Source organism: Mauremys mutica, chromosome 1 (assembly GCF_020497125.1).
Source record: "Mauremys mutica isolate MM-2020 ecotype Southern chromosome 1, ASM2049712v1, whole genome shotgun sequence".
NCBI lineage: Eukaryota > Metazoa > Chordata > Testudines > Geoemydidae > Mauremys > Mauremys mutica.
In genome coordinates this window covers 365,575,621-365,638,005 of record NC_059072.1, presented here as the reverse complement: position 1 = coordinate 365,638,005, position 62,385 = coordinate 365,575,621, and the positions used below count along the sequence as shown (strand labels likewise).

The 62,385-nt window shown below is 52.1% G+C and overlaps 7 protein-coding genes, 1 long non-coding RNA gene and 2 pseudogenes across 8 annotated transcripts; 9 read left to right on the top strand and 1 right to left on the bottom strand.

The window, feature by feature from the left end:
- Positions 1–12,233: 12,233 nt before the first annotated feature.
- Positions 12,234–13,169, top strand: LOC123374608 (olfactory receptor 51I1-like). Its single transcript, XM_045024751.1, has one exon. It carries the CDS (start codon positions 12,234–12,236, stop codon positions 13,167–13,169), a length of 936 nt encoding a protein of 311 aa, XP_044880686.1.
- Positions 13,170–19,674: 6,505 nt separating this feature from the next.
- On the top strand, positions 19,675–20,619 carry LOC123374591 (olfactory receptor 51I1-like). Its single transcript, XM_045024694.1, has one exon. The coding sequence runs from the start codon at positions 19,675–19,677 to the stop codon at positions 20,617–20,619; it is 945 nt and encodes a 314-aa protein (XP_044880629.1).
- An 8,316-nt stretch (positions 20,620–28,935) lies between these two features.
- LOC123374585 (olfactory receptor 51I1-like) lies at positions 28,936–29,880 on the top strand. The gene has a single exon (XM_045024680.1). The coding sequence runs from the start codon at positions 28,936–28,938 to the stop codon at positions 29,878–29,880; it is 945 nt and encodes a 314-aa protein (XP_044880615.1).
- Positions 29,881–37,956: 8,076 nt separating this feature from the next.
- On the top strand, positions 37,957–38,901 carry LOC123374572 (olfactory receptor 51I1-like). The gene has a single exon (XM_045024654.1). The coding sequence runs from the start codon at positions 37,957–37,959 to the stop codon at positions 38,899–38,901; it is 945 nt and encodes a 314-aa protein (XP_044880589.1).
- Positions 38,902–43,747: 4,846 nt separating this feature from the next.
- Positions 43,748–45,023, top strand: LOC123374617 (ubiquilin-1-like). The gene has a single exon (XM_045024778.1). The coding sequence runs from the start codon at positions 43,836–43,838 to the stop codon at positions 44,661–44,663; it is 828 nt and encodes a 275-aa protein (XP_044880713.1). The 5' UTR covers positions 43,748–43,835; the 3' UTR covers positions 44,664–45,023.
- On the top strand, positions 44,778–45,443 carry LOC123362678 (annotated as a pseudogene).
- A 4,059-nt stretch (positions 45,444–49,502) lies between these two features.
- LOC123374599 (olfactory receptor 51I1-like) lies at positions 49,503–50,447 on the top strand. The gene has a single exon (XM_045024722.1). It carries the CDS (start codon positions 49,503–49,505, stop codon positions 50,445–50,447), a length of 945 nt encoding a protein of 314 aa, XP_044880657.1.
- Positions 50,448–50,606: 159 nt separating this feature from the next.
- LOC123374644 lies at positions 50,607–54,551 on the bottom strand. Its single transcript, XR_006581148.1, has 3 exons — positions 54,515–54,551; positions 51,196–51,299; positions 50,607–50,715 (listed from the first exon to the last, which is right to left on the bottom strand). It is a non-coding gene; the product is annotated as an uncharacterized LOC123374644 (long non-coding RNA).
- Positions 54,552–54,668: 117 nt separating this feature from the next.
- Positions 54,669–56,137, top strand: LOC123362667 (annotated as a pseudogene).
- A 4,322-nt stretch (positions 56,138–60,459) lies between these two features.
- On the top strand, positions 60,460–61,404 carry LOC123374596 (olfactory receptor 51I1-like). The gene has a single exon (XM_045024708.1). The coding sequence runs from the start codon at positions 60,460–60,462 to the stop codon at positions 61,402–61,404; it is 945 nt and encodes a 314-aa protein (XP_044880643.1).
- The last annotated feature ends 981 nt before the right edge of the window (positions 61,405–62,385 follow it).

The window sequence follows — 62,385 nt, the reverse complement described above, 5'->3', positions numbered from 1 at the left end:
TCCATTGTACCACACTGCCTCTCAGCTACGAGGTGTTCTCTGAGCTCCTCCTTATGGGCAGCATTGCCCATTGGCTCAGCAGCAAGTGTGGGGTGGTCTCTCCAGTCCAGGTTGCCTCCTCGGCCTGTTTGCCCAGAAAGAGGAGGGCCCCCGAACCGCTCCCCAGTTCTTTTCACCTTGGGCTCTCTCCAGCCCAGAAAACACTGCCCCCCAAGGAGGCCATGAACCAATCAGGGCTCCGTCTGCACACAAACGCTGAGCTCAGCTCGGGGGGACACAGATGTTGCACCGTGCACAGAAATTGAGGGGATGGAGTCCTTCCCTCCGAGGCCATTCTGCAGCCTTTCCTGCAGCCCCATAGCTGGCTGCTGGGTCCTTCCCGTCCCTGCATGGAGGTGAGAACACAAGAACGGCCAGACTAGGTCAGACCAACGGTCCACCCAGCCCAGTCTCCTGTCTGCCGACAGTGCCCCGTGCCAGGTGCCCCAGAGGGAATGACAAGAACAGGGAATCAGCGAGTGATTCATCCCCTGTTGCCCGTTCCCAGCCTCTGGCAAACAGAGGCCTGGGACACCATCAGGGTGAGCGGGATCGTGGAGCCCATCCTGCTCCCTCTCTTTCCCCCCCACTTCCACTGGGGTCAGGGCCTCCCACGGCTCCTGGCCAACACTGGGGCTAACAGAGCCTTGCTCGGCAGTAGCACGGCTGCGGTGCAAGCGGTCACTGGGCATTGAAAGCCGGGGCACCGGGAGCGCAGGGCTCAGTCCCGCTCATGGAAAGCTCTGGTCACACAACAGTGCCGTTACCATGTAGCCCCGCAGAGGCTGGAACGTCACCTACGTGGCCAGGAAAGGGTTAAGAAATGCAGGCAGGGGTGTGGGTGGCGGGGAGCGGAGGTGCTTGCATTGCCACTGCCCGTGTCCGGCCTGCTCTGTGGCTCACGCTGAAGCCCTGAACTCCCCGGGCCTGTAGCAAACAGACACCGGGGTCGCACGGGCAATCAGATGTAGATGGTCACACCTGGCCCTTCTGGCCGTGAAAGCGGTGAAGGAATTCTGGAAACCTGCAGAATTTGGCTTTTCAGCCTCCAAAGCAACAGATCTCACTCACCTGTAGTATCAGGTCCCTTATCCTCTGCATGGGCCCAGCCACTGGAGGCCAGTGTTTGTCTCACACAGACCTGTACAAAGCCAGGGCACGACAGGCTGTCACTTGTTTTCAATCCCTGGGCTGCAGGGCATGGACCAGGGACTCTCCCACTTCTGTGTTTGGCCAGTTGTGAGCAGGATGAGAATTTTCCTCCTGCGTGCGACTTGTCTGCGCCTGCTAACCCGGGGCGCGGATCTGCCGTAGCGGCTGGACGAGCCCCTGCAGAAGGCACTGTGTGGGGAAGGGGAAGTGGCCCTGGGCTGCCGGATGTCCAGTGACAGCCCTGCGAGCAATGCAAAGGGGTCATTCAGCTCATTGCCCAAAGGGGTCATTCAGCTCATTGCCCAAAGACGTCCCGAGAGATTTCACAGTATAAACTGCTCCGCACTGGCTGGGGGCGGGGTACGACTGGACCTGGCTTTCACTCCTCAGGGGGAAGCTCAGCTCTCTGCCAGGGAGCCGGTATGCAGCAGAGGCAATTCCCTGGGGAGGAGTCCTTCATATTGGTACAGCACTTTCAGGGCCCGATCCTGACGCTCAACGTTTTGGCTACATGCTAATCCGAAAGCAGCTGAGGAATTGAGATTACATAGGAACTTTTACCCATTTTTGCTTCCTTTACTTCTGTGTTTCCCAAACCTTAACAACCATTTCGGGGTGGCTGGGAACGCTGTCTCCATGGAGTCCACACACTCTGGGTCACACAGGCACCGTGACTGTGCCCATCGGGGCAGGAAAGCTGCTTGGTGCCAATGAAGGGTTTCTTGGGGGAGGAGGGGTAAATACAGGCAAGACAGTGGGATAAGGCAGCTGGATTAACACAGGTACTTTTGCGATCAGTATTTACCCCACACGCATGCCAGGGGTTCTGGTAATCACCCCAAAGCTCCTTTGCTTCTGCCTTGCTTGGCTTCACCTGTTTTCATCCTGCCCGTGGGGCCACAGCTCCTGCCCTCTGCCCTGTCCTCTGCCCCCTCGGGCTCTGCCTGCCCCTGTCCTGACGCCAGCGCGTACGGATCCTGCCGGGGGACAGGGCGACACTGGGGAGCTGGGCTGGACTCAGAGCTCTCGGTCGCCCTGGGCACCCTGGAAGGAGTCCAGCTCTCACACCTGCCCTGAGGAGGCAGAGGCCCCTGGCCCTGTCCTTGACGGCATCCAGGACGCCACTGACAGTGCTGAGTCACTGAGCATGGGAACCCCCCTGCGCAGCAAACCCAGCCCCCGGGGCACGGATCCGCCGTAGCGGCTGGAGGAGCCCCTGCAGAAGGCGCTGTGTGGGGAAGGGGAAATGGCCCTGGGCTGCCGGATGTCCAGTGACAGCCCTGCGAGCAATGCAAAGGGGTCGGTGCGTCTCCCCTTCTCCCTGCCCTGCTGTCGCTGGCGGCGCGGGCTAGAACCTGCCGGTGCCCTGCTGTCGCTGGCAGCGCGGGCTAGGACCTGCGGGTGCCCTGCTGCCGCTGGCGGCGCGGGCTGGGACCTGCGGGTGCCCTGCTGTCGCTGGCGGCGCGGGCTGGGACCTGCCGGTGCCCTGCTGCCGCTGGCGGCGCGGGCTGGGACCTGCCGGTGCCCTGCTTTCGCTGGCGGCGCGGGCTAGGACCTGCCGGTGCCCTGCTGCCGCTGGCGGCACGGGCTGGGACCTGCCGGTGCCCTGCTGCCGCTGGCGGCGCAGGCTTGGACCTGCGGGTGCCCTGCTGTCACTGGCGGCGCGGGCTAGGACCTGCGGGTGCCCTGCTGCCGCTGGCGGCGCGGGCTGGGACCTGCGGGTGCCCTGCTGCCGCTGGCGGCGCGGGCTGGGACCCGCGGGTGCCCTGCTGCCGCTGGCGGCGCGGGCTGGGACCCGCCGGTGCCCTGCTGTCGCTGGCGGCGCGGGCTGGGACCCGCCGGTGCCCTGCTGCCGCTGGCGGCGCGGGCTGGGACCCGCCGGTGCCCTGCTGCCGCTGGCGGCGCGGGCTGGGACCCGCCGGTGCCCTGCTGTCGCTGGCGGCGCGGGCTGGGACCTGCCGGTGCCCTGCTGTCGCTGGCGGCACGGGCTGGGAGCTGCCGGTGCCCTGCTGCCGCTGGCGGCGCGGGCTGGGACCTGCCGGTGCCCTGCTGCCGCTGGCGGCGCGGGCTAGGACCTGCCGGTGCCCTGCTGCCGCTGGCGGCGCGGGCTGGGACCTGCCGGTGCCCTGCTGCCGTTGGCGGCGCGGGCTGGGACCTGCGGGTGCCCTGCTGCCGTTGGCGGCGCGGGCTGGGACCTGCCGGTGCCCTGCTGTCGCTGGCGGCGCGGCCTGGGACCTGCAGGTGCCCTGCTGCCGCTGGCGGCGCGGGCTAGGACCTGCCGGTGCCCTGCTGCCGCTGGCGGCGCGGGCTGGGACCTGCCGGTGCCCTGCTGCCGTTGGCGGCGCGGGCTGGGACCTGCGGGTGCCCTGCTGCCGTTGGCGGCGCGGGCTGGGACCTGCCGGTGCCCTGCTGCCGCTGGCGGCGCGGGCTGGGACCTGCCGGTGCCCTGCTGCCGCTCGCGGCGCGGGCTGGGACCTGCCGGTGCCCTGCTGTCGCTGGCGGCGCGGGCTGGGACCTGCCTTTGCCCTGCTGCCGCTGGCGGCGCGGGCTGGGACCTGCTGGTGCTGCTCTGCGGTTGCTGCTTGGGCTTGTTGTTATGCACCATTAGTATTTGATTTAAATCATACAGGGGGCTGGGGAGCTGCAGCAGCTGCTGGAGTCAATAGACATTGACCCTGCCAGGTGGCCGGACCAGGACATGCCAAGGCAAGGCAATAGAGATTTGTCTCTCGGATGCACTCCTCCGTGTGTCACACCTACATTGCACCCACCATGTACAAACACACATACACACACACACACCCCGGCCCGCGGCAGCTGTCTGTCTGTTGAGATGGGTTCTGCCCGGCGAGGTCTCCCCAGGATCTTTGCCCCCCTCCTTTAGCCAGTAACAACGTGCCCTTTCCTCCCCCCGGCCTTAGTTCTTAGTTCTGGAAGCTGCAACAAAGAGCGGGACCCCCTTGTGCACAGCCACACGGGCGAGGTCTGGGAGGCTGGGCAGACACATAGGATCTCTGCACAAGCCAACGGGCTAAAGATAGCAGCACGGCCGCAGCGGCACAGGCAGCGACGCAGGCTGGCCACCGCCTACGCACCCAGGGGGTCGGGTGGGACTGTACTAACCCAAGCCGCCATTTTCTGTGTGTTGGCTGAAGTGGAGATGGTGCGTGGCTGGCTCTGCATGCAGGGAAGCCCCCACCCTGCTGCGGTGTGGCCCCAGGCATAGTGAGAGAGTGTCTCTGCCTCCCAAGAGCTTATTGCATGGAAAAGAAACACGGAGGGAAACTGAGGCACAGAGAGATGGAGTGACTTCACCAAGGTCACACAGGCTGTCAGTGGCATAACCAGGAATAGCACTGGCTGCTGAGTCCTTCCCGTCCCTGCATGGAGGTGAGAACACAAGAACGGCCAGACTGGGTCAGAGCAAAGGTCCATCCAGCCCAGTCTCCTGTCTGCCGACAGTGCCCCGTGCCAGGTGCCCCAGAGGGAATGAACAGAACAGAGAATCATCAAGTGATTCATCCCCTGTTGCCCGTTCCCAGCCTCTGGCAAACAGCGGCCTGGGACACCATCAGGGTGAGCGGGATCGTGGAGCCCATCCTGCTCCCTCTCTTTCCACCCCACTTCCACTGGGGTCAGGGCCTCTCACGGCTGCTGGCCAACACTGGGGCTAACAGAGCCTTGCTCGGCAGTAGCACGGCTGCGGTGCAAGCGGTCACTGGGCATTGAAAGCCGGGGCACCGGGAGCGCAGCTCTGGTCACACAACAGTGCCGTTACCATGTAGCCCCGCAGAGGCTGGAACGTCACCTACGTGGCCAGGAAAGGGTTAAGAAATGCAGGCAGGGGTGTGGGTGGCGGGGAGCGGAGGTGGTTGCATTGCCACTGCCCGTGTCCGGCCTGCTCTGTGGCTCACACTGAAGCCCTGAACTCCCCGGGCCTGTAGCAAACAGACACCGGGGTCGCACGGGCAATCAGATGTAGATGGTCACACCTGGCCCTTCTGGCCGTGAAAGCGGTGAAGGAATTCTGGAAACCTGCAGAATTTGGCTTTTCAGCCTCCAAAGCAACAGATCTCACTCACCTGTAGTATCAGGTCCCTTATCCTCTGTATGAGCCCAGCCACTGGAGGCCAGTGTTTGTCTCACACAGACCTGTACAAAGCCAGGGCACTACGGGCTGTCACTTGTTTCCGATCCCTGGGCTGCAGGGCATGGACCAGGGACTCTCCCACTTCTGTGTTTGGCCAGTTGTGAGCAGGATGAGAATTTTCCTCCTGCGTGCGACTTGTCTGCGCCTGCTAACCTCATTCAGCTCATTGCCCAAAGACGTCCCAGGAGATTTCACAGTATAAACTGCTCCGCGCTGGCTGGGGGAGGGGTACGACTGGACCTGGCTTTCACTCCTCAGGGGGAAGCTCAGCTCTCTGCCAGGGAGCCGGTATGCAGCAGAGGCAATTCCCTGGGGAGGAGTCCTTCATATTGGTACAGCACTTTCAGGGCCCGATCCTGACTCTCAATGTTTTGGCTACATGCTAATCCGAAAGCAGCTGAGGAATCGAGATTACATAGGAACTTTTACCCATTTTTGTTTCCTTTACTTCTGTGTTTCCCAAACCTTAACAACCTGTGAACCCCTTTCACTAAAATGTCAAGTGTCGCAAACCCCCTCCTAAAAATGAATATTTCCAGGGATTTTCTCTTTTACCTGAGTGTAAATTATAAAAGCCGTGATCTTGGAAATATAACATTTGTTTTTATGACATGCTTATTACCCACTATTTATTATTAATTATTAATTATGACAGTATTTTTATTACATTATGAAAACGGCAACACTCTTCCAAGATCTCACTTCCGTAGCTGGTATCACGTTGATTAAGCCTGTTATAAGACAAGGCTCCTAGGTTTCAGCAAGGAGGATCAGATGTGAAACTGCAGGAAGGGATTTAAGACGCCAACTCAGAGTTCCTCCTCCACAAGCATTCAGGTCTTGAGCAGTCCAGGCAAACAACGCACGTTACAACAAAGCTTCAACATGCTCTTCATAATAATTTTAAAAACAACACTAGCTGCCTATTTAATTTAAAAATCAGCCAAAAATATCCACCTCCCTTTCCATTTCTTATAAGTAGTCTTAAAGTTTAAATCTCCTCAGTGTGACAGAGATGCTGGCTTTGATCTGCTTAGCTCTTGGAGGTCCAGAGGCTCAGGGCTGCTGGCCCCATGCTGCCCGGGGTCCCTAGGGACAACTCTGTCCGCCATTAGGGAATTTTTTCCCGAGAACCCCCTGTAACATTTTGCAAACCCCAGTTTGGGAACCGCTGCTTCGCTTGTTCCCGGTGTTAACTGTGCTTTTTCCGATGGTTCATCGATTCCCAGATCATCTAGCCCCCCCTGCTGCGTAGCGCAAGACTTGGAATCTCTCCTCGTAGTTCCTATGTCAAGTCCCTAACTTCTCGGTGAACGATAGCCCGTGCTTAGGAAGAATCTCAGTCTGAGTGTAAAGATTCCAAGTGCTGGAGAATTCACCACATCTCTCAATAAGCTCTTCCAGTGGCTGGGACCTTATTTCTTGTCTGAATTTGTCTAGCTTCAGTTCCAACCACTGGCTGGATCCATCCCCAATGGCTGGCTTGTCTACGGTTCACATATTCAGCAGACGTGGAAAGGTTCCATGTGCTATAACAAATATGATCTATAGGCCAAGGTAGAAGATTGAATATGCACTTGAGTTTTCTTATATTGTGCATCTTCTGGGTGGGTGCAGAAATTATTGGTCACCATTCGTATTTAATCATTATTAATGTCAAGTTAGATAATTTGGGCCATGACAATTTATGCCACCTGAGGATTTGACTTTATAGATCATAAAGCTTTTGTCTGTCCAGTCAGGAAGAAGGAATTTCAATGACACAATTAAATTAAATATACCCAGAAGAAATATAAATGTAAACAGATCTGTTTTATTGATTACAAATCTCCCAGCTTATAAAGTGAGTTCAGGTGGTGAATACAGATGATTAATCAATTTGTTATGACAAGTGCTCATCGAGAATCTAAGCTCCAATCTTGCAATGCACTAAAAAATTTGCAGATGACACAAAAAATTGGGGGAGTGGTAATTAATGAAGAGGACAGGTCACTGCTGCAGACAGTTCTGGGTCACTTGAAAAACTGGGCAAAGCAAGAAATATGTATGCTCATATGGCTAGATGTAAATATATACATCTGGGAACAAAGAACTTATGCCAGTGGGCTCCTCAGCCAGCTCTTTTAAAACTCTTGGGTGAAAGTTATCCAGACCTGCTGATTTAAAAATATCCAACTTTAGTAGCTGCTTCCAGCATCCTCCTGAAATACTAGTGGAATGGAAAGAGTGTTAGCATCACTATATGGTATGACTACATCATATGTTTTTTCCTAAATACTGAACAAAAATATTTATTGAACACTTTTGCCTTGTGTCCTTTGGCTTCCCTTATCAAATTTCTACAATTCTTAGCTTCTGAATTGTTATATATGTATATCTATACTGCTGCTTTCACTTCCCTTCTAAACCTGGTCTTTTTTTTTTTTTAACATATATGGCCTTCTTTCTCACTTGTGCGATTGCGGCTATTTGGTGTTCTTAAGTGATTCCCAATGATCATTAGCATTTCTCGGATTCAATTCTTCCTTCTAGCTGATTTGGCTGATAATTGTTTTCACCTTTTTGAAACTGGCCCTTTTAAAGCACCAAGTGTGTATATATATATATAATACGGGGCTGGGCTTTATTCTGTTTTCATATCATAAATGTGATCAAGTCATGAGCACATGTACCTAAGCTACCATTCATTTTCAGTTCTGTGATCAGTTCCTCTTTATCGGCTAGGACATGGTCTAATATAGAATTCCCCCATGTTGGATGCAACACTTTTTGAGTTAGGAACCTCTCATTTATAATATTTAGAAATTCCAAGGATGTTTCAGCACTGCCAGCATGAGACACCCAGATGAAAGTCCCCCATGATCAAGTAGCTTTTTTTTCCCTAAACATTATAGATAGGTGCATAAGGAGCCGGCCATCCTGTACCTAGTGGCATTTGAGGGGCTAGCAGACACCAACTAATAGTGCGTCTTGTGTTGTATCTGTTAGGACCTGGATCCAGAAGCATTCAGGTGCCATTTCATCCAGGTTTCTCATTTTGGCCCACAACCGCATTGATTCTAAGGCCAAAGGGAGCCGTGTGATCGGCCAGTTTGAACTCTCGCATAGCACGTGTTACGGGACTGGATCTTGTGATTCCTGCACTAGTGGATGTTGTTCTTCTCGGCTACGGATGTGACACTATCACAGCCAGTAACTAGAACTGCAGCAGATCTTATTTCCACCTTGAAATTGGCTAGCTTCAATTCCCAGCCACTGGACAGCGTTCTGCATTTGGGTTTGTCTATATTGCAGTCACAGGGTGAGATGAAAGCTCGGGCTAGCTTTAATCTAGCTATTTTGTCATGGTAGGGGGAAGAGCTCAGCAACCATGGGGCTCACTTCCTGTGCCCGCCACCTGGAGGAGCCGCCGACTTGCCCTGCGCCCACTACCCAGAGAAACTGCCGGACCTGCCCAGCACCCGCCAACTGGAGGAGCTGCCAGACTTTCCCCGTGCCCACCACCCGGGGGAGCCGCTGGACCTGCCCCACGCCCGCTACCCTGAGGAGCTGCTGGATCTGCCCCGCGCCTGCCACCTGGGGGAACCGCCGGACCTGCCGCTTGCCCGCTACCCGGAGGAGCTGCAGGACCTGCCCCGCCCCTGCCAACCAGAGGAGCTGCCGGAGCTGCCGCTCGCCTGCTACCCGGAGGAGCTGCCGGACCTGCCTCGCACCAGCCACCAGGAGGAGCTGCCGGAGCTGCCGCTCGCCTGCCAACCAGAGGAGCTGCCGGAGCTGCCGCTCGCCTGCTACCCGGAGGAACCCCTGGTGCTGGACCCCCCAGAGGACACTGTCCAGACTCAGGTACCACACGAGGGGGAGTGTGGAAGTAGCCCGGGGGCAGCCGACCCTGCTCTGGCTGCAGCACTGCCAGAGCCCATGTCGGTGTGTTGCGGTCAGGATCCCCACTGACGCAGCAGCGGGTCATCTACCGCTGCTCCCGGGCTGGGACACTGGGGTGGGAGGGCCTGCGTCCCCCCCTGCCACCCAACTCGTGGGTGTTAGTCTCCCCCTCTCCCAGGCCTTTTGGAGGTTTGGGGCTACTGTGACAGCCCAGCCCCTGCCCGAGGGCCTGAGTCATTGCTGCCCCGCCCTGACCGAGGGCCCCGGCAGGACTGTACTTATGTCTGCCTCCGCACGGGCCGCCAGGGAAGACTCCCGCGGCTGGACTAATTCCCCAAACCTCAGCAGTGCGCAGGGAGCCGGTGTGGCTCCCCGCCACCCCGGAGAGGATAGAGCCCCGGCCAGCCCCTCTACAGGGCGGGTCACTTGCCACGATTATCTGGGTACCTCTCACTTGATCGGTTCCCTGCCATTGTCTCTCCTGTGCGCTGCCTGGGGCCCAGTCGCCCGAGGGCTGGAACACTTTGGTCTCGTTTCAGTGGTTGAGTTGAGCGTGCGGGGCTGGGTGGGGCTTGTGGGCTGCGTTGGATGGGAAGTTAGACTGGCCTGAGACTCTCTGACTCGGTGCCTGGCATGCTGGGTAGCAGTCAGGTAGCCCTGACGCCCGGGGCTCGCCTGCGCAGAGGTGCACATTACTGTAGTGTCACCGCTCCCGGACCCAGCGCTAGCCAGGATGACTCTAGCTGGGGTATGTCTACGGAGCTGCAGCCACACCTGATGATGACGGCGTGGACCTCCTGGCTGGCAGAGTAAAGAGGACCCCATAACATGATGTTCAAACTCAAAGGGGTTTAATTGAATCTTTATTCATGGCAGTTGATACCTTCATGGCCAGGTTCCCAGCTCTCCCCAGGAAGCAAGAATGTCTGTGAGAGCCAGGGGCTTGAGCGGACATCCACACCCCCGGCGTGAGCACTAAACCCACAGCTCTGCTGTCTACTTGTGAGTCACGCTGGGTAAGGCTGGCCCGAAAGTACGTTCCACACGCTCCTGGGTTAATCTTTAACTTCCCGCTCATTTTATTCCCCTCTTTAAGTACTTGTAGACATTCCCCACTAATGGAACGGTCCCCAAATGGCTTTCATTAGTGGTACGTTATAATTACCCTCGTGCTGCGAGCCTAGCAGGCGCACGCCATCAACCAGTGCAGCCTTATGCCTCTGGGGTGAAGGGAAGGTCTCCCCGCTCCTGCAGCCCTGCGCCTTGCTGGTGAGTAGGCTGATGAGACGGGGTACTAGGCGAAGGGCTAGGGGGCGGCTGGTTGTGCTCAGCAAAAATGTCATTGCCAGGCAAGTCTGTGGGGCAGGTGAGCTTTCAAAAAACGTTCCGCTCCCAAGATGCACCCAATGTTGTTGCGACTTCAGACATTCCTCCAAGCATGTTAGTTACGCGAGAGACCGGGGGAGAGGGGGGCATCTGTGAGGCGGGGAGTCAGAGCAGGAGCGTTCACAGCTGGAATCATCTTACAGTTTATTGTCCTGAACAGCAAGGACAACAGGACAGAGGAGGCTTAAAATGAGTCCTTGTCATCCTGGCCCTTGTGCAACCCGTCGGCAGCCTGGAGTCTGAGCACTGAGTGAACCTGGCCCCCTGCATGTGGAATCTGCAGTGGCCCAAACTTATTTCAGACACGGCTGCAATCTAGCCAGGAATTTCAGGCAGGTAAGCTGCCCTTATCCATGCGCCCAGCAGGAAGCTGGAGGTGTGCTGCAAGGCACACATGGGAAGAGATGTGCCATGTGCGTGGGATGCATGTGCCCTGGTGCACACATGGGATATGTACTATCTTGTTTCACACGCTGGAGGTGCGATAAGTGGGTGTGAACATGGACCCGCACAGTGCCGGTACCTGGTATTTCACCTGGTTGCCTGCTTAGATTTAGGGCAAATTTTTCATCTCAAATGTCGCTTGAAAAAATCTTGGGTTATGCACAGTATGGGAGTGGGAATTGCCCTGCCGGCATTCCTGCTGCTCAGCCAGGGCTCCATCCTGCCTGGTGCTGAGCACGCAGGCCCCGAGCCAGCAGAGCAATGAAGCACAGGAGTAGCCCCACTGGAGGGGAGAGCGTGACTCTGCCCTCCCTTGCACCCAGCAAGGCCTGGAATTGTTGCTCTGATGACGAAGGGAGGTTACTGAAGGCCAGGAGAGGAGCTGGCGTGGCGAGGGATGAAGTCAGTCTCAGGTGCTGCATAAGGAACATCAGACAGACAAGGTGGGGGAGGGAATATCTTTGACTGGACCAACTTCGGTTGGTGAGAGAGATGAGCTTTCGAGCTCACACAGAGTTCGTCTTCAGGCCTGAAGGCCTGGCCCAGCCCTGCAGAAGAGCTCAGTGGGAGCTCAAAGGCTTGTCACTGTCTCCCACCAACCAAAGTTGGCCTGATCGAAGATATTCCCTCCCCCATAGGGTGACCAGACAGCAAATGTGAAAAATCGGGACGGGGGTGAGGGGTAATAGGAGCCTATATAAGAAAAAGACCCAAAAATCAGGACTGTCCCTATAAAATCGGGACATCTGGTCACCCTACTCCCCCACCTTGTCTCCCCACTGTCCTGGGATCGCCATGGCTACGGCAGCGCTGCATACAGATAAGGAACATGTCGTGTCAGGTGTGCCTCAGGCCCATAGGTGATAACCACTATGGGAACGTATGATGCCACGTACAATACTTCCAAATAAATCACGCTTGACACAGCGCTGAGAACTGCAGCCTGTTCTTTAGGTGAAGCTGTCCCTGGAAGTAACGATTATCACCCCCGTATTATTATTTGTATCATGGTGGCACCTGGGCACAACTGAGAACAGGTAAGAGCTGTTAGTGTGACTAAGGATTTGTGATCCAGGGGCCCTGCGCTGACCTTTCCGCTTTTTTGATCACCCGGCAACTCACAGGTTCATTTTGCATTTTCACAGGGCTTTAGAGCTGACCAGGACAGTGACTGCTCATCATGACGGATTTCAATAGCACCAACTTCCAGCCTGCAACGTTCCAACTGGCTGGGTTCCCGGGCCTGGAAGCTGCTAATCACTGGATCTCGATCCCTTTCTGTGTGGTCTACATCACCGCCATGGTAGGGAATTGCACTGTTCTCTGCATTATCTGGGCAGACCGGCGTCTCCACCAGCCCATGTATTTGTTCCTTTGCATGTTGTCGGTCAATGACCTCGGTGTCGTGCTGTCGACCCTGCCCACAGTGCTCAGCATCTTCTGCTTCGATGTCACAGACGTCGCGTTCGACTCCTGCCTGGCCCAGATGTTTTTCATTCACTCCTTTTCCAACATGGGGTCGGGGATTTTACTGGCCATGTCGTTCGATCGCTTTGTCGCCATCTGCAACCCGCTGCGCTACGCGGCCATCTTGACCAACCCCAGGATTGTGAAAATCGGGCTGGCCATTGTGATTAGAAGCTTCAGTGTGGTTTTACCATTACCCATTCTTATTAAACGCTTGCCTTTCTGCCGCGCTGAAGCCCTCTCACACGCCTACTGTCTGCACCCGGACGTGATGAGGCTGGCGTGTGCGGACATCACAGTCAATAACATCTACGGCTTATGTGCTGTTCTCTTTGTCTTCGGAATAGACTTGCTGCTTATTGTCATCTCCTACATTCTGATTCTGAGGACCATCTTCAGTATCGCCTCTGGGGGGCAGCGTCTCAAGGCCCTGAACACCTGCGTCTCCCATGTCTGCGCTGTCTTAATATTCTACATTCCAATTATCACAGTCTCTGTCATACACAGGTATGGCGAGAACGTCCCGCCGCTGGTCCACATTCTGATGTCCAGTGCTTACCTCTTTGTGCCTCCCGTGATAAACCCCATCGTTTACAGTATAAAAACCAAGGAGATTCGAAAGAGCATCCTCAAAATGTTCTCTAGGTAACTAACCCAACCTGGGTGTGAGATGGTTTCTGATGTCTAACTTTTTCGTCTGTAAGAGGATGGATGGATGGATGGGTGCCTTAAAGTTTCAGAAGTGGCTAGTGATTTGGGGGTCTTCAGTCATGGGGTACCCAACTGGAGACATGGCAAAAGGCCTGATTTTCAAACAGGGTTGGGCACTTGTTCTCTGAAAATTGACACTTTGAAGACATCTCTGATTGGGCACCTAAAAACTGAAGCAACAAAAATTTCATATCTCATTTGAAACGTTAGGCCATGATTTCTGTATCGGGTGATTGGCTGACCATGAAAAAAGAGATGCCATAAAGTTTGAGATTAAGTAGGTGAATTGTGGCCTTTCGGGAGGATGTTTGTTCTCTATCTTATTCATTCATTATGCACAATTCTTTGTATGATGCAGGTGATGTTAAGTTTGAATTGACAGCGTATGACTGTTCTAGACTCTTTCACATTTGGAGCTGGGGGATATTGCAAATGTCTTATAAATAAAAGCAATGCAAATACAGTAATAATATGACAAGACCACAGTAGCAGTTCCAGCAGCAGATCCTTACGTGGTCTTTCCCCCGGCAGTTCCAGAGTCAGTGCATAGCTGCTTCTCCAGGACTTTCAATCTAACATGGGCTGGGCTGTTAACATTTAAGACATCAGGACCGTGTATTACACAAATAAATGAACATCCAGTGTGCAGCACTCTCCCCAATGGCCCGGGCTGTCCTCTTTTAGCCCCTGCAGGTATTAAGTTGAAAGATCCTGCCCTTTGGCGTCATCTCTCCGCCTGGTGTTAACACATTCAGGGCCCTCTCTGTGGGCTTGATGGTTTTCAACTGGAGGCAGCGATAGTATGCTGGAGCGCCGATAAGCCGGTGCCGAGGGCTGAGAGCCCCTCCGGACACTGCTCTGGTGCAGATCCAAGGAAGGGCTGGAAGAACTAACCAGTAAACCTGTATACCTGGCTCAATGACGGTGAGAGCCTCAGTCCTGTGCGGGGTGCATTGGCAGCGACTCTCTATGCTAGTCCCTCGCTACCATGTCATCAGACGGAGATAGAAAGGTTTAACCAGTGAGCTAGTGGTGCCTATGGAGAGCTGGGGAAAGTGATGGCTTTGGGAGGCTGTTTTGCAGCAGACGCAAGGCACTGGACTGGGAGCCCGGAGATCTGGGTTCTAGATCACAGCCCTACCAGTGACTGGCATTGTGACCTTGGGTGCATCTCTTCCCTAGTCTGTCTCGCTTTCACCTCCCCTCATTTGTGTGTGTTAGGGCAATGTCTGCCTGTTACTGTGTGTCTGTGTCTCTCACTGCTCAGGACCTGGGCATGGAGTGTGGGGGGATCAGGAACAATAAATAAACAACAAGACTTTAAACCCTCTGTAGCAGGGTGGTCCCCTGCTCCTGCCCAGGAGAGGGCTGTGGCTGGGGCAAGAAGCCTGGGCTGATTGGGGGAAGCAGGGTCAGCTGGGGCCATGCCCCAATCGGGCCCAGCTGGCCCCTGTAAGAGGCTGGGAGCCAGGAGCCCAGTCAGTCTCTCTCTGACTGGAGAGGGAGACAGGCCTGGCTGCTGGGGAACTCACCCGGGGACTTAGAGTGAGACAGGGCTGAGGAAAGGCCTTAGGAGCTGGGAAGCCCTAGGCCAGCAACTCCCCAGGCTGCAGGGCCTAGTTCTAGGCCCACCTAGGTATTGGGGCTGCAGGGGGGCAGCCTGAGGGTGGGTAAAGGCAGCCAGTCCAGACCCCTTCGCCAGTGATGAGTGGCTGATACCACAGTCTGCCCCAGTGAACAGGGGCTAGATGGAGACTGGGCAGTAGGCAAAACTGAGGCGAGGTGGGGATAGTGGGTTGGGGGTTCACCAGGGAGGGGAGACCCATATTGGTGGGGTACTGCCAGGGGGCAGCACCCCAGATAACAGGGCACTGGAGTCCAGGGAAGGACACGGGGGCCAAGCAGTAGTGGATCAGTGGCCTGCAGCGGGCGCTCCGGGCTGGAAATCGAGCTAATTCCCTGAGAGACCAGCAGGAGGCGCCGCAGGGGTGAGTCCGCACGTCTACACCCTCATCTTACAATGGGGTTTGGAAGCTGTGCACACAAAGGGCTGCAGAGCCGGGCTGTTTCTAGTCCCGTGCACCAGGCATCGGGTGCTAGGGGTGAGGGACCCATTCTCACATGCAGTGCATCCAGACAGTCAAATTCTCACACTTGTTCTCAAAGGTGGGCTTTGGAAAGGGCTATAGAGGGGCCACCCCCATCCCACAGTGCCCCAGGTCCAGGTACTCCACAAGGCCGCTCACACACACATGCAGGGGGCCTAAGATGCTCCATGGGGGCCTCTCCAATTCACCTCTGCCACACATCCACAAGGCACTCCAGGGCCAATCCTGTTTCCACCTGCCTTGTGTCCCTTGTGTGTGTGCGTGTGTAGGGCTGTTCCTATTCATGGCTTCCTTCCATCCAGAGAGCCAGACTTGTACTTCCCCCTCTGTGACCCATGGTCCGCAAGGCCTTGTGCTCATCCACATCTGTCTTGTCTCTAGGACACCAGTGGGCTCCCCTGCCCTTTACGCTCACTGAGTATCCAATGGTCCATGTGGGTGCCAGCCATGTTGTACTGGGTGTGATCCAGGGTAACTGTGTCTCTCTAGAGAGTAGATCTGGGGTCACAGGTCACATGGGATAACTGTAGTCTGTAACCTATCATTTAAATCAGCTTCTGTACCAAATGACTGGAGGCTAGCTAGTGTGATGCCAATTTTTCAAAGAAGGCTTCAGAAGCGATTCTGGGAATTACAGGCTCTTAAGGCTAACTTCAGTACTGGAAAAATTGGTTGAAACCATAGTAAGAACACAATTCTCAGACACACAGATGCACATGATTTGTTGGGGAAGTGTCAACACACTTTTTGTACAGGGAAATCATGCCTCACCAATCTACTAGAATTCTTTGAGGACATCAGCACACATGTGGGCAAGGGTGATCCAGTGGATATATTGGCCTTGGCCTTTCAGAAAGCCTGTGACAAGGTCCTTCATCAAACGCTCTTAAGCAAAGTAAGCTGTCATGGGATAAGAAGCAAGGTCCAAGAAGAAAGGTCCTCTCATGGATCAGTAACTGGTTAAAGGAAACAGAAAACAAAAGGTAGGAATAAATGGTCAGTTTTCAGAAGGGAGAGGGGTAAATAGCGGGGTCCCCCAGGGGTCTGTAGTGGGACAATTACTGTTCAACAGATTCATAAGTGATATGGAAAAAAGGGGAAAACAGTGATATGGCAAAGTTTGTGGATGATACAAAATTACTCAAGATAGTGAAGTGCAAAGCTGACTGTGAAGACTTACAAAAGGATTTCTCAAAACTGAGTGACTGGGCAACACAATGGCAGATGAAATTCAGTGTTGACAAATGGGAAGTAATGCACATTGGAAAACATAATCTCAACTATACATATAAAATGATGGGGTCTAAATTAGCTGTTACCATTCAAGAAAGAGATCTTGGAGTCATTGTGGAGAGTTCTCCGAAAACATCCCCTCAATGTGCAGCGGCTGTCAAAAGCGAACAGAATGTTGGGAACCATCAGGAAAGGGATAAATATCAGACAGAAAATATCATATTGCCTCTCTATAGATCATGGCACACTCACACCTTGAATGCTGCCTGCAGTTCTGGTCGCCTCGTCTCAAGAAAGATATATTAGAATTGCCCATAGAAGGGCAACAAAACTGATGAGGGCTATGGAACAGCTTCCGAATGAGGAGAGACTAACAGGACTGGGACTTTTCAGCCTGAAAAAGAGACAAGTAAGGGGGGGGGGGATATGATCGAGGTCTATAAAATGGTGACTGCTGTGGGGAAAGTAAATACGGAAGTGTTATTTACTCCTTCTCCTAACACACAGACCAGGGTCACCCAATTCAATCAATAGGCACTCCCCGTGAAGCACCTGGGCCCTGGCCACTGTCACAAGTCAGGATTCTGGGCTAGATGGAATCGGTCTGACTCAGTGTGACTGTTCGTATTGTCTATCCGGGGGGGAGCCGTGTTAGTCTGTAGCCACGAAAACAATGAGGAGTCCGGGGGCACCTTCAAGACTAACAGATTTGAATCTGCTAAATCTGTTAGTCTTTAAGGTGCCCCCGGACTCCTCGTTATTCTTATTTTCTGCTGTTCTCATGTAGGATAATGGATACAAGCAGCAAAAGTCACAGGGCTCTTGCTACTCTATACGGCTCCTTTCCCTGATTAGCCCATGTTCAGACATCAGCCTCCGCTGGAGTTCCCAGGGGACTGTGGGACCCCCAAGGAGCTGCTGCCAGGACACAGTATAAATACTCTCCCGTGCCTGGCAGTCTGGGGCGTATACTCCAGGCAGGCTGGGTCCAGAGGCTTTTTTCTTCCATGGTGAAGATTTTCGTCACATCCACCCTGGTGAGTCTGCTGCAGTTGAGAGAAGGGGGTTGATTACCTGATGACACCCTCTTTTTTCAGTTTTACGGGGAGATATGAGTCAAATAAAGCTTAAAAAAAGTTTATAATTAGGACACTTTTAAAATTGATTTCACCATTTAGCAGGAGATAACTTAGGTACCTAACTCTCATCTCTGCTTTTGAAATTCTGCCCCTTCCTTGTTAGTTGGCTCTGGACAATTTTCCTCCTGGACAGATGGGAAAAAACGAAGCACGGTCAGCAAAGCCCCTCGTCGCGCTGAGACAGAATGGCAGGCAGCTGGGGAAGGGGCAGGGTGGATTTTTTAGAGGAGTTTAAAGCCTGAGATCTCCTCAGCTCTGCGTGAGAGTTCATTGTCCCTGGGCTCTATCATAAGAGGAGGGATTTGCCCCGTTGCCTCTGGCCAATGTTCCTCTTCCTCCGGGGGGGGACGTGCAGGAGCTGGGTGGGTCTGTGGTGCACCGGGACATTGCAGGAATGTCAAATCTCATCAAGCTCTTCTCACTAATCCCTCGCTAAACCCCAGCCTGGCACCTCTGCCTTCTGGCCTGACTTGGTTTCCTCAGTCCTTAACGAGAACATTTCAGCATAATTCACGCACAGACAGACACTCACACATAGAGAAAGACAGATACTCACACACAGACGCACTCACACACAATATATCTCTCTCTCACATACACACATGCACAATGACACACATACACTCACCACAGAGACAGACAGATACATTCACACAAACACACCCAGACAGACAGACACCCACAGAGACACACACACTCACATGGACAGACACACAAACAGACAGACACACAGAGAGACAGACACACAATCTCACAACCAGACACGCACACACGGTTGCAGGTCAGTTTTTCCTCGGCACAGCTCAGCCCCGCCTGTGCCGCCCGCCCCAGACTCCAGAGGGATGGAAGCTAGCACGGGCGGGGGACCATGAGCAGTGGAATCGCCCCCCTGGCTTGCAGCACAGACGTAGCCTTAGGGACAAATCCTGCCCAGGTTTAGAGGCTGCCCCGCCCTACTGAGCTCCACAGCATTGCACAGCCACTGTGTAGGGCAGGACGGGGGCCAGCCTGCAACCTGTGAGGTCTCGTGGCTGGGGCCTGTCCCTTTAATCATTTGCCAAGCGCTGATGTGCACCTGCGGCTGCGGAATCATTAACATTCATGAGCAAGAATAAATCTGTCCTTTCCCCGCCTTCAAAGAGACTAAGAGGGCTGGCGAGCGTATGGCGTAATGCAGAGCAGAGTTAAATGCAGGTCCCGATTCTGCTTTTAGCGGCATCCCTGTCCGAGGCGGGAAGACCCACCGCCCAGCTGGGAGGCCGGGCGCAGACGCACTGAGGGGTCATGGGGCTTGCCACACTTCGCACTGTGCCAGAGTCAGAGCCGGCGGGCAGGTCTCCAGCCTTCCCGCTGCTGTATGGGGGAGGGTGGCAGGAGAGTGACGGGTGGTGGAGAGGAGCCAGGTGCATCACTCCAGGCTGGCAGAGCTTCAGAGATTTCAGGCCAGAAGGGACCACTCTGATCAACTGCATCGCACAGGCCAGAGGCCTGCCCTGAATTCATTCCTGTGTGAACTAGAGCCGTCTCAGCTGCCAGTGCTGGGGAATTCACAGCTGCCCTTGCGAAGGGCTCATTTCCCTTGCTGTTAACAATGTGCACCTTACTTCTACTCTGAATGTGACTAGCGGGGGTGCCAATTCATCAACCTCCTCCCTGAGGAACGTTGCTGAGCTGTGGACAGCGGGACTGTGGGAGCAGAATCTCTTGGTTCCCTCTAACGATCTCAGGCTGGAAATGAATTCTTGGAGCCTGGCTCTTCAGGCTTGATTCAGAACAACTCCTCATTGATTTCACTGGGGAGAGCAGCCCCAGGCTTGCAGGACAGGGCCCTTGTGCATTGGGATTCTGCAAGTCAATGCTGAACTGCAGGTCCCTTCCCGGTCACCTGGTCTCGAGGTAACTCTCAGGTTCATTTTGCATTTACACAGGGGGTTGGAGCTGACCGGGACAGCGACTGCTCATCATGGTGTATTTCAATAGCACCAGCTTCCATCCTGCCACATTCCAGCTGACCGGGTTCCCAGGCCAGGAAGCTGCTCGCCACTGGATCTCGATCCCTTTCTGGGTGGTCTACATCACCGCCATGGTAGGGAATTGCACTGTTCTCTGCGTTATCTGGGCAGACCGGCGTCTCCACCAGCCCATGTATTTGTTCCTTTGCATGTTGTCAGTCAATGACATCGGTATATCTCTGTCAACCCTGCCCACGGTGCTCAGCATCTTCTGCTTCGATGTCACAGACGTCGCCTTCAACGCCTGCCTGGCCCAGATGTTTTTCATTCACTGCTTTTCCTTCATGGAGTCGGGGATTTTACTGGCCATGTCGTTCGATCGCTTTGTCGCCATCTGTGACCCGCTGCGCTATGCGGCCATCTTGACCAACCCCAGGATTGTGAGGATCGGGCTGGCCCTTGTGATTAAAAGTACCAGCATGCTCCTCCCTTTCCCCTTTCTGATTAAACGGCTGCCGATCTGCAAAGGCAATGTCCTCTCCCACACCTACTGCTTGCACCCTGACATGATGAGACTGGCGTGTGCGGACACAACCATCAATAACATCTACGGATTGTTTGCCATTCTTTTCACTTATGGCTTAGACTCAGTGTTCATCATCCTATCTTATGTTAAGATTCTAAGGACAGTTTTTAATATTGCATCCCATGAACAGCGCCTCACAGCCCTAAACACATGCGCCTCGCACATCTGCGCTGTCTTACTCTTTTATGTCCCAATAATTGCAGTCTCCGTTATGCACAGGTTTGGAGGAAATGCCCCTCGAGTTGTGTATATTCTTATGTCCTATGCCTACCTCTTTGTACCCCCTGTGTTAAACCCAATTGTTTACAGCGTGAAGACAAAGGAGATTCGCAAGGGGATCTCCCGAATATTCTCCAGAGATCTACTCTGAATGGGAGTTGTGTCGGATATGGTTTTGTTGGACAAGTTTTGAATGGCTTGTTGACTGAACGTCGTATCTTCTCAGAGGACATTCAAACCTCTCCAATGATAAAATATTAGAACAATTCAAACTGTGCATAGGCAGTTGCCTGCAAACGATTCTGTTATCTCCTCTTATGTCAGGGGTTCTCAAAGTAGGGGTTGGGACCCCTCAGGGAGTCATGGGGCTATTACAGGGGGTCGTGAACTGTCAGCCTCCACCCCAAACCGTGCTCTGCCTCCAGCATTTATAATGGTTTTAAAATGTAAAAAAGATGTTTTTAATCTATAAACGGGGGCTGCACGCAGAGGCTTGCTGTGTGAAAGGGGTCACCAGTACAAAACATAAGAACATAAGAACGGCCGTTCGGGGTCAGACCAAAGGTCCATCTAGCCCAGTATCCTGTCTGCCAACAGTGGCCAATGCCAGGTGCCCCAGAGGGAGTGAACCTAACAGGTAATGACCAAGTGATCTCTCTCCTGCCATCCATCTCCATCCTCTGACAAACAGAGTCTAGGGACACCATTCCTTACACAGCCTGGCTAACAGCCGTTAATGAACTTAACCTCCATGATAAGAAAACAAACAAAACAAAAGTTTGAGAACAACAGTCTGATGTTTTTAAATTACAGTCTCAGATGTTAAAGTCAATCAAAGTCAATCAGTCTTTTGAGGCAGGTACTGTGGCTTCCAGCGGGGGTGAGCAGTGCCCGGCACCTGAATAGAAAATAAAAAACAGGTAGAAGGAAACACACCTCTCAAATCTATAACTGTCTGGTGTAAATCGAGCCAAGGTCTGCAGCAGGGGCCGCCTGGCTGTCCTGTTTGCGATGGGGGCCAGCACTATCTCAAAGCAGTAGATTAACAGTAGTTGTCACTGGGGGGAGGCCACACACTTTTTTGCATATGCAAATCGAACAACTTGCACGCACCAGGGGCTTGAGGTGTCCTTCTGTCGCACCCCACAAGCTCACTATGTGCCACCCTGTAGACGGGCCGGACTCACCCCTGCGGCGCCTCCTGCTGGTGACTCTGGGAATTAGCTCAGTCCAGCGTTCGGAGCGCCTTCTGCAGGCCGGTGATCCGCCTGTCTTCAGGCCCCCGTGTCCCTCCCTGGACCCGGTGCCCTTTCACATGGGGTGCTGCCCCCTAGCAGTAACCCCTTTCTCTCAGGGTCTCCCCTTCTCAGGGAACCCCCACCCTCTATCCCCACCTTGCCTCAGTGTATGGCTACTGCCAGTCATTGTCTAGCCCCACACTCTGGGGCAGGCTGCAGTATCAGCCACTCATCACTGGCAAGGAGGGTTTGGACCTGCTGCTTTGGCCTACCCCTGGGCTGCCCTCTGCAACCCCCAGTACCTGTTGGCCCTTCGCTAGGCCGCAGCCTGGGGCTTTCTAGGCTGGAGCTCCCCAGCTCCTCAGCCTTCCCCAGCCCTGCTGCACTCAGGTATCCAGTCTCAAGCCCCCTGCAGCCAGGCCCTTCTCTCTCTGAAGGCAGAGAGAGACTGTCTGGGCTTCTGGCTTCCCTGGCCTTCTTATAAGGCCCTGTTCAGTTTGTAGCGTGGCCCCAGCTGCAGCCATTTCCCTAATCAGCCCAGCTTTTAGAGCCACCGCTCTCAAGCCCTGCCAGGCCACTTTTTAAACCCCACAGGGCAGGAGCAGAGGTTCACCCTGCTACACACCCCCTATTTAAGGGAACTCATGCAAATTCCCAACCCCCCATTCTCAGTTCTCTTCTCTCTGTCTCTCAGAGAAGTCTTCCAAAGGGGCAACATTTGAAAGTGCTTTAGACAGCCCGAGCTGAGACGGGGGGCAGTTGTTATGCTGGGAGGTGTGTTTTGCTCTCATGCCCACTGCTTTAATCTAGAGTCAATTCCTGAGGTGGCTGAAGCTGCTGGTTCTACTAACCAGATGCCAAGGACTCCTCCTTGTGTTCCCCTTTTCTCCTTTCCTGCTTTGCTGATTGCCACCAACATCCACAGGGCTGCACCCGCTGATGACTAGAACATTCCCTGAAATTTGGGAATTGATCGGCTGCAGCATTCAAACGTCATCGCGTTACAGAAAGACAAATAAACAGAGACCTGGCATTGGTTTGCATGTGTGACCGCAATTCGCTTGGCTATGTATATTCAAGAACAGATAAACAGCTTTGAGGAATGAGAAGATGGACAGAAATACTTTGCAATACAACAGGCCCCTGACATAAATTGTATTTGTCGTCCCTACTCTCCACGGTGTCCATTTCTGTTCCTTCAGTGTCCCGAGCCTCTGTTTGCCAGAAGCTGGGAATGGGTCACAGGGGATGGATCAATTGGTGATTCCCTGTTCTGTTCATTCCCTGGGGGGCACCTGGCTCTGGCGACTGTCTGAAGACAGGAGACTGGGCTGGATGGAACTGGTCTGATTCAGTATGGCTGGTCCTATGCAGTCACTGTTAAAGTTGCCATTGCTGGCACTGAGGAACTGGCAAGAGCAGTGGGAAGGCGAGGACAGCGCTGCAGAGTGGTGATGCAGTTTGCATGGGAAAGGCTATTCACTAGAGCGGATGGGACATTGCTCATGGAACATTTTCATGTCTGAAAATGCCATTTCCAGAACCAAAACGGTCCACAGGACGGTGTCCATTTAGATGACATTTCCAACGGAGACATATCAAAATGAATCATTTCGACTTTCTTGTTTCATTTAATGTCAAGCTTTTTTGTTTAAATGAGGTAAAAACATTCCAGGTTGACATTCCTGGGTTTATTAATGCAAAGGGGACGTTTCACCTGCTCGAGGCGAGAGCCTCCTCCCCTCCTGATGGTGCACAATTTGAGCAAGTTACGTGCTTCATCTGGTTAGACCAGTGGACCGGGGCTCTCAGGAGGAACAGAGAATCCTCTTCCTAGTGGCCTGGCTGGTGAGTCTGGCTCACGTGCTCAGGGTCGAAAAGGTCACCGGATTTGGGAAAGGGAAGGAATTTCCCCCTGGTCAAACTGGACAGAACTTGCTAGTTTTTTACCTTCTTCTGCAGCCTGGGATGTGGGTCACTTGCTGGGATCACCGGGACATGTCTCACCTGATCAATCCCCTGCCACTGCAGGGGCCTCCGGCATTGGGGGCCCCTCGGTCCTTCCTGTTCTCTGCCTGCCGGCTGAAATGCTTTGCTCTAAATAAAGTTTGGCGGCTCAGTAGAGAGGTACCTGGGTGAATTTCTCTGGCCTGTGCCATGCAGAAGTTCAGGTCTACATCTATGAAACTATGAAAAATCCTCAGGGACTTACATTTATTTACTCAAATTAATATACAGTGTCTCGGAGTTAAGAAAACCCAGCCCATCCCCAAAGAGCACCCCCCGTTCCGATTCGCATTGACCTGCTGTCAGTGGAAGCTATGCCTGAGCAAGGACTGCAGAATCCAGACCCAAGCGAATAGCTGATAAGGTCAGAACATTCATCGTGCACTTCATGCTGAGTAACCCCCGGGTTCGTTGGTATCCTGCATCCCCACCAAGCAGTAGCGCGGGAGCTCCAAGCCCTCCTCCAGCTGCTGCACAGCCCAGACATGCCGTTAGTGATGGCAAACTCGAGAGCCACCAAGGCTCTGTTCCAGATTCAGCAGGGTTTCCAGACCCTGGGGCTGGAAGGGCTCAGGTTCGCCCGAGGCAGCGCTCCTGGCTCCGAGGCAGCAGGAAGCCCTGCCGATGGCGGATCAGTAATTGGGACTGGTTCTGAGCCACGTGAGAATGCAAGCCCAGCCCCAGGATCGGCCGAGTCGGGGTGCCAGCCCTGTAACATTGAGCAAATCACGCAGGGTCTTGCTCAAGCAAGCCCCTCGCTTCCCCAGACTCCAGAAACCCAATTCCAGCAGCAGCTGGAGCAGCTCTACGTAATGGGTTTCCTGAAGCATGAAGCCAACGCACAAGCTCTGAGAGCAGCTGGAGGAGATGTCAACGCTGCGATTGACAAAGTTCTGGGGTAGTGGGGTCCCCCAGGGGTCTGTATTGGGAGCACTAGTATTCAACTGATTCATAAATGATCTGGGAAGAAGGGGAAAACAGTGATATGGCAAAGTTTGAAGATGATACAAAATTACTCAAGATAGTTAAGTCCAAAGCTGACTATGGAGACTTACAAAGGGATTTCTCAAAACTGGGTGACTGGGCAACACAAGGGCAGATGAAATTCACTGTTGATAAACATCCCCTCCATGTGCAGCGGCAGTCAAAAAAGGGAACAGAATGTTGGGAACCATCAGGAAAGGGATAAATATCAGACAGAAAATATCATATTGCCTCTCTATAGATCCTGGCACACTCACACCTTGAATGCTGCCTGGAGTTCCAGTCACCTCGTCTCAAAAAAGATATATAAGAATTGTAAAAGGCACACAGAAGGGCAACAAAACTGATGAGGGGTATGGAACAGCTTCCGTATGAGGAGAGACTAACAGGACTGGGATTTTTCAGCCTAGAAAAGAGAGGAGTGAGGGGGATATGATCGAGGTCTATAAAATCATGACTGGTGTGGGGAAAGTAAATACGGAAGTGTTATTTACTCCTTCTCATAACACACAGAACAGGGTCACCCAATTCAATCAATAGGCAGCAGGTTTAAAAAAAGCATAAGGAAGTACTTCTTCCACAATGTACAACCTGTGGAACTCATTGCCAGGGGATGTTGTGAAGGCCAAAGCTAGAAGAGGGCTCTAAAAACCATTAGATACGTTCATGGAGGATAAGTCCATCAATGGCTATTAGCCAGGATGGGCAGGGACGCAAAACCATGCTCTGAGTGTCCCAAGCCCCTGCTTGCCAGAAGCTGGGAGTGGACGACAGGAGATGGATCAATTGCTCATTGCCCTGTTCTGTTCATTCCCTCTGAAGCACCTGGGCTCTGGCCACTGTCACAAGTCAGGATTCTGGGCTAGATGTGTTAGCAGAGTCAGGATGAGATCTACGCTGACATCTGGTGGTACATTATGAGGAGTGGGCAAAGGAATTTTAGGAATGTGCATTTGCATTGGTAAACCCACTCCACTTAGCATAACACACAGCAGCATGGGATGGTTCTTTTCACACTGTGGAATCCCCAATTTCTTTGTTATTGGGGCAGGAAGGAGAAAAACATGCTGTTACCTTAATTATGTGAATGAGGAACTATGAGACTGCTTTATGACAGAAATGACTCAACCTACATTAAATAGTACTTGCTAGACAAGGGACATGGGTTCCAAAACCCAGTGAAGGGAGAGAGGCTGGGGATTGGTGTGTGTACCTGATGGTATGGGCCCCTTCTGAGGGCCTGGAACACCAATTGCACTTCCTCCTCTCTCCACTGTTAAAGAGCAGAGCTAATTTTGAATCCTTTAGAAGTCCATCTGGAGGCTGCTGACCTGCATTCATGTTGGGCCAAGGTGGCACTGGGGCTCCTCTACTAAAAGTTGAAACCACTAAGAGCTGAAATCACTAAAAGAGCTAAGCTTACTGAGCTGAGATCACTAAGTGGGGGAGCCTGAAGATCGATCGCTAAGCAGCTGGCAGAGCGGAGCAGTCTGCAGCGTGTTGGAGCAGCCCATGGAACAGTGAGCAGTGTGGAGCGGTTCGCGGGGACGGCTGATGCGGTTCACGGGTTGGCTGGAGGAGCGGCACAGCTGCTGGAGAGGAGCCAGTCTTGGTGAAGGCTGCAGCAGAACTCCACGGAGAAGCGGGGCAGTCGGCCCTGGCCCACGTAAGGTGCCCCTTAACACCATGTGTGCGTGACCCCACCCCCATTTCCACCCAGGCTGGGGGGGGGGGTAAAACTCTGCAGATAAACTTTTGAACTCTGGGGTGGCACTGACTAGAGACAGAGACTCTTGGGTTGTTGGACTTTGGGGTGATTGGACTTAAGACCCTAAGGGGGAAAGGACATTGCCAAACGTACTTGGAGGTGGGTTTTTTGCTTATGGTTTGTGTATAGTCCTGTCTGTGGTGTCTCTCCAACGTGATGCCGCATTGTTTCCCTCCTTTATTAAAAGGATTTTGCTACACTCGGACTCTGTGCTTGCGAGTGGGGAAGTATTGCCTCCTAGAGGCGCCTGGGGGGGTGATAGGTAATTGTCCCAGGTCACTGGGTGGGGGCTCAAGCCGGTTTTGCATTGAGTTATTGAAACGGAACCCCTGGATACTGAACCTGGCACTTGTTGCGGCCAACTCAGAGGGGCACAAGGGTTACAGATGGAATCTGTCTGACTCAGTGTGGCTGTTCGTATTGTCTAGCCGAGGGGGAGCCGTGTTAGTCTGTAGCCACGAAAACAATGAGGAGTCCGGGGGCACCTTCAAGAGTAACAGATTTGAATCTGCTAAAACTGTTAGTCTTTAAGGTGCCCCCGGACTCCTCGTTATTCTTATTTTCTGCTGTTCTCATGTGGGATAATGGATACAAGCAGCAAAAGTCACAGGGCTCTTGCTATTCTTATACGGCTCCTTTCCCTGATTAGACCATGTTCAGACATCAGCCTCCGCTGGAGTTCCCAGGGGACTGTGGGACCCCCAAGGAGCTGCTGCCAGGATACAGTATAAATACTCTGCCGTGCCTGGCAGTCTGGGGCGTATACTCCAGGCAGGCTGGGTCCAGAGGCTTTTTTCCTCCATGGTGAAGATTTTCATCACGTCCACCCTGGTGAGTCAGCTGCAGTTGAGAGAAGGGGGTTGATTACCTGACACCCTCTTTTTTGAGTTTTACAGGGAGAAATAAGTCCAATAAAGCTTTAAAAAAGTTTATAATCAGGACACATTTAAAATTGATTTCACCATTTAGCAGGAGATAATTTAAGTACCTAACTCTCATTGACACAAACACACACACACACAGACACACGCAGACACACAGACACATACACTCAAACACAGACACACATTTCTCTCTCTCTCTCTCTCTCTCTCACACACACACACACAGACAGACAGAGAAAGACACACATACACTCACCACAGAGGCAGACAGACACAGACACACAGAGATACATTCACACAAATACACAGACAGACAGTCACACACTCACACACAGACACACTCACACAGACATGCACACACACAATCTCACACCCAGATACACACACACGGTTGCAGGTCGGTTTTTCCTTGGCACAGCTCAGCCCCGCCTGTGCCGCCCGCCCCAGGCTCCAGCGGGATGGAAGCTAGCACGGGCTGGGGACCATGAGAAGGGGAATCACCCCCTTGGCTTGCAGCACAGACATAGCCTTAGGGACAAATCCTGCCAAGGTTTAGAGGCTGCCCCGCCCTACTGAGCTCCTCAGCATTGGACAGCCGCTGTGTAGGGCAGGACGGGGGCCAGCCTGCAACCTGTGAGTTCTCGTGGCTGGGGCCTGTCCCTTTAATCATTTGCCAAGCGCTGATGTGCACCTGCGGCTGCAGAATCATTAACATTCATGAGCAAGAATAAATCTGTGTTTTCCCCACCTTCAAAGAGGCTAAGAGGGCTGGGGAGCGTATGGCGTAATGCAGAGCACAGTTAAATGCAGGTCCCGATTCTGCTTTTAGCGGCATCCCTGTCCGAGGCGGGAAGACCCACCGCTGGGAGGCCGGGCGCAGACGCACTGAGGGGTCATGGGGCTTGCCACACTTCGCACTGTGCCAGAGTCAGAGCCGGCGGGCAGGTCTCCAGCCTTCCCGCTGCTGTATGGGGGAGGGCGGCAGGAGAGTGACGGGTGGTGGAGAGGAGCCAGGTGCATCACTCCAGGCTGGCAGAGTTTCAGAGATTTAAGAACAGAAGGGACCACTCTGATCAACTGCATCGCACAGGCCAGAGACCTGCCCTGAATTCATTCCTGTGTGGACAAGAGCCGTCTCAGCTGCCAGTGCTGGGGAATTCACAGCTGCCCTTGCGAAGGGCTCATTTCCCTTGCTGTTAACAATGTGCACCTTACTTCTACTCTGAATGTGACTAGCGGGGGGGGGGGGTGGGGGGTAAATCCATCAACCTCCTCCCTGAGGAACGTTGCTGAGCTGTGGACAGCGGAACTCTGGGAGCAGAATCTCTTGGTTCCCTCTAATGAGCTCGGGCTGGAAATGAATTCTTGGAGCCTGGCTCTTCAGGCTTCATTCAGAACAACTCCTCCTTGATTTCACTGGGGAGAGCAGCCCCAGGCTTGCAGGACAGGGCCCTTGTGCATTGGGATTCTGCAAGTCAATGCTGAACTGCAGGTCCCTTCCCGGTCACCTGGTCTCGAGGTAACTCTCAGGTTCATTTTGCATTTACACAGGGGGTTGGAGCTGACCGGGACAGCGACTGCTCATCATGGTGGATTTCAATAGCACCAGCTTCCATCCTGCCACATTCCAGCTGACCGGGTTCCCAGGCCAGGAAGCTGCTCGCCACTGGATCTCGATCCCTTTCTGGGTGGTCTACATCACCGCCATGGTAGGGAATTGCACTGTTCTCTGCGTTATCTGGGCAGACCGGCGTCTCCACCAGCCCATGTATTTGTTCCTTTGCATGTTGTCAGTCAACGACCTCGGTATGTCTCTGTCAACCCTGCCCACGGTGCTCAGCATCTTCTGCTTCGATGTCACAGACGTCGCCTTCAACGCCTGCCTGGCCCAGATGTTTTTCATTCACTCCTTTTCCTTCATGGAGTCGGGGATTTTACTGGCCATGTCATTCGATCGCTTTGTTGCCATCTGTGACCCGCTGCGCTATGCGGCCATCTTGACCAACCCCAGGATTGTGAGGATTGGGCTGGCTCTTGTGATTAAAAGTACCAGCATGACCTTCCCTTCCCCCTTTCTGATTAAACGGCTGCCGATCTGCAAAGGCAATGTCCTCTCCCACGCCTACTGCTTGCACCCTGACATGATGAGACTGGCGTGTGCGGACACAACCGTCAATAACATCTATGGATTGTTTGCCATTCTCTTCACTTACGGCTTAGACTCGGCGTTCATCATCCTATCTTATGTTAAGATTCTAAGGACAGTTTTTAATATTGCATCCCATGAACAGCGCCTCACGGCCCTAAACACCTGCTTCTCGCACATCTGCGCTGTCTTACTCTTTTATGTCCCAATAATTGCAGTCTCCGTTATGCACAGGTTTGGAGGAAATGCCCCTCGAGTTGTGCATATTCTTATGTCCTATGCCTACCTCTTTGTCCCCCCTGTGTTAAACCCAATTGTTTACAGTGTGAAGACAAAGGAGATTCGCAAGGGGATCTCCCGAATATTCTCCAGAGACTTACTCTGAATGGGAGTTGTGTCAGATATGGTTTTGTTGGACAAGTTTTGAATGGCTTGTTGACTGAACGTCATATCTTCTCAGAGGACATTCAAACCTCTCCAACGATAAAATACTAGAACAATTCAAACTGTGCATAGGCAGTTGCCTGCAAAAGATTATGTTATTTCCTCTTATGTCAGGGGTTCTCAAACTGGGGGTTGAGACCCCTCAGGGGGTCATGGGGCTATTACAGGGGGTCGTGAACTGTCAGCCTCCACCCCAAACCCCGCTTTGCCTCCAGCATTTATAATGGTTTTAAATATGTAAAAAACATGTTTTTAATCTATAAAGGGGGGCTGCACGCAGAGGCTTGCTGTGTGAAAGGGGTCACCAGTACAAAACATAAGAACATAAGAACGGCCGTTCGGGGTCAGACCAAAGGTCCATCTAGCCCAGTATCCTGTCTGCCAACAGTGGCCAATGCCAGGTGCCCCAGAGGGAGTGAACCTAACAGGTAATGACCAAGTGATCTCTCTCCTGCCATCCATCTCCATCCTCTGACAAACAAACCGAGTCTAGGGACACCATTCCTTACACAGCCTGGCTAACAGCCGTTAATGAACTTAACCTCCATGATAAGAAAACAAACAAAACAAAAGTTTGAGAACAACAGTCTGATGTTTTTAAATTACAGTCTCAGATGTTAAAGTCAATCAAAGTCAATCAGTCTTTTGAGGCAGGTACTGTGGCTTCCAGCGGGGGTGAGCAGTGCCCGGCACCTGAATAGAAAATAAAAAACAGGTAGAAGGAAACACACCTCTCAAATCTATAACTGTCTGGTGTAAATCGAGCCAAGGTCTGCAGCAGGGGCCGCCTGGCTGTCCTGTTTGCGATGGGGGCCAGCACTATCTCAAAGCAGTAGATTAACAATAGTTGTCACTGGGAGGAGGCCACACACTTTTTTGCATATGCAAATCGAACAACTTGCACGCACCAGGGGCTCCAGGTGTCCTTCTGTCGCACCCCACAAGCTCACTATGTGCCACCCTGTAGACGGGCCGGACTCACCCCTGCGGCGCCTCCTGCTGGTGACTCTGGGAATTAGCTCTGTCCAGCGCTGGAGCGCCCTCTGCAGGCCGGTGAGCCGCCTGTCTTCAGGCCCCCGTGTCCCTCCCTGGACCCGGTGCCCTTTCACATGGGGTGCTGCCCCCTGGCAGTAACCTCTTACTCTCAGGGTCTCCCCTCCTCGGGGAACCCCCACCCTCCTCCCCACCTTGCCTCAGTTTATGGCTACTGCCAGTCATTGTCTAGCCCCACACTCTGGGGCAGGCTGCAGTATCAGCCACTCATCACAGTGTGACGGAGCGGTTCTGGCGGGACCCAACTGAGAGTGCCAAATCAGGACCAATTGCTTAAACTGGGCAGTCACAGCCCTAGGCTGGGGTTTTTCCACCTCCAAGGCAAACCAAACCAGCCAGACAAAACGGACTTTGGTCTCACCCCACTGGCTAACCACAAGTCACACAAGCAATTTCCTTAGACACTCCAGTCTCCCAGTATCACCACCAGTGCACTCGTCCTGGGGATGAATGGTTATGAAAACCAACACCCCAATAAAAGAAAAAGGTTCCCTCGATCCCAAAGGACCAAGCCCCAGACCCAGGTCAATATACACATCAGATCTTACCCACAAATCACGCTGTTGCCAATCCTTTAGAATCTAAAATCTAAAGGTTTATTTACAAAGGGAAAAAGGTAGAGGTGAGAGGTATAATTGGTTAAATGGAATCAATTACATACAGTAATGGCAAAGTTCTTAGTTCAGGCTTGCAGCAGTGCTGGAGTAAACTGCAGGTTCAGATTAAGTCTCTGGAACATCCCCCGCTGGGATGGGTCAACAGTCCTTCGTGCAGAGCTTCAGTTTGTAGCAAAGTCCTTCCAGAGGTCAGAAGCAGGATTGAAGACAAGATGGAGATGAGGCATTAGCCATATATAGACTTTTCCAGGTGTAAGAATCCCTTTGTCTTCACTGTGGAAATTTACAGCAAAATGGAGCCTGGAGTCACATGGGCCAGTCCCTGCATACTTTGCTGAGTCACAAGGCGTGTCTGCCTTCTCTCCATGGGTCCATTGTGTAGCCGATGGCCCTTAATGGGCCATCAAGCCAGCTATGCAGGGCTGACATCAGCTTGTCTGGGACACTTCCCAGAGGCAGAGCATAAAACAAAATATAGACATTACAGAGCCAATACTTATAACTTCAACTACAAAATGATACACAGACATACAGACAGCATAATCATAACCAGCAACCCAGAACCTGGTCTTAGACACCTTATATGACCCCCTTTACTTAGGATTTGGTGCCACTACAGGACCTTGGTTGCAACCCATGTTCTATATGGTCCCCATTTATATCAATAACGTCACACACAGGCAAAGGTGTTTGGACCTGCTGCCTTGGCCTATCCCTGGGCTGCCCTCTGCAACCCCCAGTACCTGTTGGCCCTTTGCTCCCATCTCCTCCCCAGCTCCTCAGGGAGCTCCTCAGCTCCCCAGCTCCTCAGCCTGTCCCCAGCCCTGCTTCACTCAGGTATCCAGTCTCAAGCCCCCTGCAGCCTGGCCCTTCTCTCTCTGAAGGCAGAGAGAGACTGTCTGGGCTTCTGGCTTCCCTGCCTTCTTATAAGGCCCTGTTCAGTTTGGGGCGTGGCCCCAGCTGCAGCCACTTCCCTAATCAGCCCAGCTTTTAGAGCCACCGCTCTCAAGCCCTGCCAGGCCACTTTTTAAACCCCGCAGGGCAGGAGCAGAGGTTCACCCTGCTACACACCCCCTATTTAAGGGAACTCATGAAAATCCCCGACCCCCACATTCTCAGTTCTCTTCTCTCTGTCTCTCAGAGAAGTCTTCCAAAGGGGTGACATTTGAAAGTGCTTTAGACGGCCCGAGCTGAGACGGGGGGCAGTTGTTATGCTGGGAGGTGTGTTTTGCTCCCATGAACCACTGCTTTGGTCTAGAGTCAATTCCTAAGGTGGCTGAAGCTGCTGGTTCTACTAACCAGATGCCAAGGACTCCACCTTGAGTTCCCCTTTTCTCTTTTCCTGCTTTGCTGATTGACACCAACATCCACAGGGCTGCACCCGCTGATGACTAGAACATTCCCTGAAACTTGGGAATTGATCAGCTGCAGCATTCAAACGTCATCGCGTTACAGACAGACAAATAAACAGAGACATGGCATTGGTTTGCATTTGTGACCGCACTTCCCTTGGCTATGTATATTCAAGAACAGATAAACAGCTTTGAGGAATGAGAAGATGGACAGAAATACTTTGCAATACAACGGGCCCAGGACATAAATTGTATTTGTCGTCCCTACTCTCCACGGTGTCCATTTCTGTTCCTTCAGTGTCCCGAGCCTCTGTTTGCCAGAAGCTGGGAATGGGCCACAGGGGATGGATCACTTGGTGATTCCCTGTTCTGTTCATTCCCTGGGGGGCACCTGGCTCTGGCCACTGTCTGAAGACAGGAGACTGGGCTGGATGGAACAGGTCTGATTCAGTATGGCTGGTCCTATGCAGTCACTGTTAAAGTTGCCATTGCTGGGACTGAGGAACTGGCAAGAGCAGTGGGAAGGCGAGGACAGCGCTGCAGAGTGGTGATGCAGTTTGCAGGGGAAAGGCTATTCACTAGAGCAGGTGGGAAATTGCTCATGGAACTTTTTCCTGTCTGAAAATGCCATTTCCAGAACCAAAACGGTCCACAGGACGGTGTCCATTTTGATGACATTTCCAATGCAGACGTATCAAAATGAATCTTTTCGACTTTCTTGTTTCATTTAATGTCAAGCTTTTTTGTTTAAATGAGGTAAAAACATTCCAGGTTGACATTCCTGGGTTTATTAATGCAAAGGGGACGTTTCACCTGCTCGAGGCGAGAGCCTCCTCCCCTCCTGATGGTGCACAATTTGAGCAAGTTACGTGCTTCATCTGGTTAGACCAGTGGACCGGGGCTCTCAGGCGGAACAGAGAATCCTCTTTCTAGTGGCCTGGCTGGTGAGTCTGGTTCACGTGCTCAGGGTCGAAAAGGTGAACGGATATGGGAAAGGGAAGGAATTTCCCCCTGGTGAAACTGGACAGAACTTGCCAGTTTTTTACCTTCTTCTGCAGCCTGGGATGTGGGTCACTTGCTGGGATCACCAGGGCATGTCTCACCTGATCAATCCCTACCACTGCAGGGGCCTCCGGCATTGGGGGCCCCTCGGTCCTTCCTGTTCTCTGCCTGCCGGCTGAAATGCTTTGCTCTAAATAAAATTGGGCGGCTCAGTAGAGAGGTACCTGGGTGAGGTTCTCTGGCCTCTGCCATGCAGAAGTTCAGGTCTACATCTATGAAACTATGAAAAATCCTCAGGGACTTACATTTATTTACTCAAATTAATATACAGTGTCTCGGAGTTAAGAAAACCCAGCCCATCCCCAAAGAGCACCCCCCGTTCCGATTCGCATTGACCTGCTGTCAGTGGAAGCTATGCCTGAGCAAGGACTGCAGAATCCAGACCCAAGCGAATAGCTGATAAGGTCAGAACATTCATCGTGCACTTCATGCTGAGTAACCCTCGGTTCGTTGGTATCCTGCATCCCCACCAAGAAGTAGCGCGGGAGCTCCAAGCCCTCCTCCAGCTGCTGCACAGCCCAGACATGCCGTTAGTGATGGCAAACCCGAGAGCCACCAAGGCTCTGTTCCAGATTCAGCAGGGTTTCCAGACCCTGGGTCTGGAAGTGCTCAGGTTCGCCCGAGGCAGCGCTCCTGGCTCAGGGGCAGCGGGAAGCCCTGCTGATGGCGGATGAGTAACTGGGACTGGTTCTGAGCCACGTGAGAATGCAAGCCCAGCTCCAGGATCAGCTGAGTCGGGGTGCCAGCCCTGTAACGTTGAGCAAATCACGCAAGGTCTTGGTCAAGCAAGCCCCCCGCTTCCCCAAACTCCAGAAACCCAATTCCAGCAGCAGCTGGAGCAGCTCTACGTAATGGGTTTCCTGAAGCATGAAGCCAACGCACAAGCTCTGAGAGCAGCTGGAGGAGATGTCAACACTGCGATGGACAAAGTTCTGGGGTAGTGGGGTCCCCCAGGGGTCTGTATTGGGAGCACTAGTATTCAACAGATTCATAAATGATCTGGGAAGAAGGGGAAAACAGTGATATGGCAAAGTTTGAAGATGATACAAAATTACTCAAGATAGTTAAGTCCAAAGCTGACTATGGAGACTTACAAAGGGATTTCTCAAAACTGGGTGACTGGGCAACACAATGGCAGATGAAATTCACTGTTGATAAACATCCCCTCCATGTGCAGCGGCAGTCAAAAAAGCGAACAGAATGTTGGGAACCATCAGGAAAGGGATAAATATCAGACAGAAAATATCATATTGCCTCTCTATAGATCCTGGCACACTCACACCTTGAATGCTGCCTGCAGTTCCGGTCGCCTCGTCTCAATAAAAGATATATTAGAATTGCCCATAGAAGGGCAACAAAAATGATGAGAGGTATGGAACAGCTTCCGTATGAGGAGAGACTAACAGGACTGGGACTTTTCAGCCTAGAAAAGAGATGACTGGGGGGGTGGGGATATGATCGAGGTCTATAAAATCATGACTGGTGTGGGGAAAGTAAATATGGAAGTGTTATTTACTCCTTCTCATAAAACACAGAACAGGGTCACCCAATTCAATTAATAGGCAGCAGGTTTAATTGGTTAAGTACTTCTTCCACAATGTACAACCTGTGGAACTCATTGCCAGGGGAAGTTGTGAAGGCCAAAGCTAGAAGAGGGCTCTAAAAACCATTAGATACATTCATGGAGGATAGGTCCATCAATGGCTATTAGCCAGGATGGGCAGGGACGCAAAACCATGCTCTGAGTGTCCCAAGCCCCTGCTTGCCAGAAGCTGGAAGTGGACGACAGGAGATGGATCAATTGCTCATTGCCCTGTTCTGTTCATTCCCTCTGAAGCACCTGGGCCCTGGCCACTGTCACAAGTCAGGATTCTGGGCTAGATGGAATCGGTCTCACTCAGTGTGGCTGTTCTTATTGTCTATCCGGGGGGAGCCGTGTTAGTCTGTAGCCACGAAAACAATGAGGAGTCCGGGGGCACCTTCAAGAGTAACAGATTTGAATCTGCTAAATCTGTTAGTCTTTAAGGTGCCCCTGGACTCCTCGTTATTCTTATTTTCTGCTGTTCTCATGTAGGATAATGGGTACAAGCAGCAAAAGTCACAGGGCTCTTGCTACTCTATACGGCTCCTTTCCCTGATTAGCCCATGTTCAGACATCAGCCTCCGCTGGAGTTCCCAGGGGACTGTGTGACTCCCAAGGAGCTGCTGCAAGGATACAGTATAAATACTCTCCCGTGCCTGGCAGTCTGGGGCGTATACTCCAGGCAGGCTGGGTCCAGAGGCTTTTTTCCTCCATGGTGAAGATTTTCGTCACATCCACCCTGGTGAGTCAGCTGCAGTTGAGAGAAGGGGGTTGATTACCTGACACCCTCTATTTTGAGTTTTATGGGGAGAAATGAGTCCAATAAAGCTTAAAAAAAGTTTATAATCAGGACACATTTAAAATTGATTTCACCATTTAGCAGGAGATAATTTAGGTACCTAACTTTCATTGACACAAACACACACACACACACACGCAGACACACAGACACATACACTCAAACACACACACACATTTCTCTCTCTCTCTCTCTCTCTCTCACACACACAGAAAGACACACATACACTCCCCACAAAGGCATACAGACATACACACACAGATGCATTCACACAAACACACAGACAGACAGTCACACACTCACACACAGACACACTCACACAGACATGCACACACACAATCTCACACCCAGACACACACACACGGTTGCAGGTCCGTTTTTGCTCGGCACAGTTCAGCCCTGCCTGTGCCGCCCGCCCCAGGCTCCACCTCGATAAAAGCTAGCACAGGCTGGGGTCCATGAGAAGGGGAATCGCCCCCCTGGCTTGCAGCACAGATGTAGCCTTAGGGACAGATCCTGCCCAGGTTTAGAGGCTGCCCCGCCCTACTGAGCTCCACAGCATTGCACAGCCGCTGTGTAGGGCAGGACGGGGGCCAGTCTGCAACCTGTGAGTTCTCGTGGCTGGGGCCTGTCCCTTTAATCATTTGCCAAGCGCTGATGTGCACCTGCGGCTGCGGAATCATTAACATTCATGAGCAAGAATAAATCTGTCCTTTCCCCACCTTCAAAGAGGCTAAGAGGGCTGGGGAGCGTACGGCGTAATGCGGAGCACAGCTAAACGCAGGCCCCGATTCTGCTTTTAGCAGCACCCCTGTCCGAGGCGGGAAGACCCACCGCCCAGCTGGGAGGCCGGGCGCAGATGCACTGAGGGGACATGGGGCTTGCCACACTTCGCACTGTGCCAGAGTCAGAGCCGGCGGGCAGGTCTCCAGCCTTCCCGCTGCTGTATGGGGGAGGGCGGCAGGGGAGTGACGGGTGGTGGAGAGGAGCCAGGTGCATCACTCCAGGCTGGCAGAGCTTCAGAGATTTCAGGCCAGAAGGGACCACTCTGATCAACTGCATCGCACAGGCCAGAGGCCTGCCCTGAATTCATTCCTGTGTGAACTAGAGCCGTCTCAGCTGCCAGTGCTGGGGAATTCACAGCTGCCCTTGCGAAGGGCTCATTTCCCTTGCTGTTAACAATGTGCACCTTACTTCCACTCTGAATGTGACTAGCCGGGGGGCAAATCCATCAACCTCCTCCCTGAGGAACGTTGCTGAGCTGTGGACAGCGGGACTGTAGGAGCAGAATCTCTTGGTTCCCTCTAAGGAGTTAGGGCTGGAAATGAATTCTTGGAGCCTGGCTCTTCAGGCTTCATTCAGAACAACTCCTCATTGATTTCACTGGGGAGAGCAGCCCCAGGCTTGCAGGACAGGCCCTTGTGCATTGGGATTCCGCAAGTCAATGCTGAACTGCAGGTCCCTTCCCGGTCACCTGGTCTCGGAGTAACTCTCAGGTTCATTTGGCTTTTACACAGGGGGTCGGGGATGACCGGGACAGCGACTGCTCATCATGGTGTATTTCAATAGCACCAGCTTCCATCCTGCCACATTCCAGCTGACCGGGTTCCCAGGCCAGGAAGCTGCTCGCCACTGGATCTCGATCCCTTTCTGGGTGGTCTACATCACCGCCATGGTAGGGAATTGCACTGTTCTCTGCGTTATCTGGGCAGACCGGCGTCTCCACCAGCCCATGTATTTGTTCCTTTGCATGTTGTCGGTCAACGACCTCGGTATGTCTCTGTCAACCCTGCCCACGGTGCTCAGCATCTTCTGCTTTGATGTCACAGACGTCGAGTTCGACGCCTGCCTGGCCCAGATGTTTTTCATTCACTCCTTTTCCTTCATGGAGTCGGGGATTTTACTGGCCATGTCGTTCGATCGCTTTGTCGCCATCTGTGACCCGCTGCGCTATGCGGCCATCTTGACCAACCCCAGGATTGTGAAGATCGGGCTTGCTCTTGTGATTAAAAGTACCAGCATGACCTTCCCTTTCCCCTTTCTGATTAAACGGCTGCCAATCTGCAAAGGCAATGTCCTCTCCCACGCCTACTGCTTGCACCCTGACATGATGAGACTGGCGTGTGCGGACACAACCGTCAATAACATCTACGGATTGTTTGCCATTCTCTTCACTTATGGCTTAGACTCAGTGTTCATCATCCTATCTTATGTTAAGATTCTAAGGATTGTTTTTAATATTGCATCCCATGAACAGCGCCTCACAGCCCTAAACACCTGCTTCTCGCACATCTGCGCTGTCTTACTCTTTTATGTCCCAATAATTGCAATCTCTGTTATCCACAGGTTTGGGGGAAATGCCCCTCGTCTTTTGCATATTCTTACGTCCTATGCCTACCTCTTTGTCCCCCCTGTGTTAAACCCAATTGTTTACAGCGTGAAGACAAAGGAGATTCGCAAGGGGATCTCCCGAATATTCTCCAGAGACCTACTCTGAATGGGAGTTGTGTCGGATATGGTTTTGTTGGACAAGTTTTGAATAGCTTGTTGACTGAACGTCGTATCTTCTCAGAGGACATTCAAACCTCTCCAACGATAAAATACTAGAACAATTCAAACTGTGTATAGGCAGTTGCCTGCAAAAGATTCTATTATCTCCTCTTATGTTAGGGGTTCTCAAACTGGGGGTTGGGACCCCTCGGGGGTCATGGGGCTATTACAGGGTGGTCGCAAGCTGTCAGCCTCCACCCCAAACCCTGCTTTGCCTCCAGCATTTATAATGGTGTTAAATATATAAAAAAAACCTTTTTAATGTATAAGGGGGTGGCCGCACTCAGAGGCTTGCTGTGTGAAAGGGGTCACCAGTACTAAACATAAGAACATAAGAACGGCCATACAGGTTCAGACCAAAGGTCCATCTAGCCCAGTATCCTGTCTGCCAACAGTGGCCAATGCCTGGTGCCCCAGGGAGTGAACCTAACAGGTAATGATCTAGTGATCTCTCCCCTACCATCCATCTCCACCCTCTGACAAACAAACAGAGGCTAGGGACACCATTCCTTACCCAGCCTGGCTAATAGCCATTTATGGACTTAACCTCCATGATAAGAAAACAAACAAAACAAAAGTTTAGAACGACTGTCTGATGTTTTTAAATTACAGTCTCATATGTTAAAGTCAATCAAAGTCAATCAGTCTTTTGAGGCAGGGACTGTGGCTTCCAGTGGGGATGAGCAGTGCCTGGCACTTCCTGGGTGTGACCTGAATACAAAATGTAAAACAGGGAGAAGGAAACACAGCTCTCAAATCTATAACTGGCTGGTGTAAATCAAGCCAAGTTCTGCAGCAGGGGCCACCTATCTATCCTGTTTGCGATGGGCGCCAGCACTATCTCAAAGCAGTAGATTAACAGTAGTTGTCACTGGGGGGAGGCCACACACTTTTTTGTATATGCAAATCGAACAACTGGCACACACCAGGGGCTCCAGGTGTCCTTCTGTTGCACCTCACAAGTTCACTATGTGCCACCCCCTATTTAAGGGAACTCATGCAAATCCCCGACCCCCACATTCTCAGTTCTCTTCTCTCAGTCTCTCAGAGAAGTCTTCCAAAGGGGCAACATTTGAAAGTGCTTTGGACGGCCCGAGCTGAGACGGGGGGCAGTTGTTATGCTGGGAGGTGTGTATTGCTCCCATCAAACACTGCTTTGATCTAGAGTCAATTCCTGAGGTGGCTGAAGCTGCTGGTTATGCTAACCAGAAGCCAAGGACTCCTCCTTGTGTTCCCCTTTTCTCCTTTCCTGCTTTGCTGATTGCCACCAACATCCACAGGGCTGCACCCGCTGATGGCTAGAACATTCCCTGAAACTTGGGAATTAATCGGCTGCAGCATTCAAACGTCATCGCGTTACGGACAGACAAATAAACAGAGACGTGCATTGGTTTGCATGCGTGACCGCACTTCTCTTGGCTATGTATATTCAAGGACAGATAAACAGCTTTGAGGAATGAGAAGATGGACAGAAATACTTTGCAATACAACGGGCCCAGGACATAAATTGTATTTGTCGTCCCTACTCTCCACGGTGTCCATGGATGGATCACTTGGTGATTCCCTGTTCTGTTCATTCCCTCTGGGGCACCTGGCTCTGGCCACTGTCTGAAGACAGGAGACTGGGCTGGATGGAACTGGTCTGATTCAGTATGGCTGGTCCTATGCAGTCACTGTTAAAGTTGCCATTGCTGGGACTGAGGAACTGGCAAGAGCAGTGGGAAGGCGAGGACAGCGCTGCAGAGTGGTGATGCAGTTTGCAGGGGAAAGGCTATTCACTAGAGTGGGTGGGACATTGCTCATGGGACCGTTTTCCGTCTGAAAATACCATTTCCAGAACCAAAACGGTCCACAGGACGGTGTCTATTTTGATGATATTTCCAACGGAGATGTGTCAAAATGAATCATTTCGACTTTCTTGTTTCATTTAATGTCAAGCTTTTTTGCTTAAATGAGGTAAAAACATTTCTATGAATATATCATATGATTTAGTCATTCTAATACTTGACATCAGGGGTTGGCAGCCTTTCAGCAGCGGTGTGCCGCGTCTTCATGTCCACACTCTAATTAAAGGCTTTGCGTGCCAGTAATACATGTTAACGTTTTTTAGAAGGTCTCTCTATACGTCTATAATATATAACCAAACTACTGTTATATATAAAGTGAACAAGGTTTTCAGAATGTTTCAGAAGCTTCATTTAAAATTAAATTAAACTGCAGATCTTAGTAGTTTCGTGTGATCCTTGCCCTTGCCTTTCCTTGCTGAGTTTTCCAGTGTCTGGTGGCGCGTATTTAGATACTTTAAGCTGCACACAGGCTTCTGAGTGATCAGTTGATAACCGGCTGGCAGGAGGTCAGCGGCTGGAACCCCAGATCGGCAGCTGAGGTGAGTGGAGCTGGCGGCTGGTAGGGCTGAGCAGCGCCGGAAGCCTGGACCTGTCTGGCAGGGGGCCTGCGCTGGAACGCCATCCGGAAGCAAGGTGAGTGGGGCTGCGGGGACTCCGGCTGGCAAGGTGCCAGCAGCCAGAACCCCAGAGCAGCAGTGGGCTGACCACTGCTCTGGGGTTTCCCCCACCGGCTCCTTGCCAGCTGGGGTCTCAGTCCGCTACCAGCCTGGGGTTTCTTCCCCCAGGCCAGCAGCTGGGCTTAGTGGGTCCGGTGGTGGGACCGTGGCTGGCAGGATCCAGTGGTGGAAACTCCAGAGCTGCAGCGGGCTGAGCTGCTCAGCCCACCGCCACTCTGGGGTTTCGGCTGTTGGCTCCTTGCCAGCTGGGGTCTCAGTCCGCCGCCAGCCTGGGCTTCCTTCACCCAGGCCAGCAGAGGGTGCTGAATGCTGAGTGCCATCAAAAATCAGCTCGGGTGACAAAGGGGGCACACGTGCCCTATGTTGCTGACCTCTGCTTTACATTATAGGAATGAGACAATGGGGTATTTCTGAATCACAGATTTACAGCATGTCCACGCTGTGAAAAATGCCCGTGCCCGTCTTACAGAAGCAGCGCTCAGTAGTGACTGGTTACTGTTGGGGGACAGCGATCGAGCTTTTATGCTTCCTAAACATACCGGTGCAGCTCATTCTCTTTATCAAGTTCTTCGAGTTCAGTTGTTACTCCCATAAATTCTCATGAGGGTTTTTTTTGTACATATATTGTCAATAATTTAAAGAGGGAAGGAAGCTAATTATGTCCCCTAGGAACATCCAGTTGACACCACAGAGGGACGTGGCAGAAACATCCTGCTCTGACGTCACAGAGGGACTAGGAGAGCCAGTCACGCACACGGCTCCCTTCACACACCCGCGTTACCAGCCTTTAGGCTTGACTGACTCTTCCCTCTGGCACTTTGGTGCTGGCCCAACAACAGGGATTGACAGATTCCAGCAGTGGGGGGGAGGGGAACACATGGGACAACAGATTTTTTTAACAGTCTCCTTGGTGACAGAAATGCAGCCAGAGGGACACTAGGAACCCGCAGTGCTGCATTGCCTCCAGGGCGCGTCACATCAGGGGCACCAATCTCCTCAGCCTTCCAGGGGGGCTTCGCTGTGAGGACAGGCCTCTCTGGGAGGCGGAGGGAAGGGTAAACGGCTGGAGCTCCTCTGATGGTTAGAAACCTTCCTCTAATTTCAAGCCTAAACTTGTTGATGGCCGGTTTCTATCCGTTTGTTCTTGTGTGCACATTGGCACTGAGCTTAAAGAACTCCTCTCCCTCCCTCTGATGTATTTCCAGAGAGCAATCATACAACCTTTCGGATTTTGCATGCCAGCAATCTGGTGCCGTTCCGGTGTAAGTGGAGCTCATCCCTCCTGTACAGACCACTCCTTCTCCAAAAGGTTCCCCAGTTCCTAGTAACCCTAAATCCCTCCTCCCTGCACCACCATCTCATCCACGCATTGAGACCCTGTAGCTCTGCCTGTCTGACTGGCGCTGCCCGTGGCACTGGAAGCATTTCAGCGACTGCTGCCATGGAGGTCCAGGACTTCAATCTCTTACCTAATAGCCTACATCTGGCCTCCAGGACCTGTCTCCTTCCTTCCCTATGTCACTGGTACCTACATATACCATGACCCCTGGCTCATCCCCAGCACTACCTGTAAGGTTATCTAGATATCTTGTGAGATCTGCTACCTTTGCACCCAGCAGGCAGTTCACCATGTGGTTCTCCCAGCCATCACAAGCCCAACTATCTATATTTCTAATAATGAAATCCCCCATTACTATTGCCTGTCTTGTCCTAATAACTGGGGTCCCTGCTGCGGAGGGGTGTCATCGGTCTGAGAGGAGACCATGACATCATCAAGAAGGTGGGTCCCCTACAAGGGATTGTCCCACTTTGCTGCAGGGATAGCTCAGTGTTTTGAGCTTTGGCCTGCTAAACCCAGAGTTGTGAGTTCAATCCTTCAGGGGACCATTTAGGGATCTGGGGCAAAAATCTGTCAGGGATGGTACTTGGTCTTGCTAGTGAAGCCAGAGGACTGGACTCGACGACCTTTCAAGGTCCCTTCCAGCTCTATGAGATAGATATATCTTCATATTAGATGCTTCTTGCCCCAAGATTTGCCATCTGCATGGGGGCATTTGCTTCCCAGCTCGCATTACCTGTGTATGATAGCGACTTTGGGGATGGTCCTTCCGCTCCAGCTGGGGACTACTTGCCCCATGGGGAACAAGGCAGGTGTCCATGTGGTTTCTTGCTTACAGTGACATCAGCAGGGATGTCACAGTGCACCCGGGCAGCCCCAGGAGGTTAGGAAGCTGCGAGCAGAGGAGCAGCAGGGGGCGGTGCGCAGCTGGCATGAGCGCTCTGGATTTGGACATTCCCAGCCCCTCTAAGTCTCTGGTCTCGCTGCTTTCCCAGAAGGGACCAGCGTCGTGTTAGCCATGGCTGGGAAGGGACAGGGCCCTGGCGGCAACCCTGCAGAGCCCCAGATCATCAAAGTGACAGTGAAGAGCCTTGAGGAAAGGGAGGAGTTTGCAGTGTGGGAGAACAGCACCATCGCCGACTTTCGAGGCGAAATCGCCAAGCGCTTCCACGCTCCCACCAACCTGCTCCTCTTGATCTTTGCTGGGAAAGTTTTGAACGACCGAGATACTCTCAGCCGGGCCGGGATCCATGACGGATTCACCATCCACCTTGTCATCAGGCTGCAAATGAGAGCAGAGGACCAGGCAGCTCAGCAAACTAACGCCAGCACACATCCTGCCACCCTTCCAGCTGGCTCAGCTGGTCTGGCAGATCTCAGCATGCTACCTGGGAATGCACCCAGCATTTTAGCTTTCCTAAATGAGTTCCAGCAGCTGCTGGTGGTCAACCCCGAAATGATCCTACAGATTCTGGAAAATCCCTTTGTCCAGAGCGTGCTGTCAAACGCCGACCTGATAACAGGGTTCTTAAGGGAACACCCCCTGTTCCAGCAGTTTGCGCAGGAGAATCCAGAGGTCAGCCACATCTGGAACAACCCAGCCCTCCTGCGAGAAATGATTGAGTTCATTAGGAACCCAGGGATGATGCAGGAAATACTGAGAAACAGGAGCCAGACTCTGCTGCTTGGTGGAGACAAAGTCTTGTGGCAAATGCTCCCTGATACTCCAATGCCAACTCTGCATGGACCACAGGCGCAGTGTGGGAGTGAGCCACCCCGGAACAAGCAGCCCCCAGCAGGGGTCAGCCAACCGTCCCACCCTTTGCCGAACCCTTGGGCCTCTTAGTTTGGTCCTCAGAGTTGCATCCCCCATCACAACCATGGCACTGACGTTGGGGGTATTCATGTCAGCAACAGCCCAAACTGCAGCACGGGGCAGAGCCCCTGGGTGCCGCCTGGAGTTGCAGCTGGGATGTGTAACACACCGGAAGTGCAGAACACCTCGCCAGAGATAACCAGGAATGCCCAGCCTTTCCAGAGCATCCTGTCTGTCCCCTACATGAGGAATATAATGCAGGCCCTGAGCCAGAATCCCAGTCTCATCGTGCACTTCATGCTGAGTAACCCCCGGTTCGTTGGTATCCTGCATCCACACCAAGACGTAGCGCGGGAGCTCCAAGCCCTCCTCCAGCTGCTGCACAGCCCAGACATGCCGTTAGTGATGGCAAACCCGAGAGCCACCAAGGCTCTGTTCCAGATTCAGCAGGGTTTCCAGACCCTGGGTCTGGACGTGCTCAGGTTCGCCCGAGGCAGCGCTCCTGGCTCAGGGACAGCGGGAAGCCCTGCTGATGGCGGATGAGTAACTGGGACTGGTTCTGAGCCATGTGAGAATGCAAGCCCAGCCCCAGGATCAGCCGAGTCGGGGTGCCAGCCCTGTAATGTTGAGCAAATCACGCAAGGTCTTGGTCAAGCAAGCCCCCCGCTTCCCCAAACTCCAGAAACCCAATTCCAGCAGCAACTGGAGCAGCTCTACGTAATAGGTTTCCTGAAGCATGAAGCCAACGCACAAGCTCTGAGAGCAGCTGGAGGAGATGTCAACACTGCGATGGACAAAGTTCTGGGGTAGTGGGGTCCCCCAGGGGTCTGTATTGGGAGCACTAGTATTCAACAGATTCATAAATGATCTGGGAAGAAGGGGAAAACAGTGATATGGCAAAGTTTGAAGATGATACAAAATTACTTAAGATAGTTAAGTCCAAAGCTGACTATAAAGACTTACAAAGGGATTTCTCAAAACTGGGTGACTGGGCAACACAATGGCAGATGAAATTCACTGTTGATAAACATCCCCTCCATGTGCAGCGGCAGTCAAAAAAGGGAACAGAATGTTGGGAACCATCAGGAAAGGGATAAATATCAGGCAGAAAATATCATATTGCCTCTCTATAGATCATGGCACACTCACACCTTGAATGCTGCCTGCAGTTCTGGTCGCCTCGTCTCAAGAAAGATATATTAGAATTGTAAAAGGCACAAAGAAGGGCAACAAAACTGATGAGGGGTATGAAACAGCTTCTGTATGAGGAGAGACTAACAGGACTGGGACTTTTCAGCCTAGAAAAGAAAGGAGTGAGGGGGATATGATCAAGGTCTATAAAATCATGACTGGTGTGGGGAAAGTAAATATGGAAGTGATATTTACTCCTTCTCATAACAGACAGATGGGGGTCACCCCATTCAATTAATAGGCAGCAGGTTTAAAAAAAAGCATATGGAAGTACATCTTCCACAATGTACAACCTGTGGAACTCATTGCCAGGGGATGTTGTGAAGGCCAAAGCTAGAAGAGGGCTCTAAAAAGCACTAGCTACGTTCATGGAGGACAGGTCCATCAATGGCTATTAGCCAGGATGGGCAGGGACGCAAAACCATGCTCTGAGTGTCCCAAGCCCCTGCTTGCCAGAAGCTGGGAGTGGACGACAGGAGATGGATCAATTGCTCATTGCCCTGTTCTGTTCATTCCCTCTGAAGCACCTGGGCCCTGGCCACTGTCACAAGTCAGGATTCTGGGCTAGATGGAATTGGACTCACTCAGTGTGGCTGTTCTTATTGTCTAGCCGAGGGGGAGCCGTGTTAGTCTGTAGCCACGAAAACAATGAGGAGTCTGGGGGCACCTTCAAGACTAACAGATTTGAATCTGCTAAATCTATTAGTCTTTAAGGTGCCCCCGGACTCCTCGTTATTCTTATTTTCTGCTGTTCTCATGTAGGATAATGGATACAAGCAGCAAAAGTCACAGGGCTCTTGCTACTCTATACGGCTCCTTTCCCTGATTAGCCCATGTTCAGACATCAGCCTCCGCTGGAGTTCCCAGGGGACTGTGGGACCCCCAAGGAGCTGCTGCCAGGATACAGTATAAATACTCTGCCGTGCCTGGCAGTCTGGGGCGTATACTCCAGGCAGGCTGGGTCCAGAGGCTTTTTTCCTCCATGGTGAAGATTTTCGTCATGTCCACCCTGGTGAGTCTGCTGCAGTTGAGAGAAGGGGGTTGATTACCTGACACCCTCTATTTTGAGTTTTATGGGGAGAAATGAGTCCAATAAAGCTTTAAAAAAGTTTGTAATCAGGACACATTTAAAATTGATTTCACCATTTAGCAGGAGATAATTTAGGTACCTAACTCTCATTGACACAAACACACACACACACAGAGACACACGCAGACACACAGACATATACACTCAAACACAGACACACACACACAGAGAAAGACACACATACACTCACCACAGAGGCAGACAGACACAGACACACAGAGATACATTCACACAAACACACAGACAGTCACACACTCACACACAGACACACTCACACAGACATGCACACACACAATCTCACACCCAGACACACACACACGGTTGCAGGTCGGTTTTTCCTCGGCACAGCTCAGCCCTGCCTGTGCCGCCCGCCCCAGGCTCCAGCAGGATGGAAGCTAGCACAGGCTGGGGTCCATGAGCAGTGGAATCGCCCCCCTGGCTTGCAGCACAGACGTAACCTTAGGGACAGATCCTGCCCAGGTTTAGAGGCTGCCCCGCCCTACTGAGCTCCACAGCATTGCACAGCCGCTGTGTAGGGCAGGACGGGGGCCAGCCTGCAACCTGTGAGTTCTCGTGGCTGGGGCCTGTCCCTTTAATCATTTGCCAAGCGCTGATGTGCACCTGTGGCTGCGGAATCATTAACATTCATGAGCAAGAATAAATCTGTCCTTTCCCCACCTTCAAAGAGGCTAAGAGGGCTGGGGAGCGTACGGCGTAATGCAGAGCACAGTTAAACGCAGGCCCCGATTCTGCTTTTAGCGGCATCCCTGTCCGAGGCGGGAAGACCCACCGCCCAGCTGGGAGGCCAGGCGCAGACGCACTGAGGGGACATGGGGCTTGCCACACTTCGCACTGTGCCAGAGTCAGAGCCGGCGGGCAGATCTCCAGTCTTCCCGCTGCTGTATGGGGGAGGGCGGCAGGGGAGTGACGGGTGGTGGAGAGGAGCCAGGTGCATCACTCCAGGCTGGCAGAGCTTCAGAGATTTCAGGCCAGAAGGGACCACTCTGATCAACTGCATTGCACAGGCCAGAGACCTGCCCTGAATTCATTTCTGTGTGAACTAGAGCCGTCTTAGCTGCCAGTGCTGGGGAATTCACAGCTGCCCTTGCGAAGGGCTCATTTCCCTTGCTGTTAACAATGTGCACCTTACTTTCACTCTGAATGTGACCAGCCGGGGGTGTGACGTTATTGATATAAATTAGGACCATATAGAACATGGGTTGCAACCAAGGTCCTGTAGTGTCACCAAATCTTAGGTAAAGGGGGTCATATAAGGTGTCTAAGACCAGGTTATGGGTTGCTGGTTATGATTATGCTGTCTGTGTGCATGTATCATTTTTAGTTGAAGTTATGTATATTGGCTCTATACTGTCTGTATTTCAAGTTGATGATGTGCTTCTGGGTGATATCCCAGACAAGCTGGTGTTAGCTCTGCCTAGCCTGCTTGATGGCCCATTAAGGACCATCAGCTACACAACTGACCCATGGAGAGAAGGCAGATGCAACTTGTAACTCAGCAAAGTATGCAGGGACTTGCCCATGTGACTGCAGACTCCATTTTGCTGTAATTTCCAACAGTAAGGACAAAGAGGTTCTTACACCTGGAAAAGTCTATATAAGGCTGATGCCTCATCTCCATCTTGTCTTCAATCCTGCTTCTTACCTCTGGAGGGACTTTGCTACAACCTGAAGCTCTGCACAAAGGACTGAATGACCCATCCCAGCGGGGGATGTTCCAGAGACTTCATTTGAACCTGCAGTTTATGCCATCACTGCTACAAGCCTGAACTAAGAACTTTGCCATTACTGTACGTAATTGATTCCATTTAACCAATTCTAGCTCTCATCTCTACCTTTTTCCCTTTATGAATAAACCTTTAGATTTTAGATTCTAAAGGATTGGCAACAGCGTGATTTGTGGGTAAGATCTGATGTGTATATTGACCTGGGTCTGGGGCTTGGTCCTTTGGGATCGAGGGAACCTTTTTCTTTTATTGGGGTGTTGGTTTTCATAACCATTCATCCCCAGGACGAGTGCACTGGTGGTGATACTGGGAGACTGGAGTGTCTAAGGAAATTGCTTGTGTGACTTGTGGTTAGCCAGTGGGGTGAAACCAAAGTCCTCTTTGTCTGGCTGGTTTGGTTTGCTTTAGAGGTGGAAAAACCCCAGCCTAGGGCTGTGACTGCCCTGTTTGAGCAATTGGTCCTGATTTGGCACTCTCAGTTGGGTCCTGCCAGAACCGCCTCATCACAGGGGGGCTAATCCATCAACCTCCTCCCTGAGGAACGTTGCTGAGCTGTGGACAGCGGGACTGTGGGAGCAGAATCTCTTGGTTCCCTCTAACGAGCTCGGGCTGGAAATGAATTCTTGGAACCTGGCTCTTCAGGCTTCATTCAGAACAACTCCTCCTTGATTTCACTGGGGAGAGCAGCCCCAGGCTTGCAGGACAGGCCCTTGTGCATTGGGATTCTGCAAGTCAATGCTGAACTGCAGGTCCCTTCCCGGTCACCTGGTCTCGAGGTAACTCTCAGGTTCATTTTGCATTTACACAGGGGGTTGGAGCTGACCGGGACAGCGACTGCTCATCATGGTGGATTTCAATAGCACCAGCTTCCATCCTGCCACATTCCAACTGACCGGGTTCCCAGGCCAGGAAGCTGCTCGCCACTGGATCTCGATCCCTTTCTGGGTGGTCTACATCACCGCCATGGTAGGGAATTGCACTGTTCTCTGCGTTATCTGGGCAGACCGGCGTCTCCACCAGCCCATGTATTTGTTCCTTTGCATGTTGTCGGTCAACGACCTCGGTATGTCTCTGTCGACCCTGCCCACGGTGCTCAGCATCTTCTGCTTCGATGTCACAGACGTCGCGTTCAACGCCTGCCTGGCCCAGATGTTTTTCATTCACTCCTTTTCCTTCATGGAGTCGGGGATTTTACTGGCCATGTCATTCGATCGCTTTGTCGCCATCTGTGACCCACTGCGCTATGCGGCCATCTTGACCAACCCCAGGATTGTGAGGATTGGGCTGGCTCTTGTGATTAAAAGTTCCAGCATGCTCCTCCCTTTCCCCTTTCTGATTAAACGGCTGCCGATCTGCAAAGGCAATGTCCTCTCCCACGCCTACTGCTTGCACTCTGACATGATGAGACTGGCGTGTGCGGACACAACCGTTAATAACATCTATGGATTGTTTGCCACCCTTCTCACTTATGGCTTAGACTCGGTGTTCATCATCCTCTCTTATGTCAAGATTCTAAGGACTGTTTTTAATATTGCATCTCATGAACAGCGCCTCACGGCCCTAAACACCTGCGCCTCGCACATCTGTGCTGTCCTACTGTTTTATGTCCCAATAGTTGCTGTTGCTGTTATGCACAGGTTTGGGGGAAACGTCCCTCGTCTTGTGCAAATTCTTATGTCTTATGCCTGTCTCTTTATCCCCCCTGTGTTAAACCCAATTGTTTACAGTGTGAAGACAAAGGAGATTCGCAAGGGGATCTCCCGAATATTCTCCAGAGATTTAACGTGACCTGGGAGTTGTGTCGGATATGGTTTTGTTGGACAAGTTTTGAATAGCTTGTTGACTGAACGTCGTATCTTCTCAGAGGACATTCAAACCTCTCCAACGATAAAATACTAGAACAATTCAAACTGTGTATAGGCCGTTGCCTGTAAAAGATTGCATTATCTCCTCTTGTGCCTTTAAATTACAGTCTCAGATGTTAAAGTCAATAAAAGTCAATCAGTCTTTTGGGCAGGGACTGTGGCTTCCAGCGGGGGTGAGCAGTGCCCGGTACCTGAATAGAAAATAAAAAACAGGTAGAAGGAAACACACCTCTCAAATCTATAACTTTCTGGGGTGAATCGAGCCACGTTCTGCAGCCGGGGCCGCCTGTCTGTCCTGTTTGCGATGGGCGCCAGCACTATCTCAAAGCAGTAGATTAACAGTAGTTGTCACTGGGGGGAGGCTGCGCACTTTTTTGCATCTGCAAATTGAGCAACTTGCACATACCTGGGGCTCCAGGTGTCCTTCTGTCGCACCCCACAAGCTCACTATGTGCCACCCCCTATTTAAGGGAACTCATGCAAATCCCCCCCACCACATTCTCAGTCTCTCAGAGAAGTCTTCCAAAGGGGCAACATTTGAAAGTGCTTTGGATGGCCCGAGCTGAGACGGGGGGCAGTTGTTCTGCTGGGAGGTGTGTATTGCTCCCATCAAACACTGCTTTGATCTAGAGTCAATTCCTGAGGTGGCTGAAACAGCCGGTTCTACTTACCAGATGCCAAGGACTCCTCCTTGTGTTCCCCTTTTCTCCTTTCCTGATTCGCTCATTGCCACTAACATCCACAGGGCTGCACCCGCTGATGGCTAGAACATTCCCTGAAATTTGGGAATTGATCAGCTGCAGCATTCAAACGTCATCGCGTTACAGACAGACAAATAAACAGAGACCTGGCATTGGTTTGCATGTGTGACCGCACTTCGCTTGGCTATGTATATTCAAGAACAGATAAACAGCTTTGAGGAATGAGAAATTGGACAGAAATACATTCAATACAACAGGCCCAGGACATAAATTGTATTTGTCGTCCCTACTCTCCACGGTGTCCATTTCTGTTCCTTCAGTGTCCCCAGCCTCTGTTTGCCAGAAGCTGGGAATGGGCCACAGGGGATGGATCACTTGGTGATTCCCTGTTCTGTTCATTCTCTGGGGGGCACCTGGCTCTGGCCACTGTCTGAAGACAGGAGACTGGGCTGTATGGAACTGGTCTGATTCAGTATGGCTGGTCCTATGCAGTCACTGTTAAAGTTGCCATTGCTGCGACTGAGGAACTGGCAAGAGCAGTGGGAAGGCGAGGACAGCGCTGCAGAGTGGTGATGCAGTTTGCAGGGGAAAGGCTATTCACTAGAGCAGGTGGGACATTGCTCATGGAACTTTTTCCTGTCTGAAAATGCCATTTCCAGAACCAAAACGGTCCACAGGACGGTGTCCATTTTGATGACATTTCCAACGGAGACGTGTCAAAATGAATCATTTTGACTTTCTTGTTTCATTTAATGTCAAGCTTTTTTGTTTAAATGAGGTAAAAACATTCTAGGTTGACATTCCTGGGTTTATTAATGCAAAGGGGACGTTTCACCTGCTCTGGGTGAGAGCCTCCTCCCCTCCTGATGGTGCACAATTTGAGCAAGTTACGTGCTTCATCTGGTTAGACCAGTGGACCGGGGCTCTCAGGGGGAACAGAGAATCCTTTTTCTAGTGGCCTGGCTGGTGGGTCTGGCTCATGTGCTCAGGGTCAAAAAGGTCACCGGATTTGAAATAGTGAAGGGATTTCCCACTGGTCGGACTAACAGGGACCGTGGGGTTTTTTGTCTTCTTCTGCAGCCTGGGATGTGGGTCACCTGCTGTGATCACCGGGGCATGTCTCACCTGATCTATCCCCTGCCACTGCAGGGGCCTCAGGCATTGGGGGCACCTCGGTCCTTCCTGTTCTCTGCCTGCCGGCTGAAATGCTTTGCTCTAACTAAAGTTTGGCTACTCAGTAGAGAGGTACCTGAGTGAGGTTCTCTGGCCTGTGCCATGCAGAAGTTCAGGTCTACATCTATGAAACTATGAAACTTCCTCAGGAACTTACGTTTATTTACTCGAATTAATATATGCTGCCTCTGGGTTAGGAAAACCCAGCCCATCCCCAAAGAGCACCCCCCGTTCCGATTCGCATTGACCTGCTGTCAGTGGAAGCTATGCCTGAGCAAGGACTGCAGAATCCAGACCCAAGCAAATAGCTGATAAGGTCAGAACATGCTGGGATTGGCTTCTTGCCATTTGTAGCAGAGAGAGAACTCATGGGTGGCTGGAGCCGGCTCGCTGAGATTTACTGCCCTGCCTAGACTCTGGTTTGGAAAGTTATTAACATTTTAAATAGCAGCGTTATCATGGTCATCGGGAGCGGCCTGGATAATTTCAGCTGGGCTGTGTGGGGAAGCAGGAGGATCCAGCCTGCAGGGAGACGTGTCTAGGTGGATGAGAGGCCCCATGGAAATGCTGATATATTAGAGCAATTAGCAAGACAGTCGCCTTCAGCTGCGGGTCAGTGGGTGTAACCGAGAGCAGCAATCGGTCCCCGGCCCATAGAGAAGCTGCCGGGTTTGACTGTGAACAGAGCTCATGACACAGCAGCTGCTCGCTGATGGATAAAGGCCTAAAGGTAATAATTGGAGATACACCAATCTCCTAGAACTGGAAGGGACCTTGAAAGGTCATCGAGTCCAGCCCCTGCCTTCACTAGCAGGACCAATTTTTTGCCCCAAATCCCTAAGTGGCCTCCTCAAGGATTGAATTCACAACCCTGGTTTTAGCAGGCCAATGCTCAAACCACTGAGCTATCCCTCCCCCCTGCGAGAGGGCGACTCCTCAGGCTGTGCCATTGGCCCCAGTTCTGCAGCCAGTCACGCACATGGCTCCCTTCACACACGCGGGTTACCGGGTAGGACTGGATGCTCTGCTCTCTGGCACTTTGGTGCTGGCCCAACAACAGGGATTGACAGATTCCAGCAGCAGGGCGGGGAGGGGAACACATGGGTCAGCTTCATTTTTTTTAACAGTCTCCTTGGTGACAGAAATGCAGCCAGAGGGACACTAGGAACCCGCAGTGCTGCATTGCCTCCAGGGCGCGTCACATCAGGGGCACCAATCTCCTCAGCCTTCCAGGGGGGCTTCGCTGTGAGGACAGGCCTCTCTGGGAGGCGGAGGGAAGGGTAAACGGCTGGAGCTCCTCTGATGGTTAGAAACCTTCCTCTAATTTCAAGCCTAAACTTGCTGATGGCCGGTTTCTATCCGTTTGTTCTTGTGTCCACATTGGCACTGAGCTTAAAGAACTCCTCTCCCTCCCTCTCATGTATTTCCAGAGAGCAATCGTACAACCTTTCGGATTTTGCATGCCAGCAATCTGGTGCCGTTCCGGTGTAAGTGGAGCTCATCCCTCCTGTATAGACCACTCCTTCTCCAAAACATTCCCCAGTTCCTAGTAACCCTAAATCCCTCCTCCCTGCACCACCGTCTCATCCACGCATTGAGACCCTGAAGCTCTGCCTGTCTGACTGGCCCTGCCCGTGGCACTGGAAGCATTTCAGCGACTGCTGCCATGGAGGTCCTTGACTTCAATCTCTTACTTAGTCGCCTACATCTGGCCTCCAGGACCTGTCTCCTATCCTTCCCTATGTCACTGGTACCTACATATACCATGACCCCTGGCTCATCCCCAGCATTACCTGTAAGGTTATCTAGATATCTTGTGAGATCTGCTACCTTTGCACCCAGCAGCCAGTTCACCATGTGGTTCTCCCAGCCATCACAAGCCCAACTATCTATATTTCTAATAATGAAATCCCCCATTACTATTGCCTGTCTCGTCCTAATAACTGGGGTCCTGCTGCGGAAGGGTGTCATCGGTCTGAGAGGAGACCATGACATCATCAGGAAGGTGGGTCTCCACTATGGGATCATCCCCCTTTGTTGCAGCTCAATGCTTCCTGCCCCAAGATTTGCCTTCTCCTTAACTGCATGGGGGCATTTGCTTCCCAGCTCGCATTACCTGTGTATGATAGCGACTTTGGGGATGGTCCTTGCGCACCAGCTGGGGACTACTTGCCCCATGGGGAACAAGGCAGGTGTCCATGTGGTTTCTTGCTTACAGTGACATCAGCAGGGATGTCACAGTGCACCCGGGCAGCCCCAGGAGGTTAGGAAGCTGCGAGCAGAGGAGCAGCAGGGGGCGGTGCACAGCTGGCATGAGCGCTCTGGATTTGGACATTCCCAGCCCCTCTAAGTCTCTGGTCTCGCTGCTTTCCCAGAAGGGACCAGCGTCGTGTGAGCCATGGCTGGGAAGGGACAGGGCCCTGGCGGCAACCCTGCAGAGCCCCAGATCATCAAAGTGACAGTGAAGAGCCTTGAGGAAAGGGAGGAGTTTGCAGTGTGGGAGAACAGCACCATCGCCGACTTTTGAGGCGAATTCGCCAAGCGCTTCCACGCTCCCACCAACCTGCTCCTCTTGATCTTTGCTGGGAAAGTTTCGAACGACCGAGATACTCTCAGCCAGGCCGGGATCCATGACGGATTCACCATCCACCTTGTCATCAGGCCGCAAATGAGAGCAGAGGACCAGGCAGCTCAGCAAACTAACGCCAGCACACATGCTGCCACCCTTCCAGCTGGCTCAGCTGGTCTGGCAGATCTCAGCATGCTACCTGGGAATGCACACAGCATTTTAGCTTTCCTAAATGAGCTCCAGCAGCTGCTGGTGGTCAACCCTGAAATGATTCTACAGATTCTGGAAAATCCCTTTGTCCAGAGCGTGCTGTCAAACGCCGACCTGATAACAGGGTTCTTAAGGGAACACCCCCTGTTCCAGCAGTTTGCGCAGGAGAATCCAGAGGTCAGCCACATCTGGAACAACCCAGCCCTCCTGCGAAAAATGATTGAGTTTGTTAGGAACCCAGGGATGATGCAGGAAATACTGAGAAACAGGAGCCAGACTCTGCTGCTGGATGGAGACAAAGTCTTATGGGAAATGCTCCCTGATACTCCAATGCCGACTCTGCATGGACCACAGGCGCAGTGTGGGAGTGAGCCACCCCGGAACAAGCAGCCCCCAGCAGGGGTTAGCCAACCGTCCCACCCTTTGCCGAACCCTTGGGCATCTCAGTTTGGTCCTCAGAGTTGCATCCCCCATCACAACCATGGCATTGACACTGGGGGTATTCATGTCAGCAACAGCTCAAACTGCAGCATGGGGCAGAGCCCCTGGGTGCCGCCTGGAGTTGCAGCTGGGATGTGTAACACACCGGAAGTGCAGAACACCTCGCCAGAGATAACCAGGAATGCCCAGCCTTTCCAGAGCATCCTGTCTGTCCCCTACATGAGGAATATAATGCAGGCCATGAGTCAGAACCCCAGTCTCATTGTGCACTTCATGCTGAGTAACCCCCGGTTCATTGGTATCCTGCATCCCCACCAAGAAGTAGCGTGGGAGCTCCAAGCCCTCCTCCAGCTGCTGCACAGCCCAGACATGCCGTTAGTGATGACAAACCCGAGAGCCACCAAGCCTCTGTTCCAGATTCAGCAGGGTTTCCAGATCCTGGGTCTGGAAGTGCTCAGGTTCGCCCGAGGCAGCGCTCCTGGCTCAGGGGCAGCGGGAAGCCCTGCTGATGGCGGATGAGTAACTGGGACTGGTTCTGAGCCACGTGAGAATGCAAGCCCAGCCCCAGGATCAGCCGAGTCGGGGTGCCAGCCCTGTAATGTTGAGCAAATCACGCAAGGTCTTGGTCAAGCAAGCCCCCCGCTTCCCCAAACTCCAGAAACCCAATTCCAGCAGCAGCTGGAGCAGCTCTACGTAATGAGTTTCCTGAAGCATGAAGCCAACGCACAAGCTCTGAGAGCAGCTGGAGGAGATGTCAACACTGCGATTGACAAAGTTCTGGGGTAGTGGGGTCCCCAGGGGTCTGTATTGGGAGCACTAGTATTCAACAGATTCATAAATGATCTGGGAAGAAGGGGAAAACAGTGATATGGCAAAGTTTGAAGATGATACAAAATTACTCAAGATAGTTAAGTCCAAAGCTGACTATGGAGACTTACAAAGGGATTTCTCAAAACTGGGTGACTGGGCAACACAATGGCAGATGAAATTCACTGTTGATAAACATCCCCTCCATGTGCAGCGGCAGTCAAAAAAGGGAACAGAATGTTGGGAACCATCAGGAAAGGGATAAATATCAGACAGAAAATATCATATTGCCTCTCTATAGATCATGGCACACTCACACCTTGAATAGTGCGGGCAGTTCCTCATCCCGAGAAAGATATATTAGAATTGTAAAAGGCACAAAGAAGGGCAACAAAATTGATGAGGGGTATGAAACAGCTTCTGTATGAGGAGAGACTAACAGGACTGGGACTTTTCAGCCTAGAAAAGAGATGACTGGCGGGGGGGGGGGATATGATCGAGGTCTATAAAATGGTGACTGCTGTGGGGAAAGTAAATATGGAAGTGATATTTACTCCTTCTCCTAACACACAGACCAGGGTCACCCCATTCAATTAATAGGCAGCAGGTTTAAAAAAAGCATAAGGAAGTTCTTCTTCCACAATGTACAACCTGTGGAACTCATTGCCAGGGGATGTTGTGAAGGCCAAAGCTAGAAGAGGGCTCTAAAAACCATTAGATACATTCATGGAGGATAGGTCCATCAATGGCTATTAGCCAGGATGGGCAGGGATGCAAAACCATGCTCTGAGTGTCCCAAGCCCCTGCTTGCCAGAAGCTGGGAGTGGACGACAGGAGATGGATCAATTGCTCATTGCCCTGTTCTGTTCATTCCCTGTGAAGCACCTGGGCCCTGGGCACTGTCACAAGTCAGGATTCTGGGCTAGATGGAATCGGTCTGACTCAGTGTGGCTGTTCGTATTGTCTAGCCGAGGGGGAGCCGTGTTAGTCTGTAGCCACGAAAACAACGAGGAGTCCGGGGGCACCTTCAAGACTAACAGATTTGAATCTGCTAAATCTGTTAGTCTTTAAGGTGCCCCCGGACTCCTCGTTATTCTTATTTTCTGCTGTTCTCATGTAAGATAATGGATACAAGCAGCAAAAGTCACAGGGCTCTTGCTACTCTATACGGCTCCTTTCCCTGATTAGCCCATGTTCAGACATCAGCCTCCGCTGGAGTTCCCAGGGGACTGTGGGACCCCCAAGGAGCTGCTGCCAGGATACAGTATAAATACTCTGCCGTGCCTGGCAGTCTGGGGCGTATACTCCAGGCAGGCTGGGTCCAGAGGCTTTTTTCCTCCATGGTGAAGATTTTCGTCATGTCCACCCTGGTGAGTCTGCTGCAGTTGAGAGAAGGGGGTTGATTACCTGACACCCTCTATTTTGAGTTTTATGGGGAGAAATGAGTCCAATAAAGCTTAAAAAAAGTTTGTAATCAGGACACTTTTAAAATTGATTTCACCATTTAGCAGGAGATAATTTAGGTACCTAACTCTCATTGACTCAAACACACACACACACAGAGACACACGCAGACACACAGACACATACACTCAAACACAGACACACACACACAGAGAAAGACACACATACACTCACCACAGAGGCAGACAGACACAGACACAGAGAGATGCATTCACACAAACACACAGACAGTCACACACTCACACACAAACACTCACACAGACATGCACACACACAATCTCACACCCAGACACACACACACGGTTGCAGGTCGGTTTTTCCTCGGCACAGCTCAGCCCAGCCTGTGCCGCCCGCCCCAGGCTCCACCTCGATAAAAGCTAGCACAGGCTGGGGTCCATGAGAAGGGGAATCACCCCCCTGGCTTGCAGCACAGACGTATCCTTAGGGACAAATCCTGCCCAGGTTTAGGGGCATTCCAGCCTTACTGAGCTTCACAGCATTGCACAGCCGCTGTGTAGGGCAGGACGGGGGCCAGCCTGCAACCTGTGAGTTCTTGTGGCTGGGGCCTGTCCCTTTAATCATTTGCCAAGCGCTGATGTGCACCTGCGGCTGCGGAATCATTAACATTCATGAGCAAGAATAAATCTGTCCTTTCCCCGCCTTCAAAGCGGCTAAGAGGGCTGGGGAGCGTACGGCGTAATGCAGAGCACAGTTAAACGCAGGCCCCGATTCTGCTTTTAGCGGCATCCCTGTCCGAGGCGGGAAGACCCACCGCCCAGCTGTGAGGCCGGGCGCAGACGCACTGAGGGGTCATGGGGCTTGCCACACTTCGCACTGTGCCAGAGTCAGAGCCGGCGGGCAGGTCTCCAGCCTTCCCGCTGCTGTATGGGGGAGGGCGGCAGGGGAGTGACGGGTGGTGGAGAGGAGCCAGGTGCATCACTCCAGGCTGGCAGAGCTTCAGAGATTTCAGGCCAGAAGGGACCACTCTGATCAACTGCATCGCACAGGCCAGAGGCCTGCCCTGAATTCATTCCTGTGTGGACTAGAGCCGTCTCAGCTGCCAGTGCTGGGGAGTTCACAGCTGCCCTTGCGAAGGGCTCATTTCCCTTGCTGTTAACAATGTGCACCTTACTTCCACTCTGAATGTGACCAGCCGGGGGTGTGACGTTATTGATATAAATTAGGACCATATAGAACATGGGTTGCAACCAAGTTCCTGTAGTGGCACCAAATCATAGGTAAAGGGGGTCATATAAGGTGTCTAAGACCAGGTTATGGGTTGCTGGTTATGATTATGCTGTCTGTGTGCATGTATCATTTTTAGTTGAAGTTATGTATATTGGCTCTATACTGTCTGTATTTCAAGTTGGTGATGTGCTTCTGGGTGATATCCCAGACAAGCTGGTGTTAGCTCTGCCTAGCCTGCTTGATGGCCCATTAAGGACCATCAGCTACACAATTGACCCATGGAGAGAAGGCAGATTCACCTTGTAACTCAGCAAAGTATGCAGGGACTTGCCCAAGTGACTCCAGACTCCATTTTGCTGTAATTTCCAACAGTAAGGACAAAGAGGTTCTTACACCTGGAAAAGACTATATAAACCTGATGCCTCATCTCCATCTTGTCTTCAATCCTGCTTCTTACCTCTGGAGGGACTTTGCTACAACCTGAAGCTCTGCACAAAGGACTGAATGACCCATCCCAGCGGGGGATGTTCCAGAGACTTCATTTGAACCTGCAGTTTATGCCATCACTGCTACAAGCCTGAACTAAGAACTTTGCCATTACTGTATGTAATTGATTCCATTTAACCAATTCTACCTCTCATCTCTACCTTTTTCCCTTTATGAATAAACCTTTAGATTTTAGATTCTAAAGGATTGGCAACAGCGTGATTTGTGGGTAAGATCTGATGTGTATATTGACCTGGGTCTGGGGCTTGGTCCTTTGGGATCGAGAGAACCTTTTTCTTTTATTGGGGTGTTGGTTTTCATAACCATTCATCCCCAGGATGAGTGCACTTGTGGTGATACTGGGAGACTGGAGTGTCTAAGGAAATTGCTTGTGTGACTTGTGGTTAGCCAGTGGGGTGAGACCAAAGTCCTTTTTGTCTGGCTGGTTTGGTTTGCTTTAGAGGTGGAAAAACCCCAGCCTAGGGCTGTGACTGCCCTGTTTGAGCAATTGGTCCTGATTTGGCACTCTCAGTTGGGTCCTGCCAGAACCGCCTCATCACAGGGGGGCTAATCCATCAACCTCCTCCCTGAGGAACGTTGCTGAGCTGTGGACAGCGGGACTGTGGGAGCAGAATCTCTTGGTTCCCTCTAACGAGCTCGGGCTGGAAATGAATTCTTGGAGCCTGGCTCTTCAGGCTTCATTCAGAACAACCCCTCATTGATTTCACTGGGGAGAGCAGCCCCAGGCTTGCAGGACAGGCCCTTGTGCATTGGGATTCTGCAAGTCAATGCTGAACTGCAGGTCCCTTCCCGGTCACCTGGTCTCAGAGTAACTCTCAGGTTCATTTTGCATTTACACAGGGGGTTGGAGCTGACCAGAACAGCGACTGCTCATCATGATGGATTTCAATAGCACCAGCTTCCATCCTGCCACATTCCAGCTGACCGGGTTCCCAGGCCAGGAAGCTGCTCGCCACTGGATCTCGATCCCTTTCTGGGTGGTCTACATCACCGCCATGGTAGGGAATTGCACTGTTCTCTGCGTTATCTGGGCAGACCGGCGTCTCCACCAGCCCATGTATTTGTTCCTTTGCATGTTGTCAGTCAACGACCTCGGTATGTCTCTGTCAACCCTGCCCACGGTGCTCAGCATCTTCTGCTTCGATGTCACAGACGTCGCCTTCAACGCCTGCCTGGCCCAGATGTTTTTCATTCACTCCTTTTCCTTCATGGAGTCGGGGATTTTACTGGCCATGTCGTTTGATCGCTTTGTCGCCATCTGTGACCCACTGCGCTATGCGGCCATCTTGACCAACCCCAGGATTGTGAGGATCGGGCTGGCCCTTGTGATTAAAAGTTCCAGCATGCTCCTCCCTTTCCCCTTTCTGATTAAACGGCTGCCGATCTGCAAAGGCAATGTCCTCTCCCACGCCTACTGCTTGCACTCTGACATGATGAGACTGGCGTGTGCGGACACAACCGTTAATAACATCTATGGATTGTTTGCCACCCTTCTCACTTATGGCTTAGACTCGGTGTTCATCATCCTCTCTTATGTCAAGATTCTAAGGACTGTTTTTAATATTGCATCTCATGAACAGCGCCTCACGGCCCTAAACACCTGCGCCTCGCACATCTGTGCTGTCCTACTGTTTTATGTCCCAATAGTTGCTGTTGCTGTTATGCACAGGTTTGGGGGAAACGTCCCTCGTCTTGTGCAAATTCTTATGTCTTATGCCTGTCTCTTTATCCCCCCTGTGTTAAACCCAATTGTTTACAGTGTGAAGACAAAGGAGATTCGCAAGGGGATCTCCCGAATATTCTCCAGAGATTTAACGTGACCTGGGAGTTGTGTCGGATATGGTTTTGTTGGACAAGTTTTGAATAGCTTGTTGACTGAACGTCGTATCTTCTCAGAGGACATTCAAACCTCTCCAACGATAAAATACTAGAACAATTCAAACTGTGTATAGGCCGTTGCCTGTAAAAGATTGCATTATCTCCTCTTGTGTCTTTAAATTACAGTCTCAGATGTTAAAGTCAATAAAAGTCAATCAGTCTTTTAGGCAGGGACTGTGGCTTCCAGCGGGGGTGAGCAGTGCCCGGCACCTGAATAGAAAATAAAAAACAGGTAGAAGGAAACACTCCTCTCAAATCTATAACTGTCTGGGGTGAATCGAGCCACGTTCTGCAGCAGGGGCCGCCTGTCTGTCCTGTTTGCGATGGGCGCCAGCACTATCTCAAAGCAGTAGATTAACAGTAGTTGTCACTGGGGGGAGGCTGCGCACTTTTTTGCATCTGCAAATTGAGCAACTTGCACATACTTGGGGCTCCAGGTGTCCTTCTGTCGCACCCCACAAGCTCACTATGTGCCACCCCCTATTTAAGGGAACTCATGCAAATCCCCCCCACCACATTCTCAGTCTCTCAGAGAAGTCTTCCAAAGGGGCAACATTTGAAAGTGCTTTAGACGGCCCGAGCTGAGACGGGGGGCAGTTGTTCTGCTGGGAGGTGTGTATTGCTCCCATGAACCACTGCTTTAATCTAGAGTCAATTCCTGAGGTGGCTGAAACAGCTGGTTCTACTTACCAGATGCCAAGGACTCCTCCTTGTGTTCCCCTGTTCTCCTTTCCTGCTTCGCTCATTGCCACTAACATCCATTGGGCTGCACCTGCTGATGGCTAGAACATTCCCTGAAATTTGGGAATTGATCAGCTGCAGCATTCAAACGTCATCGCGTTACAGACAGACAAATAAACAGAGACCTGGCATTGGTTTGCATGTGTGACCGCACTTCGCTTGGCTATGTATATTCAAGAACA

Excerpts from the sequence above, each read along its gene's own strand:
- LOC123374608 (XM_045024751.1), top strand. The coding sequence starts at position 12,234 with ATGACGGATTTCAATAGCACCAACTTCCAGCCTGCAACGTTCCAACTG.
- LOC123374591 (XM_045024694.1), top strand. The coding sequence starts at position 19,675 with ATGGTGTATTTCAATAGCACCAGCTTCCATCCTGCCACATTCCAGCTG.
- LOC123374585 (XM_045024680.1), top strand. The coding sequence starts at position 28,936 with ATGGTGGATTTCAATAGCACCAGCTTCCATCCTGCCACATTCCAGCTG.
- LOC123374572 (XM_045024654.1), top strand. The coding sequence starts at position 37,957 with ATGGTGTATTTCAATAGCACCAGCTTCCATCCTGCCACATTCCAGCTG.
- LOC123374617 (XM_045024778.1), top strand. The coding sequence starts at position 43,836 with ATGGCTGGGAAGGGACAGGGCCCTGGCGGCAACCCTGCAGAGCCCCAG.
- LOC123374599 (XM_045024722.1), top strand. The coding sequence starts at position 49,503 with ATGGTGGATTTCAATAGCACCAGCTTCCATCCTGCCACATTCCAACTG.
- LOC123374596 (XM_045024708.1), top strand. The coding sequence starts at position 60,460 with ATGATGGATTTCAATAGCACCAGCTTCCATCCTGCCACATTCCAGCTG.